The sequence below is a fragment of the Rhododendron vialii genome, chromosome 6a (genome assembly GCF_030253575.1).
Source record: "Rhododendron vialii isolate Sample 1 chromosome 6a, ASM3025357v1".
In the NCBI taxonomy this organism is placed as follows: Eukaryota; Viridiplantae; Streptophyta; class Magnoliopsida; order Ericales; family Ericaceae; genus Rhododendron; species Rhododendron vialii.
This window is the reverse complement of record NC_080562.1, coordinates 18,928,243-19,000,331: the sequence shown is the minus strand read 5'-3', so window position 1 is coordinate 19,000,331 and position 72,089 is coordinate 18,928,243.

Genomic DNA, 72,089 nt, shown 5'->3' with positions numbered 1-72,089 from the left:
ACGGTACAAAACCACAACAAAATGGTACAATACTATACGAGTACTTCGTGACGATACCAAACCACACCAAAACGGTGCAATACCGTACGAGTACGTCCACACGGTACCAAACCACACCAAAACGGGGCAATACCGTACGAGTACATCCATACGGTACCAAACCACACCAACATGGTACATTACCGTACGAGTACTTCGTTACGGTACCAAACCACACCAAAACGGTGCAATACCGTACGAATACATCCATACGGTACCAAACCACACCAAAATGTTAAAAGACCATACGAGTACTTCGTTACGGTACCAAACCACACCCAAACGGTGCAATACCGTACGAGTACATCCATACGGTACCAAACCACACAAAAATGGTACAATACCGTACGAGTACTTCGCTACGGTACCAAACCACACCAAAATGGTGCAATACCGTACGAGTACATCCATACGGTACCAAACCACACCAAAAAGGTGCAATACCGTACGAGTACATCCATATGGTACCAAACCACACCAAAACGGTTCAATATCGTACGAGTACATCCATACGGTTCAAAACCACACCAAAACGGTGCAATACCGTACGAGTACATCCATACGATACCAAACCATACCAAAAAGTTACAATACCATACGAGTACTTCGTTACGGTACCAAACCACACCAAAATGGTACAATACCGTACGAGTACTTCGTTACGGTACCAAACCACACCAAAATGGTACAATATCGTACGAGTACATCCATACGGTACCAAACCACAACAAAATGGTACAATACCATACGAGTACTTCCATACGGTACCAAACCACACCAAAACGGGGCAATACCGTACGAGTACATCCACACGGTACCAAACAACACCAAAACGGGGCAATACCGTACGAGTACATCCATACGGTACAAAACCACACCAAAATGGTACATTACCGTACGAGTACTTCGTTACGGTACCAAACCACACCAAAAAGTTACAATACCGTACGAGTACTTCGTTACGGTACCAAACCACACCAAAAAGTTACAATACCGTACGAGTACTTCGTTACGGTACCAAACCACACCAAAACGGTACAATACCGTATGAGTACTTCGTTACGGTACCAAACCACACCAAAATGGTACAATACCGTACGAGTACATCCATACGGTACCAAACCACACCAAAACGTTAAAATACCGTACGAGTACTACGTTACGGTACCAAACCACACCAGAACGGTGCAATACGGTACGAGTACATCCATACGGTAACAAACCACACCACAATGGTACAACACCGTACGAGTACTTCGTTACGGTACCAAACCACACCAAATGGTGCAATACCGTACGAGTACATCCATACGGTTTACGGTACCAAACCACACCAAATGGTGCAATACCGTACGAGTACATCCATATGGTACCAAACCACACCAAAAAGGTGCAATACCGTACGAGTACATCCATACGGTACCAAACCACACCAAAACGGTGCAATATCGTACGAGTATATCGATACGGTTCAAAACCACACCAAAACGGTGCAATACCGTACGAGTACATCCATACGGTACCAAACCACACCAAAACGTTACAATACCGCACGAGTACTTCGTTGCGGTACCAAACCACACAAAAAGGGTACAATACCGTACGAGTACATCCATACGGTACCAAACCACACCAAAACGGCGCAATACCGTACAAGTACTTCGTTACGGTACCAAACCACACCATAAGGGTGTAATACCGTACGAGTACTCCGTTACGATACCAAACCACACCAAAACGGTAAAATACCGTACGAGTATTTCGTTACGGTACCAAACCACACCAAAACGGTACAATACCGTACGAGTACATCCATACGGTACCAAACCACACCAAAACGGTGCAATACCGTACGAGTACTTCGTTACGGTACCAAACCACACCATAAGGGTACAATACTGTACGAGTACTTCGTTACGGTACCAAACCACACCGAAATGGTAAAATAGCGTACGAGTACATCCATACGGTACCAAACCACACCAAAACGGTAAAATACCGTAGGAGTACATCCATACGGTACCAAACCACACCAAAAAGGTGCAATTCCGTACAAGAACATCCATACGGTACCAAACCACACCAAAACGGTGCAATACCGTACGAGTACGTCCATACGGTATCAAACCACACCAAAATGTTACAATACCGCACGAGTACTTCGTTACGGTACCAAACCACACCAAAACGGTACAATACCGTACGAGTATTTCGTTACGGTACCAAACCACACCAAAACGGTACAATACCGTACGAGTACATCCATACGGTACCAAACCACACCATAAGGGTGCAATACCGTACGAGTACTTCGTTACGGTACCAAACTACACCAAAACCGTAAAATACCGGACGAGTATTTTGTTGCGGTACCAAACCCCACCAAAACGGTACAATACCGTACGAGTACATCCATACGGTACCAAACCACCAAAACGGTGCAATACCGTACGAGTGCTTCGTCACGGTACCAAACCACACCATAAGGGTACAATACCGTACGAGTACTTCGTTACGGTACCAAACCACACCAAAACGGTAAAATACCGTACGAGTACATCCATACGGTACCAAACCATACCAAAACGGTAAAATACCGTACGAGTACATCCAAATGGTACCAAACCACACCAAAAAGGTGCAATTCCGTACAAGTACATCCAAATGGTACCAAACCACACCAAAACGGTGCAATACCGTACGAGTACATCCATACGGTACCAAACCACACCAAAACGGTGCAATACTGTACGAGTACATCCATACGGTACCAAACCACACCAAAAAGTAACATTACCGTACGAGTACTTAGTTACGGTACCAAACCAGACCAAAATGGTACAATACCGTACGAGTACATCCATACGGTACCAAACCACTATAAAATGGTACAATTGCATACGAGTACTTCGTGACGATACCAAACCACACCAAAACGGTGCAATACCGTACGAGTACATCCACACGGTACCAAACCACACCAAAACGGGGCAATACCGTACGAGTACATCCATACGGTGCCAAACCACACCAACAAGGTACATTACCATACGAGTACTTCGTTACGGTACAAAACCACGCCCAAACGGTGCAATACCGTACGAGTACATCCATACGGTACCAAACCACACAAAAATGGTACAATACCATACGAGTACTTCGTTACGGTACCAAACCACACCAAAATGGTGCAATACCGTACGAGTACATCCATACGGTACCAAACCACACCAAAAAGGTGCAATACCGTACGTCTACATCCTTACGGTACCAAACCACACCAAAACGGTTCAATATCGTACGAGTACATCCATACGGTTCAAAACCACACCAAAACGGTGCAATACCGTACGAGTACATCCATACGGTACCAAACCACACCAAAAAGTTGCAATACCGTACGAGTACTTCGTTACGGTACCAACCCACACCAAAACAGTACAATACCGTACGAGTACTTCGTTACGGTACCAAACCACACCAAAACGGTACAATACCGTACGAGTACATCCATACGATACCAAACCACACCAAAACGTTAAAATACCGTACGAGTACTTCGTTACGGTACCAAACCACACCAAAACGGTGCAATACCGTACGAGTACATCCATACGGTAACAAACCACACCACAATGGTACAATAACGTACGAGTACTTCGTTACGGTACCAAACCACACCATAAGGGTGCAATACCGTACGAGTACTTCGTTACGGTACCAAACCATACCATAAGGGTACAATACCGTACGAGTACTTCGTTACGGTACCAAACAACACCAAAACGGTAAAATACCGTACGAGTACATCCATACGGTACCAAACCACACCAAAACGGTAAAATACCGTAAGAGTACATCCATACGGTATCAAACCACACCAAAAAGGTGCAATTCCGTACAAGTACATCCATACGGTACCAAACCACACCAAAACGGTGCAATACCGTACGAGTACATCCATACGGTACCAAACCACACCAAAACCTTACAATACCGCACGAGTACTTCGTTACGGTACCAAACCACACCAAAACGGTACAATACCGTACGAGTATTTCGTTACGGTACAAAACCACACCAAAACGGTACAATACCGTACGAGTACATCCATACGGTACCAAACCACACCAAAACAGTGCAATACCGTACGAGTACTTCGTTACGGTACCAAACCACACCATAAGGGTGCAATACCGTACGAGTACTTCGTTACGGTACAAAACTACACCAAAACGGTAAAATACCGTACGAATATTTTGTTGCGGTACCAAACCACACCAAAACGGTACAATACCGTACGAGTACATCCATACGGTACCAAACCACACCAAAACGGTGCAATACCGTACGAGTACTTCGTTACGGTACCAAACCACACCATAAGGGTACAATACCGTACGAGTACTTCGTTACGGTACCAAACCACACCAAAACGGTAAAATACCGTACGAGTACATCCATACGAACCACACCAAAACGGTAAAATACCGTACGAGTACATCCATACGGTACCAAACCACACCAAAACGGTAAAATACCGTACGAGTAAATCCATACGGTACCAAACCACACCAAAACGGTAAAATATCGTACGAGTACATCCATACGGTTCAAAACAACACCAAAACGGTGCAATACCGTACGAGTACATCCATACGGTACCAAACCACACCAAAAAGGTGCAATACCGTACGAGTACATCCTTACGGTACCAAACCACACCAAAATGGTAAAATACCGTACGAGTACATCGTTACGGTACCAAACCACACCAAAACGGTAAAATACCGTACGAGTACATCCATACGGTACCAAACCATACCAAAACGGTAAAATACCGTACGAGTACATCCAAATGGTACCAAACCACACCAAAAAGGTGCAATTCCGTACAAGTACATCCAAATGGTACCAAACCACACCAAAACGGTGCAATACCGTACGAGTACATCCATACGGTACCAAACCACACCAAAACGGTGCAATACTGTACGAGTACATCCATACGGTACCAAACCACACCAAAAAGTAACATTACCGTACGAGTACTTCGTTACGGTACCAAACCAGACCAAAATGGTACAATACCGTACGAGTACATCCATACGGTACCAAACCACTATAAAATGGTACAATTGCATACGAGTACTTCGTGACGATACCAAACCACACCAAAACGGTGCAATACCGTACGAGTACATCCACACGGTACCAAACCACACCAAAACGGGGCAATACCGTACGAGTACATCCATACGGTGCCAAACCACACCAACAAGGTACATTACCGTACGAGTACTTCGTTACGGTACCAAACCACACCCAAACGGTGCAATACCGTACGAGTACATCCATACGGTACCAAACCACACAAAAATGGTACCATACCATACGAATACTTCGTTACGGTACCAAACCACACCAAAATGGTGCAATACCGTACGAGTACATCCATACGGTACCAAACCACACCAAAAAGGTGCAATACCGTACGTCTACATCCTTACGGTACCAAACCACACCAAAAAGGTGCAATACCATACGAGTACATCCATAAGGTACCAAACCACACCAAAACGGTGCAATATCGTACGAGTACATCCATACGGTACCAAACCACACCAAAACGTTACAATACCGCACGAGTACTTCGTTACGGTACCAAACCACACAAAAACGGTGCAATACCGTACGAGTATTTTGTTACGGTACCAAACCACACCTAAACGGTACAATACCGTACGAGTACATCCATACGGTACCAAACCACACCAAAACGGTGCAATACCGTACGAGTGCTTCGTTACGGTACCAAACCACACCATAAGGGTGCAATAACGTACGAGTACTTCGTTACGGTACCAAACCACACCATAAGGGTACAATACCGTATGAGTACTTCGTTACGGTACCAAACCACACCAAAACGGTAAAATACCGTACGAGTACATCCATACGGTACCAAACCACACCAAAATGGTAAAATACCGTACGAATACATCCATACGGTACCAAACCACACCAAAATGGTTCAATACCGTACGAATACATCCATACGGTACCAAACCACACCAAAACGGTGCAATACCGTACGAGTACATTCATACGGTACCAAACCACACCAAAACCTTACATTACCGCACGAGTACTTCGTTACGGTACCAAACCACACCAAAACGGTACAATACCGTACGAGTATTTCGTTACGGTACCAAACCACACCAAAACGGTACAATACCGTACGAGTACATCCATACGGTACCAAACCACACCAAAACAGTGCAATACCGTACGAGTACTTCGTTACGGTATCAAACCACACCATAAGGGTGCAATACCGTACGAGTACTTCGTTACGGTACCAAACTACACCAAAACGGTAAAATACCGTACGAGTATTTGGTTGCGGTACCAAACCACACCAAAACGGTACAATACCGTACGAGTACATCCATACGGTACCAAACCACACCAAAATGGTGCAATACCGTACGAGTACTTCGTTACGGTACGAAACCACACCATAAGGGTACAATACCGTACGAGTACTTCGTTACGGTACCAAACCACACCAAAACGGTAAAATACCGTACGAGTACATCCATACGGTACCAAACCACACCAAAACGTTAAAATACCGTACGAGTACTTCGTTACGGTACCAAACCACACCAAAACGGTGCAATACCGTACGAGTACATCCATACGGTAACAAACGACACCACAATGGTACAATACCGTGCGAGTACTTCGTTACGGTAGCAAACCACACCAAATGGTGCAATACCGTACGAGTACATCCATACGGTACCAAACAACACCAAAAAGGTGCAATACCGTACGAGTACATCCATACGGTACCAAACCACACCAAAACGTTACAATACCGCACGAGTACTTCGTTACGGTACCAACCCACACCAAAACGGTACAATACCGTACGAGTATTTCGTTACGGTACCAAACCACACCAAAACGGTTCAATACCGTACGAGTACATCCATACGGTACCAAACCACACCAAAATGGTACAATACCGTACGAGTACTTCGTTACGGTACCAAACCACACCAAAACGGTGCAATATCATACGAGTACATCCATACGGTACCAAACCACACCAAAAAGTTGCAATACCGTACGAGTACATTCATACGGTACCAAACCACACCAAAACGGTGCAATACCGTACGAGTACATCCATACGGTACCAAACCACACCAAAATGATACAATACCGTACGAGTACATCCATACGGTACCAAACCACAATAAAATGGTACAATACCGTACGAGTACTTCGTGACGATACCAAACCACACCAAAACAGTGCAATACCGTACGAGTACATTCACACGGTACCAAACCACACCAAAACGGTACAATACCGTACGAGTACATCCATACGGTACCAAACCACACCAACAAGGTACATTACCGTACAAGTACTTCGTTACGGTACCAAACCACACCCAAACGGTGCAATACCGTACGAGTACATCCATACGGTACTAACCACACAAAAATGGTACAATACCGTACGAGTACATCCATACGGTACCAAACCACAATAAAATGGTACAATACCGTACGAGTACTTCGTGACGATACCAAACCACACCAAAACGGTGCAATACCGTACGAGTACATCCACACGGTACCAAACCACACCAAAACGGTACAATACCGTACGAGTACATCCATACGGTACCAAACCACACCAACAAGGTACATTACCGTACAAGTACTTCGTTACGGTACCAAACCACACCCAAACGGTGCAATACCGTACGAGTACATCCATACGGTACTAACCACACAAAAATGGTACAATACCGTACGAGTACTTCGTTACGGTACCAAACCACACCAAAATGGTGCAATACCGTACGAGTACATCCATACGGTACCAAACCACACCAAAAAGGTGCAATACCGTACGAGTACATCCATATGGTACCAAACCACGCCAAAACGGTGCAATATCGTACGAGTACATCCATACGGTTCAAAACCACACCAAAACGGTGCAATACCGTACGAGTACATCCATACGGTACCAAACCACACCAAAACGTTACAATACCGCACGAGTACTTCGTTACGGTACCAAACCACACAAAAACGGTACAATACCGTACGAGTATTTCGTTTCGGTACCAAACCACACCAAAACGGTACAATACCGTACGAGTACATCCATACGGTACCAAACCACACCAAAACGGTGCAATACCGTACGAGTACATCCATACGGTACCAAACCACACCAAAAAGGTGCAATACCGTACGAGTACATCCATACGGTACCAAACCACACCAAAAAGGTGCAATACCGTACGAGTACATCCATATGGTACCAAACCACACCAAAACGGTGCAATATCGTACGAGTACATCCATACGGTTCAAAACCACATCAAAACGGTGCAATACCGTACGAGTACATCCATACTGCACCAAACCACACCAAAACGTTACAATACCGCACGAGTACTTCGTTACGGTACCAAACCACACAAAAACGGTACAATACCGTACGAGTATTTCGTTACGGTACCAAACCACACCTAAACGGTACAATACCGTACGAGTACATCCATACGGTACCAAACCACACCAAAACGGTGCAATACCGTACGAGTGCTTTGTTACGGTACCAAACCACACCATAAGGGTGCAATAACGTACGAGTACTTCGTTACGGTACCAAACCACACCATAAGGGTACAATACCGTATGAGTACTTCGTTACGGTACCAAACCACACCAAAACGGTAAAATACCGTACGAGTACATCCATACGGTACCAAACCACACCAAAATGGTAAAATACCATACGAATACATCCATACAGTACCAAACCACACCAAAATGGTTCAATACCGTACGAATACATCCATACGGTACCAAACCACACCAAAACGGTGCAATACCGTACGAGTACATTCATACGGTACCAAACCACACCAAAACCTTACATTACCGCACGAGTACTTCGTTACGGTACCAAACCACACCAAAACGGTACAATACCGTACGAGTATTTCGTTACGGTACCAAACCACACCAAAACGGTACAATACCGTACGAGTACATCCATACGGTACCAAACCACACCAAAACAGTGCAATACCGTACGAGTACTTCGTTACGGTATCAAACCACACCATAATGGTGCAATACCGTACGAATACTTCGTTACGGTACCAAACTACACCAAAACGGTAAAATACCGTACGAGTATTTGGTTGCGGTACCAAACCACACCAAAACGGTACAATATCGTACGAGTACATCCATACGGTACCAAACCACACCAAAATGGTGCAATACCGTACGAGTACTTCGTTACGGTACGAAACCACACCATAAGGGTACAATACCGTACGAGTACTTCGTTACGGTACCAAACCACACCAAAACGGTAAAATACCGTACGAGTACATCCATACGGTACCAAACCACACCAAAACGTTAAAATACCGTACGAGTACTTCGTTACGGTACCAAACCACACCAAAACGGTGCAATACCGTACGAGTACATCCCTACGGTAACAAATGACACCACAATGGTACAATACCGTGCGAGTACTTCGTTACGGTACCAAACCACACCAAATGGTGCAATACCGTACGAGTACATCCATACGGTACCAAACCACACCAAAAAGGTGCAATACCGTACGAGTACATCCATACGGTACCAAACCACACCAAAACGTTACAATACCGCACGAGTACTTCATTACGGTACCAACCCACACCAAAACGGTACAATACTGTACGAGTATTTCGTTACGGTACCAAACCACACCAAAATGGTACAATACCGTACGAGTACTTCGTTACGGTACCAAACCACACCAAAACGGTGCAATATCATACGAGTACATCCATACCGTACCAAACCACACCAAAAAGTTGCAATACCGTACGAGTACATTCATACGGTACCAAACCACACCAAAACGGTGCAATACCGTACGAGTACATCCATACGGTACCAAACCACACCAAAATGATGCAATACCGTACGAGTACATCCATACGGTACCAGACCACAATAAAATGGTACAATACCGTACGAGTACTTCGTGACGATACCAAACCACACCAAAACGGTGCAATACCGTACGAGTACATCCACACGGTACCAAACCACACCAAAACGGTACAATACCGTACGAGTACATCCATACGGTACCAAACAACACCAACAAGGTACATTACCGTACGAGTACTTCGTTACGGTACCAAACCACACCCAAACGGTGCAATACCGTACGAGTACATCCATACGGTACCAACCACACAAAAATGGTACAATACCGTACGAGTACTTCGTTACGGTACCAAACCACACCAAAATGGTGCAATACCGTACGAGTACATCCATACGGTACCAAACCACACCAAAAAGGTGCAATACCGTACAAGTACATCCATATGGTACCAAACCACACCAAAACGGTGCAATATCGAACGAGTACATCCATACGGTTCAAAACCACACCAAAACGGTGCAATACCGTACGAGTACATCCATACGGTACCAAACCACACCAACAAGGTACATTACCGTACGAGTACTTCGTTACGGTACCAAACCACACCAAAACGGTACAATACCGTACGAGTATTTCGTTACGGTACGAAACCACACCAAAACGGTACAATACCGTACGAGTACATCCATACGGTACCAAACCACACCAAAACAGTGCAATACCGTACGAGTACTTCGTTACGGTATCAAACCACACCATAAGGGTGCAATACCGTACGAGTACTTCGTTACGGTACCAAACTACACCAAAACGGTAAAATACCGTACGAGTATTTGGTTGCGGTACCAAACCACACCAAAACGGTACAATACCGTACGAGTACATCCATACGGTACCAAACCACACCAAAATGGTGCAATACCGTACGAGTACTTCGTTACGGTACGAAACCACACCATAAGGGTACAATACCGTACGAGTACTTCGTTACGGTACCAAACCACACCAAAACGGTAAAATACCGTACGAGTACATCCATACGGTAACAAACCACACCACAATGGTACAATACCGTGCGAGTACTTCGTTACGGTACCAAACCACACCAAATGGTGCAATACCGTACGAGTACATCCATACGGTGCCAAACCACACCAAAAAGGTGCAATACCGTACGAGTACATCCATACGGTACCAAACCACACCAAAACGGTGCAATATCGTACGAGTACATCCATATGGTTCAAAACCACACAAAAACGGTGCAATACCGTACGAGTACATCCATACGGTACCAAACCACACCAAAACGTTACAATACCGCACGAGTACTTCGTTACGGTACCAACCCACACCAAAACGGTACAATACCGTACGAGTATTTCGTTACGGTACCAAACCACACCAAAACGGTTCAATACCGTACGAGTACATCCATACGGTACCAAACCACACCAAAACGGTGCAATACCGTACGAGTACTTCGTTACGGTACCAAACCACACCATAAGGGTGTAATACCGTACGAGTACTTCGTTACGGTACCAAACCACACCAAAACGGTAAAATACCGTACGAGTATTTCGTTACGGTACCAAACCAAACCAAAACGGTACAATACCGTACGAGTACATCCATACGGTACCAAACCACACCAAAACGGTGCAATACCGTACGAGTACTTCGTTAAGGTTCCAAACCACGCCATAAGGGTACAATACCGTACGAGTACTTCGTTTCGGTACCAAACCACACCAAAACGGTAAAATACCGTACGAGTACATCCATACGGTACCAAACCACACCAAAACTGTAAAATACCGTACGAGTACATCCATACGGTACCAAAACTCACCAAAAAGGTGCAATTCCGTACCAGTACATCCATACGGTACCAAACCACACCAAAACGGTGCAATACCGTATGAGTACTTCGATACGGTACCAAACCACACCAAATCGGTGCAATACCGTACGAGTAAATCCATACGGTACCAAACCACACCAAAACGTTACAATACCGTACGAGTACTTCGTTACCGTACCAAACCACACCAAAACGATACAATACCGTGCCAGTACTTCGTTACGGTACCAAACCACACCAAAACGGTACAATACCGTACGAGTACATCCATACGGTACCAAACCGCACCAAAATGGTACAATACCGTACGAGTACTTCGTTACGGTACCAAACCACATCAAAACGGTGCAATATCATACGAGTACATCCATACGGTACCAAACCACACCAAAAAGTTGCAATACCGTATGAGTACATTCATACGGTACCAAACTACACCAAAATGGTGCAATACCGTACGAGTACTGCGTTACGGTTCCAAACCACACCATAAGGGTACAATACCGTACGAGTACTTCGTTACGGTACCAAACCACACCAAAACGGTAAAATACCGTACGAGTACATCCATACGGTACCAAACCACACCAAAACTGTAAAATACCGTACGAGTACATCCATACGGTACCAAAACTCACCAAAAAGGTGCAATTCCGTACCAGTACATCCATACGGTACCAAACCACACCAAAACGGTGCAATACCGTGCGAGTACATCTATACGGTACCAAACCGCACCAAAACGTTACAATACCGTACGAGTACTTCGTTACGGTACCAAACCACACCAAAATGATACAATACCGTACGAGTACTTCGTTACGGTACCAAACCACACCAAACGGTACAATACCATACGAGTACATCCATACGGTACCAAACCACACCAAAATGGTACAATACCGTACGAGTACTTCGTTACGGTACCAAACCACACCAAAACGGTGCAATATCATACGAGTACATCCATACGGTACCAAACCACACCAAAAAGTTGCAATACCGTACGAGTACATTCATACGGTACCAAACCACATCAAAACGGTGCAATACCGTACGAGTACATCCATACGGTACCAAACCACACCAAAATGATACAATACCGTACGAGTACATCCATACGGTACCAAACCACAATAAAATGGTACAATACCGTACGAGTACTTCGTGACGATACCAAACCACACCAAAACGGTGCAATACCGTACGAGTACATCCACACGGTACCAAACCACACCAAAACGGTACAATACCGTACGAGTACATCCATACGGTACCAAACCACACCAACAAGGTACATTACCGTACGCGTACTTCGTTACGGTACCAAACCACACCCAAACGGTGCAATACCGTACGAGTACATCCATACGGTACCAACCACACAAAAATGGTACAATACCATACGAGTACTTCGTTACGGTACCAAACCACACCAAAATGGTGCAATACCGTACGAGTACATCCATACGGTACCAAACCACACCAAAAAGGTGCAATACCGTACGTGTACATCCTTACGGTACCAAACCACACCAAAACGGTTCAATATCTTACGAGTACATCCATACGGTTCAAAACCACACCAAAACGGTGCAATACCGTACGAGTACATCCATACGGTACCAAACCACACCAAAAAGTTACAATACCGTACGAGTACTTCGTTACGGTACCAACCCACACCAAAACTGTACAATACCGTACGAGTACTTCGTTACGGTACCAACCCACACCAAAACGGTACAATACCGTACGAGTACTTCGTTACGGTACCAAACCACACCAAAATGGTACAATACCGTACGAGTACATCCATACGATACCAAACCACACCAAAACGTTAAAATATCGTACGAGTACTTCGTTACGGTACCAAACCACACCAAACGGTGCAATACCGTACGAGTACATCCATACGGTAACAAACCACACCACAATGGTACAATACCGTACGAGTACTTCCTTACGGTACCAAACCACACCAAATGGTGCAATACCGTACGAGTACATCCATACGGTACCAAACCACACCAAAAAGGTGCAATACCGTACGAGTACATCCATACGGTTCAAAACCACACCAAAACGGTGCAATACCGTACGAGTACATCCATACGGTACCAAACCACACCAAAACGTTGCAATACCGCACGAGTACTTCGTTACGGTACCAAACCACACAAAAACGGTACAATACCGTACGAGTATTTCGTTACAGTACCAAACCACACCAAAACGGTACAATACCGTACGAGTACATCCATACGGTACCAAACCACACCAAAACGGTGCAATACCGTACGAGTACTTCCTTATGGTACCAAACCACACCATAAGGGTGCAATACCGTACGAGTACTTCGTAACGGTACCAAACCACACCATAAGGGTACAATACCGTACGAGTACTTCGTTACGGTACCAAACCACACCAAAACGGTAAAATACCGTACGAGTACATCCATACGGTACCAAACCACACCAAAACGGTAAAATACCGTACGAGTACTTCGTTACGGTACCAAACCACACCAAAAAGGTGCAATACCGTACGAGTACGTCCATACGGTAACAAACGACACCACAATGGTACAATACCGTGCGAGTACTTCGTTACGGTACCAAACCACACCAAATGGTGCAATACCGTACGAGTACATCCATACGGTACCAAACCACACCAAAAAGGTGCAATACCGTACGAGTACATCCATACGGTACCAAACCACACCAAAACGGTGCAATATCGTACGAGTACGTCCATATGGTTCAAAACCACACAAAAACGGTGCAATACCGTACGAGTACATCCATACGGTACCAAACCACACCAAAACGTTACAATACCGCACGAGTACTTCGTTACGGTACCAACCCACACCAAAACGGTACAATACCGTACGAGTATTTCGTTACGGTACCAAACCACACCAAAACGGTTCAATACCGTACGAGTACATCCATACGGTACCAAACCACACCAAAACGGTGCAATACCGTACGAGTACTTCGTTACGGTACCAAACCACACCAAAACGGTAAAATACCGTACGAGTACATCCATACGGTACCAAACCACAACAAAACTGTAAAATACCGTACGAGTACATCCATACGGTACCAAATCTCACCAAAAAGGTGCAATTCCGTACCAGTACATCCATACGGTACCAAACCACACCAAAACGGTGCAATACCGTATGAGTACATCCATACGGTACCAAACCACACCAAATCGGTGCAATACCGTACGAGTAAATCCATACGGTACCAAACCACACCAAAACGTTACAATACCGTACGAGTACTTCGTTACCGTACCAAACCACACCAAAACGATACAATACCGTACGAGTACTTCGTTACGGTACCAAACCACACCAAAACGGTACAATACCGTACGAGTACATCCATACGGTACCAAACCACACCAAAATGGTACAATACCGTACGAGTACTTCGTTACGGTACCAAACCACACCAAAACGGTGCAATATCATACGAGTACATCCATACGGTACCAAACCACACCAAAAAGTTGCAATACCGTATGAGTACATTCATACGGTACCAAACCACACAAAAATGGTGCAATACCGTACGAGTATTTCGTTACGGTTCCAAACCACACCATAAGGGTACAATAACGTACGAGTACTTCGTTACGGTACCAAACCACACCAAAACGGTGCAATATCATACGAGTACATCCATACGGTACCAAACCACACCAAAAAGTTGCAATACCGTACGAGTACATTCATACGGTACCAAACCACATCAAAACGGTGCAATACCGTACGAGTACATCCGTACGGTACCAAACCACACCAAAATGATACAATACCGTACGAGTACATCCATACGGTACCAAACCACAATAAAATGGTACAATACCGTACGAGTACTTCGTGACGATACCAAACCACACCAAAACGGTGCAATACCGTACGAGTACATCCACACGGTACCAAACCACACCAACAAGGTACATTACCGTACGAGTACTTCGTTACGGTACCAAACCACACCCAAACGGTGCAATACCGTACGAGTACATCCATACGGTACCAACCACACAAAAATGGTACAATACCATACGAGTACTTCGTTACGGTACCAAACCACACCAAAATGGTGCAATACCGTACGAGTACATCCATACGGTACCAAACCACACCAAAAAGGTGCAATACCGTACGTGTACATCCTTACGGTACTAAACCACACCAAAACGGTTCAATATCGTACGAGTACATCCATACGGTTCAAAACCACACCAAAACGGTGCAATACCGTACGAGTACATCCATACGGTACCAAACCACACCAAAAAGTTACAATACCGTACGAGTACTTCGTTACGGTACCAACCCACACCAAAACTGTACAATACCGTACGAGTACTTCGTTACGGTACCAACCCACACCAAAACGGTACAATACCGTACGAGTACTTCGTTACGGTACCAAACCACACCAAAATGGTACAATACCGTACGAGTACATCCATACGATACCAAACCACACCAAAACGTTAAAATACCGTACGAGTACTTCGTTACGGTACCAAACCACACCAAAACGGTGCAATACCGTACGAGTACATCCATACGGTAACAAACCACACCACAATGGTACAATACCGTACGAGTACTTCCTTACGGTACCAAACCACACCAAATGGTGCAATACCGTACGAGTACATCCATACGGTACCAAACCACACCAAAAAGGTGCAATACCGTACGAGTACATCCATGTGGTACCAAACCACACCAAAACGGTACAAATATCGTACGAGTACATCCATACGGTTCAAAACCACACCAAAACGGTGCAATACCGTACGAGTACATCCATACGGTACCAAACCACACCAAAACGTTGCAATACCGCACGAGTACTTCGTTACGGTACCAAACCACACAAAAACGGTACAATACCGTACGAGTATTTCGTTACAGTACCAAACCACACCAAAACGGTACAATACCGTACGAGTACATCCATACGGTACCAAACCACACCAAAACGGTGCAATACCGTACGAGTACTTCCTTATGGTACCAAACCACACCATAAGGGTGCAATACCGTACGAGTACTTCGTAACGGTACCAAACCACACCATAAGGGTACAATATCGTACGAGTACTTCGTTACGGTACCAAACCACACCAAAACGGTAAAATACCGTACGAGTACATCCATACGGTACCAAACCACACCAAAATGGTAAAATACCGTACGAGTACATCCATACGGTACCAAACCACACCAAAAAGGTGCAATTCCGTACAAGTACATCCATACGGTACCAAACCACACCAAAACGGTGCAATACCGTACGAGTACATCCATACGGTACCAAACCACACCAAAACCTTACAATACCGCACGAGTACTTCGTTACGGTACCAAACAACACCAAAACGGTACAATACCGTACGAGTATTTCATTACGGTACCAAACCACACCAAAACGGAACAATACCGTACGAGTACATCCATACGGTACCAAACCACACCAAAACAGTGCAATACCGTACGAGTACTTCGTTACGGTATCAAACCACACCATAAGGGTGCAATACCGTGCGAGTACTTCGTTACGGTACCAAACTATACCAAAACGGTAAAATACCGTACGAGTATTTTGTTGCGGTACCAAACCACACCAAAACGGAACAATACCGTACGAGTACATCCATACGGTACCAAACCACACCCAAACGGTGCAATACCGTACGAGTACTTCGTTACGGTACCAAACCACACCATAAGGGTACAATACCGTACGAGTACTTCGTTACGGTACCAAACCACACCAAAACGGTAAAACACCGTACGAGTACATCCATACGGTACCAAACCACACCAAAACGGTAAAATACCGTACGAGTACATCCATACGGTACCAAACAACACCAAAAAGGTGCAATACCGTACGAGTACATCCTTACGGTACCAAACCACACCAAAACGGTTCAATATCGTACGAGTACATCCATACGGTTCAAAACCACACCAAAACGGTGCAATACCGTACGAGTACATCCATACGGTACCAAACCTCACCAAAAAGTTACAATACCGTACGAGTACTTCGTTACGGTACCAAACCACACCAAAACGGTACAATACCGTACGAGTACTTCATTACGGTACCAAACCCCACCAAAATTGTACAATACCGTACGAGTACATCCATACGGTACCAAACCACACCAAAACGTTAAAATACCGTACGAGGACTTCGTTACGGTACCAAACCACACCAAAATGGTGCAATACCGTACGAGTACATCCATACGGTAACAAACGACACCACAATGGTACAATACCGTGCGAGTACTTCGTTACGGTTCAAAACCACACCAAAACGGTGCAATACCGTACGAGTACATCCATACGGTACCAAACCACACCAAAAAGGTGCAATACCGTACGTGTACATCCTTACGGTACCAAACCACACCAAAACGGTTCAATATCTTACGAGTACATCCATACGGTTCAAAACCACACCAAAACGGTGCAATACCGTACGAGTACATCCATACGGTACCAAACCACACCAAAAAGTTACAATACCGTACGAGTACTTCGTTACGGTACCAACCCACACCAAAACTGTACAATACCGTACGAGTACTTCGTTACGGTACCAACCCACACCAAAACGGTACAATACCGTACGAGTACTTCGTTACGGTACCAAACCACACCAAAATGGTACAATACCGTACGAGTACATCCATACGATACCAAACCACACCAAAACGTTAAAATATCGTACGAGTACTTCGTTACGGTACCAAACCACACCAAACGGTGCAATACCGTACGAGTACATCCATACGGTAACAAACCACACCACAATGGTACAATACCGTACGAGTACTTCCTTACGGTACCAAACCACACCAAATGGTGCAATACCGTACGAGTACATCCATACGGTACCAAACCACACCAAAAAGGTGCAATACCGTACGAGTACATCCATACGGTTCAAAACCACACCAAAACGGTGCAATACCGTACGAGTACATCCATACGGTACCAAACCACACCAAAACGTTGCAATACCGCACGAGTACTTCGTTACGGTACCAAACCACACAAAAACGGTACAATACCGTACGAGTATTTCGTTACAGTACCAAACCACACCAAAACGGTACAATACCGTACGAGTACATCCATACGGTACCAAACCACACCAAAACGGTGCAATACCGTACGAGTACTTCCTTATGGTACCAAACCACACCATAAGGGTGCAATACCGTACGAGTACTTCGTAACGGTACCAAACCACACCATAAGGGTACAATACCGTACGAGTACTTCGTTACGGTACCAAACCACACCAAAACGGTAAAATACCGTACGAGTACATCCATACGGTACCAAACCACACCAAAACGGTAAAATACCGTACGAGTACTTCGTTACGGTACCAAACCACACCAAAAAGGTGCAATACCGTACGAGTACGTCCATACGGTAACAAACGACACCACAATGGTACAATACCGTGCGAGTACTTCGTTACGGTACCAAACCACACCAAATGGTGCAATACCGTACGAGTACATCCATACGGTACCAAACCACACCAAAAAGGTGCAATACCGTACGAGTACATCCATACGGTACCAAACCACACCAAAACGGTGCAATATCGTACGAGTACGTCCATATGGTTCAAAACCACACAAAAACGGTGCAATACCGTACGAGTACATCCATACGGTACCAAACCACACCAAAACGTTACAATACCGCACGAGTACTTCGTTACGGTACCAACCCACACCAAAACGGTACAATACCGTACGAGTATTTCGTTACGGTACCAAACCACACCAAAACGGTTCAATACCGTACGAGTACATCCATACGGTACCAAACCACACCAAAACGGTGCAATACCGTACGAGTACTTCGTTACGGTTCCAAACCACACCATAAGGGTACAATACCGTACGAGTACTTCGTTACGGTACCAAACCACACCAAAACGGTAAAATACCGTACGAGTACATCCATACGGTACCAAACCACAACAAAACTGTAAAATACCGTACGAGTACATCCATACGGTACCAAATCTCACCAAAAAGGTGCAATTCCGTACCAGTACATCCATACGGTACCAAACCACACCAAAACGGTGCAATACCGTATGAGTACATCCATACGGTACCAAACCACACCAAATCGGTGCAATACCGTACGAGTAAATCCATACGGTACCAAACCACACCAAAACGTTACAATACCGTACGAGTACTTCGTTACCGTACCAAACCACACCAAAACGATACAATACCGTACGAGTACTTCGTTACGGTACCAAACCACACCAAAACGGTACAATACCGTACGAGTACATCCATACGGTACCAAACCACACCAAAATGGTACAATACCGTACGAGTACTTCGTTACGGTACCAAACCACACCAAAACGGTGCAATATCATACGAGTACATCCATACGGTACCAAACCACACCAAAAAGTTGCAATACCGTATGAGTACATTCATACGGTACCAAACCACACAAAAATGGTGCAATACCGTACGAGTACTTCGTTACGGTTCCAAACCACACCATAAGGGTACAATAACGTACGAGTACTTCGTTACGGTACCAAACCACACCAAAACGGTAAAATACCGTACGAGTACATCCATACGGTACCAAACCACACCAAAACTGTAAAATACCGTACGAGTACATCCATACGGTACCAAAACTCACCAAAAAGGTGCAATTCCGTACCAGTACATCCATACGGTACCAAACCACACCAAAACGGTGCAATACCGTACGAGTACATCTATACGGTACCAAACCGCACCAAAACGTTACAATACCGTACGAGTACTTCGTTACGGTACCAAACCACACCAAAATGATACAATACCGTACGAGTACTTCGTTACGGTACCAAACCACACCAAACGGTACAATACCATACGAGTACATCCATACGGTACCAAACTACACCAAAATGGTACAATACCGTACGAGTACTTCGTTACGGTACCAAACCACACCAAAACGGTGCAATATCATACGAGTACATCCATACGGTACCAAACCACACCAAAAAGTTGCAATACCGTACGAGTACATTCATACGGTACCAAACCACATCAAAACGGTGCAATACCGTACGAGTACATCCGTACGGTACCAAACCACACCAAAATGATACAATACCGTACGAGTACATCCATACGGTACCAAACCACAATAAAATGGTACAATACCGTACGAGTACTTCGTGACGATACCAAACCACACCAAAACGGTGCAATACCGTACGAGTACATCCACACGGTACCAAACCACACCAACAAGGTACATTACAGTACGAGTACTTCGTTACGGTACCAAACCACACCCAAACGGTGCAATACCGTACGAGTACATCCATACGGTACCAACCACACAAAAATGGTACAATACCATACGAGTACTTCGTTACGGTACCAAACCACACCAAAATGGTGCAATACCGTACGAGTACATCCATACGGTACCAAACCACACCAAAAAGGTGCAATACCGTACGTGTACATCCTTACGGTACTAAACCACACCAAAACGGTTCAATATCGTACGAGTACATCCATACGGTTCAAAACCACACCAAAACGGTGCAATACCGTACGAGTACATCCATACGGTACCAAACCACACCAAAAAGTTACAATACCGTACGAGTACTTCGTTACGGTACCAACCCACACCAAAACTGTACAATACCGTACGAGTACTTCGTTACGGTACCAACCCACACCAAAACGGTACAATACCGTACGAGTACATCGTTACGGTACCAAACCAATCCAAAATGGTACAATACCGTACGAGTACATCCATACGATACCAAACCACACCAAAACGTTAAAATACCGTACGAGTACTTCGTTACGGTACCAAACATAACCAAAACGGTGCAATACCGTACGAGTACATCCATACGGTAACAAACCACACCACAATGGTACAATACCGTACGAGTACTTCCTTACGGTACCAAACCACACCAAATGGTGCAATACCGTACGAGTACATCCATACGGTACCAAACCACACCAAAAAGGTGCAATACCGTACGAGTACATCCATGTGGTACCAAACCACACCAAAACGGTACAAATATCGTACGAGTACATCCATACGGTTCAAAACCACACCAAAACGGTGCAATACCGTACGAGTACATCCATACGGTACCAAACCACACCAAAACGTTGCAATACCGCACGAGTACTTCGTTACGGTACCAAACCACACAAAAACGGTACAATACCGTACGAGTATTTCGTTACAGTACCAAACCACACCAAAACGGTACAATACCGTACGAGTACATCCATACGGTACCAAACCACACCAAAACGGTGCAATACCGTACGAGTACTTCCTTATGGTACCAAACCACACCATAAGGGTGCAATACCGTACGAGTACTTCGTAACGGTACCAAACCACACCATAAGGGTACAATATCGTACGAGTACTTCGTTACGGTACCAAACCACACCAAAACGGTAAAATACCGTACGAGTACATCCATACGGTACCAAACCACACCAAAATGGTAAAATACCGTACGAGTACATCCATACGGTACCAAACCACACCAAAAAGGTGCAATTCCGTACAAGTACATCCATACGGTACCAAACCACACCAAAACGGTGCAATACCGTACGAGTACATCCATACGGTACCAAACCACACCAAAACCTTACAATACCGCACGAGTACTTCGTTACGGTACCAAACAACACCAAAACGGTACAATACCGTACGAGTATTTCATTACGGTACCAAACCACACCAAAACGGAACAATACCGTACGAGTACATCCATACGGTACCAAACCACACCAAAACAGTGCAATACCGTACGAGTACTTCGTTACGGTATCAAACCACACCATAAGGGTGCAATACCGTGCGAGTACTTCGTTACGGTACCAAACTACACCAAAACGGTAAAATACCGTACGAGTATTTTGTTGCGGTACCAAACCACACCAAAACGGAACAATACCGTACGAGTACATCCATACGGTACCAAACCACACCCAAACGGTGCAATACCGTACGAGTACTTCGTTACGGTACCAAACCACACCATAAGGGTACAATACCGTACGAGTACTTCGTTACGGTACCAAACCACACCAAAACGGTAAAACACCGTACGAGTACATCCATACGGTACCAAACCACACCAAAACGGTAAAATACCGTACGAGTACATCCATACGGTACCAAACCGCACAAACACGGTGCAATTCCGCACGAGTACATCCATACGGTACCAAACCACACAAAAACGGTGCAATACCATACGAGTACATCCATACGGTACCAAACCACACCAAAACGTTACAATACGGTACCAAACCACACCAAAACTGTAAAATACCATACGAGTAAATCCATACGGTACCAAAACTCACCAAAAAGGTGCAATTCCGTACCAGTACATCCATACGGTACCAAACCACACCAAAACGGTGCAATACCGTACGAGTACATCCATACGGTACCAAACCACACCAAAACGGTGCAATACCGTACGAGTACGTCCATACGGTACCAAACCACACCAAAATGGGACAATACCGTACGAGTACTTCGTTACGGTACCAAACCACACCAAAACGTTCCAAACCACACCAAATGGTGCAATTCCGTACGAGTACATGCATACGGTACCAAACCACACCAAAACGTTAAAGTACCGTACGAGTACTTCGTTACTGTACCAAACCACACCAAAACGGTGCAATACCGTACGAGTACATCCATACGGTACCAAACCACACCAATACGGTGCAATACCGTACGAGTACATCCATACGGTACCAAACCACACCAAAACGGTGCAATACCGTACGAGTACATCCATACGGTACCAAACCACACCAAAATGGGACAATACCGTACGAGTACTTCGTTACGGTACCAAACCACACCAAAACGTTCCAAACCACACCAAATGGTGCAATTCCGTACGAGTACATGCATACGGTACCAAACCACACCAAAACGTTAAAGTACCGTACGAGTACTTCGTTACTGTACCAAACCACACCAAAACGGTGCAATACCGTACGAGTACATCCATACGGTACCAAACCACACCAATACGGTGCAATACCGTACGAGTACATCCATTCGGTACCAAACCACACCAAAACGTCACAATACCGTACGAGTACTTCGTTACGATACCAAACCAAACCAAAACGGTACAATACCGTACGAGTACATCCATACGGTACCAAACCACACAAAAACGGTGCAACACCGTACGAGTACTTCGTTACGGTACCAAACCACACCATAAGTGTACAATACCGTACGAGTACTTCGTTACGGTACCAAACCACACCAAAACGGTACAATACCGTACGAGTACATCCATACGGTACCAAACCACACCAATACGGTGCAATACCGTACGAGTACATACATACGGTACCAAAACGGTGCAATACCGTACGAGTACATCCATACGGCAGCAAACCACACCAAAACGGTGCAATGTCGTACGAGTACATCCATACGGTACCAAACCACACCAAAAAGGTGCAATACCGTACGAGTACATTGATACGGTACCAAACCACACCAAAACGGTGCAATACCATACGAGTACATCCATACGGTACCAAACCACACCAAAACGGTGCGATACCGTACGAGTACATACATACGGTACCAAACCACACAAAAACGGTGCAATACCATACGAGTACATCCATACGGTACCAAACCACACCAAAACGTTGAAATACCATACGAGTACTTCGTTTCGGTACCAAACCACACCAAAACGGTGCAATAGCGTACGAGTACATCCATACGGTACCAAACCACACCCAAAAGGTGCAATACCGTACGAGTACATTCGTACGGTACCAAACCACACCAAAACGGTGCAATACCGTACGAGTACATCCATACGGTACCAAACCACACCAAAACGGAGCAATACCGTACGAGTACATCCATACGGTACCAAACCACACCAAAACGTTCCATTTCCGTACGAGTACTTCGTTACGGTACCAAACCACACTAAATGGTGCAATTCCGTACGAGTACATCCATACGGTACCAAACCGCACAAACACGGTGCAATTCCGCACGAGTACATCCATACGGTACCAAACTACACAAAAACGGTGCAATACCATACGAGTACATCCATACGGTACCAAACCACACCAAAACGTTACAATACCGTAGGAGTACTTCGTTACGGTACCAAACCACACCAAAATGGTGCAATACCATACGAGTACATCCATACGGTACCAAACCACACCAAAAAGGTGCAATTCCGTACGAGTACATCCATACGGTACCAAACCACACCAAAACGGTGCAATACCGTACGAGTACCTCCATACGGTACCGAACCACACATAAAAGGTGCAATACCGTACGAGTACATCCATACGGTACCAAACCACACCAAAACGGTGCAATATCGTACGAGTACATCCATACGGTACTAAACCACACCAAAACGTTACAATACCGTACGAGTTCTTCGTTACGGTACCAAACCACACCAAAACGGTACAATACCCTACGAGTACTTCGTTACGGTACCAAACCACACCAAAACGGTACAATACCGTACGAGTACGTCCATACGGTACCAAACCACACAAAAACGGTGCAACACCGTACGAGTTCTTCGTTACGGTACCAAACCACACGGTACCAAACTGTAAAATACCGTACGAGTACATCCATACGGTACCAAAACTCACCAAAAAGGTGCAATTCCGTACCAGTACATCCATACGGTACCAAACCACACCAAAACGGTGCAATACCGTACGAGTACATACATACGGTGCCAAACCACACCAAAACGGTGCAATACCGTACGAGTACTTCGTTACGGAACCAAACCACACCATATGGGTACAATACTGTACGAGTACTTCCATACGGTACCAAACAACACCAAAATGGTACAATACCGTACGAGTACTTCGTTACGGTACCAATCCACACCAAAACGGCGAAATACCGTACGAGTACATCCATACGGTACCAAACCACACCAAAAAGGTGCAATACCGTACGGGTACATCCATACAGTACTAAACCCCACCAAAACGTTACAATACCGTACGAGTACTTCGTTACTGTAGCAAACCACACCAAAACGGTGCAATACCGTACGAGTATATCTATACGGTACCAAACCACACCAAAACGTTGAAATACCGTACGAGTACTTCGTTACTGTATCAAACCACACCAAAACGGTGCAATACCGTACGAGTACATCCATACGGTACCAACCCACACCAAAAATGTGCAATTCCGTACGAGTACATCCATACGGTACAAAACCACACCAAAACGTTACAATACCGTACGAGTACTTCGTTATGGTACCAAACCACACCAAAACGGTACAATACTGTACGAGTACTTCGTTACGGTACCAAACCACACCAAAACGATACAATACCGTACGAGTACATCCATACGGTACCAAACCACACCAAAACGGTGCAATACCGTACGAGTACATCCATACGGTACCAAACCACACCAAATCGGTGCAATACCGTACGAGTACATCCATACGGTACTAAACCACACCAACACGTTATAATACCGTACGAGTACTTCGTTACGGTACCAAACCACACCAAAACGGTACAATACCGTACGAGTACTTCGTTACGGTACCAAACCACACCAAAACGGTACAATACCGTACGAGTACGTCCATACGGTACCAAACCACACAAAAACGGTGCAACACCGTACGAGTACTTCGTTACGGTACCAAACCACACCATAAGGGTACAATACCGTAGAAGTACTTCGTTGCGGAACCAAACCACACCATAAGGGTACAATACTATACGAGTACTTCCATACGGTACCAAACCACACCAAAATGGTACAATACCGTACGAGTACTTCGTTACGGTACCAATCCACACCAAAACGGCGAAATACCGTACGAGTACATCCATACGGTACCAAACCACACCAAAAAGGTGCAATACCGTACGAGTACATCCATACGGTACCAAACCCCCACCAAAACGTTACAATACCGTACGAGTACTTCGTTACTGTAGGAAACCACACCAAAACGGTGCAATACCGTACGAGTACATCCATACGGTACCAATCCACACCAAAACGTTGAAATACCGTACGAGTACTTCGTTACTGTATCGAACCACACCAAAACGGTGCAATACCGTACGAGTACATCCATACGGTACCAAACCACACCAAAAATGTGCAATTCCGTACGAGTACATCCATACGGTACAAAACCACACCAAAACGTTACAATACCGTACGAGTACTTCGTTACGGTACCAAACCACACCAGAACGGTACAATACCGTACAAGTACATCCATACGGTACCAAACCACACCAAAACGGTGCAATTCCGTAAGAGTACATCCATACGGTACCAAACCACACCAAAACGGTGCAATACCATACGAGTACATCCATACGGTACCAAACCACACCAAAACGTTACAATACCGTACGAGTACTTCGTTACGGTACCAAACCACACCAGAACGGTACAATACCGTACAAGTACATCCATACGGTACCAAACCACACCAAAACGGTGCAATTCCGTACGAGTACATCCATACGGTACCAAACCACACCAAAACGGTGCAATACCTTACGAGTACTTCGTTATTGTACCAAACCACACCAAAACGGTGCAATACCGTACGAGTACTTCGTTATTGTACCAAACCACACCAAAACGGTCCAATACCGTACGAGTACAACCATACGGTACCAAACCACACGAAAATGTTAAAATACCTTACGAGTACTTCGTTACGGTACCAAACCACACCAAAACGGTGCAATATCGTACGAGTACATCCATACGGTACCAAACCACACCAAAAAGGTGCAATACCGTACGAGTACATTCATACGGTACCAAACCCCACCAAAACGGTGCAATATCATACGAGTACATCCATACGGTACCAAACCACACCAAAACGGTGCAATACCGTACGACTACATCCATACGGTACCAAACCATACCAAAACGGTGCAATACCGTACGAGTAAATCCATACGGTACCAAACCACACCAAAACGTTCCATTACCGTACGAGTACTTCGTTATGGTACCAAACCACGCCAAATGGTGCAATTCCGTACGAGTACATCCATACGGTACCAAACCACACCAAAACGGTGCAATTCTGTACGAGTACATCCATACGGTACCAAACCACACAAAAACGGTGCAATACCATACGAGTACATCCATACGGTACCAAACCACACCAAAACGTTACAATACCGTAGGACTACTTCGTTACGGTACCAAACCACACAAAAATGGTGCAATACCGTACGAGTACATCCATACGGTACGAAACCACACCAAAAAGGTGCAATTCCGTACGAGTACATCCATACGGTACCAAACCACACCAAAAAGGTGCAATACCGTACGAGTACATCCATACGGTACCAAACCACACCAAAACGGTGCAATACCGTACGAGTACATCCATACGGTACCAAACCACACCAAAACGGTGCAATACCGTACGAGTACATCCATACGGTACCAAACCACACCAAAAAGGTGCAATACCGTACGAGTACATCCATACGGTACCAAACCCCACTAAAACGTTACAATACCGTACGAGTACTTCGTTACTGTAGCAAACCACACCAAAACGGTGCAATACCGTACGAGTACATCCATACGGTACCAAACCACACCAAAACGTTGAAATACCGTACGAGTACTTCGTTACTGTACCAAACCACACCAAAACGGTGCAATACCGTACGAGTACATCCATACGGTACCAAACCACACCAAAAATGTGCAATTCCGTACGAGTACATCCATACGGTACAAAACCACACCAAAACGTTACAATACAGTACGAGTACTTCGTTATGGTACCAAACCACAACAAAACGGTACAATACCGTACGAGTACTTCGTTACGGTACCAAACCACACCAAAACGATACAATACCGTACGAGTACATCCATACGGTACGAAACCACACCAAAACGGTGCAATACGTACGAGTACATCCATACGGTACCAAACCACACCAAATTGGTGCAATACCGGACGAGTACATCCATACGGTACTAAACCACACCAAAACGTTACAATACCGTACGAGTACTTCGTTACGGTACCAAACCACACCAAAACGGTACAATACCGTACGAGTACTTCGTTACGGTACCAAACCACACCAAAACGGTACAATACCGTACGAGTACGTCCATACGGTACCAAACCACACAAAAACGGTGCAACACCGTACGAGTACTTCGTTACGGTACCAAACCACACCATAAGGGTACAATACCGTACGAGTACTTCGTTGCGGAACCAAACCACACCATAAGGATACATTACTGTACGAGTACTTCCATACGGTACCAAACCACACCAAAATGGTACAATACCGTACGAGTACTTCGTTACGGTACCAATCCACACCAAAACGGCGAAATACCGTACGAGTACATCCATACGGTACCAAACCACACCAAAAAGGTGCAATACCGTACGAGTACATCCGTACGGTACCAAACCCCACCAAAACGCTACAATACCGTACGAGTACTTCGTTACTGTAGCAAACCACACAAAAACGGTGCAATACCGTACGAGTACATCCATACGGTACCAAACCACACCAAAACGTTGAAATACCGTACGAGTACTTCGTTACTGTACCAAACCACACCAAAACGGTGCAATACCGTACGAGTACATCCATACGGTACCAAACCACACCAAAAATGTGCAATTCCGTACGAGTACATCCATACGGTACAAACCACACCAAAACGTTACAATACCGTACGAGTACTTCGTTATGGTACCAAACCACACCAAAACGGTACAATACCGTAGGAGTACTTCGTTACGGTACCAAACCACACCAAAACGATACAATACCGTACGAGTACATCCATACGGTACCAAACTACACCAAAACGGTGCAATACCGTACGAGTACATCCATACGGTACCAAACCACACCAAAACGGTGCAATACCATACAAGTACATCCATACGGTACCAAACCACACCAAAACGTTACACTACCGTACGAGTACTTCGTTACGGTACCAAACCACACCGAAACGATACAATACCGTACGAGTACATCCATATGGTACCAAACCATGCGAAAAAGGTGCAATACCGTACGAGTACATTCATACGGTACCAAACCACAACAAAACGGTGCAATACCGTTCGAGTACGTCCATACGGTACCAAACCACACCAAAACGGTACAATACCGTACGAGTACATCCATACGGTACCAAACACCACCAAAACGGTGCAATACCGTACGAGTACTTCGTTATTGTACCAAACCACACCAAAACGGTCCAATACCGTACGAGTACAACCATACGGTACCAAACCACACGAAAACGTTAAAATACCATACGAGTACTTCGTTACGGTACCAAACCACACCAAAACGGTGCAATATCGTACGAGTACATCCATACGGTACCAAACCACACCAAAAAGGTGCAATACCGTACGAGTACATTCATACGGTACCAAACCCCACCAAAACGGTGCAATACCATACGAGTACATCCGTACGGTACCAAACCACACCAAAACGGTGCAATACCGTACGAGTACATCCATACGGTACCAAACCACATCAAAACGGTGCAATACCGTACGAGTAAATCCATACGGTACCAAACAACACCAAAACGTTACAATACCGTACGAGTACTTCGTTACGGTACCAAACCACGCCAAATGGTGCAATTCCGTACTGGTACTTCGTTACGGTACCAAACCACACCAAAACGGTACAATACCGTACGAGTACATCCATACGGTACCAAACCACACAAAAACGGTGCAACACCGTACGAGTACTTCGTTACGGTACCAAACCACACCATAAGGGTACAATCCCGTAGGAGTACTTCGTTACGGTACCATACCACACCATAAGGGTACAATACCGTACGAGTACTTCCATACGGTACCAAACCACACCAAAATTGTACCATACCGTACGAGTACTTCGTTACGGTACCAAACCACACCAAAACGGTGCAATACCGTACGAGTACATCCATATGGTACCAAACCACACCAAAAAGGTGCAATACCGTACGAGTACATCCATACGGTACCAAACCACACCAGAACGTTACAATACCGTACGAGTACTTCGTAACTATAGCAAACCACACCAAAACGGTGCAATACCGTACGAGTACATCCATACGGTACCTAACCACACCAAAACGTTGAAATACCGTACAAGTACTTCGTTACTGTACCAAACCACACCAAACGGTACAATACCGTACGAGTACTTCGTTACAGTACCAAACCACACCAAAACGGTTCAATACCGCACGAGTACATCCATACGGTACCAAACCACACCAAAACGGTACATTACCGTACGAGTACTTCGTTACGGTACCAAACAACACCGAAACGTTCCAATACCGTACGAGTACTTCGTTACGGTACAAAACCACACCATAAGGGCACAATACCGTACGAGTTCTTCGTTACGGTACTAAACCACACCATAAGTGTACAATACCGTACGAGTACTTCGTTACGGTACCAAACCACACCAAATGGTGCAATACCGTACGAGTACATCCATACGGTACCAAACCACACCGAAATGGTACAATATCATAGGAGTACTTCGTTACGGTACCAAACCACACCAAAGAGGTGCAATACCGTACGAGTACATTCATACGGCACCAAACCACACCAAAACGTTACAATACCGTACGAGTACTTCGTTACGGTACCAAACAACACCAAAACGGTACAATACCGTACGAGTACATCCATACGGTACCAAACCACACCAAAACGGTGCAATACCGTACGAGTACTTCGTTACTGTACCAAACCACACCAAAACGGTCCAATACCGTACGAGTACAACCATACGGTACCAAACCACACGAAAACGTTAAAATACCATACGAGTACTTCGTTACGGTACCAAACCACACCAAAACGGTGCAATATCGTACGAGTACATCCATACGGTACCAAACCACACCAAAAAGGTGCAATACCGTACGAGTCTATTCATACGGTACCAAACCCCACCAAAACGGTGCAATACCATAGGAGTACATCCATACGGTACCAAACCACACCAAAACGGTGCAATACCGTACGAGTACATCCATACGGTACCAAACCATACCAAAACGGTGCAATACCGTACGAGAAAATCCATACGGTACCAAACCACACCAAAACGTTCCATTACCGTACGAGTACTTCGTTACGGTACCAAACCACGCCAAATGGTGCAATTCCGTACGAGTACATCCATACGGTACCAAACCACACCAAAACGGTGCAATTCCGTACGAGTACATCCATACGGTACCAAACCACACCAAAACGTTACAATACCGTAGGAGTACTTCGTTACGGTACCAAACCACACCAAAATGGTGCAATACTGTACGAGTACATCCATACAGTACGAAACCACACCAAAAAGGTGCAATTCCGTACGAGTACATCCATACGGTACCAAACCACACCAAAAAGGTGCAATACCGTACGAGTACATCCATACGGTACCAAACCAAACCAAAACGGTGCAATACCATACGAGTACATCCATACGGTACCAAACCACACCGAAATGGTACAATATCGTAGAAGTACTTCGTTACGGTACCAAACCACACCAAAACGGTGCAATATCGTACGAGTACATCCATACGGTACCAAACCACACCAAAAAGGTGCAATACCGTACGAGTACATTCATACGGCACCAAAACACAGCAAAACGGTGCAATACCGTACGAGTACATTCGTACGGTACCAAACCACACCAAAACGGTGCAATACCGTACGAGTACATCCATACGGTACCAAACCACACTAAAAAAGTGCAATACCGTACGAGTACATCCATACGGCACCAAACCACACCAAAACGTTACAATACCGTACGAGTACTTCGTTACGGTACCAAACAACACCAAAACGGTACAATACCGTACGAGTACATCCATACGGTACCAAACCACACCAAAACGGTGCAATACCGTACGAGTACATTCATACGGTACCAAACCACACCAAAACGGTGCAATACCGTACGAGTACATCCATACGGTACCAAACCATACCAAAACGGTGCAATACCGTACGAGTAAATCCATACGGTACCAAACCACACCAAAACGTTCCCTTACCGTACGAGTACTTCGTTACGGTACCAAACCATGCCAAATGGTGCAATTCCGTACGAGTACATCCATACGGTACCAAACCACTCCAAAACGGTGCAATTCCGTACGAGTACATCCATACGGTACCAAACCACACAAAAACGGTGCAATACCATACGAGTACATCCATACGGTACCAAACCACACCAAAACGTTACAATACCGTAGGAGTACTTCGTTACGGTACTAAACCACACCAAAATGGTGCAATACCGTACGAGTACATCCATACGGTACGAAACCACACCAAAAAAGTGCAATTCCGTACGAGTACATCCATACGGTACCAAACCACACCAAAAAAGTGCAATACCGTACGAGTACATCCATTTGGTACCAAACCACACCAAAACGGTGCAATACCGTACGAATACATCCATACGGTACCAAACCACACCGAAATGGTACAATATCGTAGGAGTACTTCGTTACGGTACCAAACCACACCAAAACGGTGCAATATCGTACGAGTACATCCATACGGTACCAAACCACACCAGAGAGGTGCAATACCGTACGAGTACATTCATACGGCACCAAAGCACAGCAAAACGGTGCAATACCGTACGAGTACATTCGTACGGTACCAAACCACACCAAAACGGTGCAATACCGTACGAGTACATCCCTACGGTACCAAACCACACCAAAACGGTGCAATACCGTACGAGTACATCCATACGGTACCAAACCACACCGAAACGTTAAAATACTGTACGAGTACTTCGTTACGGTACCAAACCACACAAAAACAGTGCAATACCGTACGGGTACATCCATACGGTACCAAACCACACCAAAAAGGTGCAATACCGTACGAGTACATCCATACGGTACCAAACCACACTAAAAAAGTGCAATACCGTACGAGTACATCCATACGGCACCAAACCACACCAAAACGTTACAATACCGTACGAGTACTTCGTTACGGTACCAAACAACACTAAAACGGTACAATACCGTACGAGTACATCCATACGGTACCAAACCACACCAAAACGGTGCAATACCGTACGAGTACTTCGTTACTGTACCAAACCACACCAAAACGGTCCAATACCGTACGAGTACAACCATACGGTACCAAACCACACCAAAACGTTAAAATACCATACGAGTACTTCGTTACGGTACCAAACCACACCAAAACGGTGCAATATCGTACGAGTACATCCATACGGTACCAAACCACACCAAAAAGGTGCAATACCGTACGAGTACATTCATACGGTACCAAACCCCACCAAAACAGTGCAATTCCGTACGAGTACATCCATACGGTACCAAACCACACAAAAACGGTGCAATACCATACGAGTACATCCATACGGTACCAAACCACACCAAAACGTTACAATACCGTAGGAGTACTTCGTTACGGTACAAAACCACACCAAAATCGTGCAATACAGTACGAGTACATCCATACGGTACGAAACCACACCAAAAAGGTGCAATTCCGTACTAGTACATCCATACGGTACCAAACCACACCAAAAAGGTGCAAATACCGTACGAGTACATCCATACGGTACCAAACCACACCAAAACGGTGCAATACGGTACGAGTACATCCATACGGTACCAAACCACACCGAAATGGTACAATATCGTAGGAGTACTTCGTTACGGTACCAAACCACACCGAAACGGTGCAATATCGTACGAGTACATCCTTACGGTACCAAACCACACCAAAAAGGTGCAATACCGTACGAGTACATTCATACGGCACCAAAGCACAGCAAAACGGTGCAATACCGTACGAGTACATTCGTACGGTACCAAACCACACCAAAACGGTGCAATACCGTACGAGTACATGCATACGGTACCAAAACACACCAAAACGGTGCAATACCGTACGAGTACATCCATACGGTACCAAACCACACCGAAACGTTAAAATACCGTACGAGTACTTCGTTACGGTACCAAACCACACAAAAACGGTGCAATACCGTACGGGTACATCCATACGGTACCAAACCACACCAAAAAGGTGCAATACCGTACGAGTACATCCATACGGTACCAAACCACACAAAAAGTGCAATACCGTACGAGTACATCCATACGGCACCAAACCACACCAAAACGTTACAATACCGTACGAGTACTTCGTTACGGTACCAAACAACACCAAAACGGTACAATACCGTACGAGTACATCCATACGGTACCAAACCACACCAAAACGGTGCAATACCGTACGAGTACTTCGTTACTGTACCAAACCACACCAAAACGGTCCAATACCGTACGAGTACAACCATACGGTACCAAACCACACGAAAACGTTAAAATACCATACGAGTACTTCGTTACGGTACCAAACCACACCAAAACGGTGCAATATCGTACGAGTACATCCATACGGTACAAAACCACACCAAAAAGGTGCAATACCGTACGAGTACATTCATACGGTACCAAACCCCAGCAAAACGGTGCAATACCATACGAGTACATCCATACGGTACCAAACCACACCAAAACGGTGCAATACCGTACGAGTACATCCATACGGTACCAAACCATACCAAAACGGTGCAATACTGTACGAGTAAATCCATACGGTACAAAACCACACCAAAACGTTCCATTACCGTACGAGTACTTCGTTACGGTACCAAACCACGCCAAATGGTGCAATTCCGTACGAGTACATCCATACGGTACCAAACCACACCAAAACGGTGCAATTCCGTACGAGTACATCCATACGGTACCAAACCACACAAAAACGGTGCAATACCATACGAGTACATCCATACGGTACCAAACCACACCAAAACGTTACAATACCGTAGGAGTACTTCGTTACGGTACCAAACCACACCAAAATGGTGCAATACCGTACGAGTACATCCATACGGTACGAAACCACGCCAAAAAGGTGCAATTCCGTACGAGTACATCCATACGGTACCAAACCACACCAAAAAGGTGCAATACCGTACGAGTACATCCATACGGAACCAAACCACACCAAAACGGTGCAATACCGTACGAGTACATCCATACGGTACCAAACCACAGCGAAATGGTACAATATCGTAGGAGTACTTCGTTACGGTACCGAACCACACCAAAACGGTGCAATATCGTACGAGTACATCCATACGGTACGAAACCACGCCAAAAAGGTGCAATTCCGTACGAGTACATCCATACGGTACCAAACCACACCAAAAAGGTGCAATACCGTACGAGTACATCCATACGGTACCAAACAACACCAAAACGGTGCAATACCGTACGAGTACATCCATACGGTACCAAACCACAGCGAAATGGTACAATATCGTAGGAGTACTTCGTTACGGTACCGAACCACACCAAAACGGTGCAATATCGTACGAGTACATCCATACGGTACCAAACCACACCGCAACGTTAAAATACCGTACGAGTACTTCGTTACGGTACCAAACCACACAAAAACGGTGCAATACCGTACGGGTACATCCATACGGTACCAAACCACACCAAAAAGGTGCAATACCGTACGAGTACATCCATACGGTACCAAACCACACTAAAAAAGTGCAATACCGTACGAGTACATCCATACGGCACCAAACCACACCAAAACGTTACAATACCGTACGAGTACTTCGTTACGATACCAAACAACACCAAAACGGTACAATACCGTACGAGTACATCCATACAGTACCAAACCACACCAAAACGGTGCAATACCGTACGAGTACTTCGTTACTGTACCAAACCACACCAAAACGGTCCAATACCGTACGAGTACAACCATACGGTACCAAACCACACCAAAACGTTAAAATACCATACGAGTACTTCGTTACGGTACCAAACCACACCAAAACGGTTCAATATCGTACGAGTACATCCATACGGTACCAAACCACACCAAAAAGGTGCAATACCGTACGAGTACATTCATACGGTACCAAACCCCACCAAAACGGTGCAATACCATAGGAGTACATCCATACGGTACCAAACCACACCAAAACGGTGCAATACCGTACGAGTACATCCATACGGTACCAAACCATAACAAAACGGTGCAATACCGTACGAGTAAATCCATACGGTACCAAACCACACCAAAACGTTCCATTACCGTACGAGTACTTCGTTACGGTACCAAACCACGCCAAATGGTGCAATTCCGTACGAGTACATCCATACGGTACCAAACCACACCAAAACGGTGCAATTCCGTACGAGTACATCCATACGGTACCAAACCACACAAAAACGGTGCAATACCATACGAGTACATCCATACGGTACCAAACCACACCAAAACGTTACAATACCGTAGGAGTACTTCGTTACGGTACCAAACCACACCAAAATGGTGCAATACCGTACGAGTACATCCATACGGTACGAGACCACGCCAAAAAGGTGCAATTCCGTACGAGTACATCCATACGGTACCAAACCACACCAAAAAGGTGCAATACCGTACGAGTACATCCATACGGGACCAAACCACACCAAAACGGTGCACTACCGTACGAGTACATCCATACGGTACCAAACAACAGCGAAATGGTACAATATCGTAGGAGTACTTCGTTACGGTACCGAACCACACCAAAACGGTGCAATATCGTACGAGTACATCCATACGGTACCAAACCACACCAAAAAGGTGCAATACCGTACGAGTACATTCATACGGCACCAAAGCACAGCAAAACGGTGCAATACCGTACGAGTACATTCGTACGGTACCAAACCACACCAAAACGGTGCAATACCGTACGAGTACATCCATACGGTACCAAACCACACCAAAACTGTGCAATACCGTACGAGTACATCCATACGGTACCAAACCACACCGCAACGTTAAAATACCGTACGAGTACTTCGTTACGGTACCAAACCACACAAAAACGGTGCAATACCGTACGGGTACATCCATACGGTACCAAACCACACCAAAAAGGTGCAATACCGTACGAGTACATCCATACGGTACCAAACCACACTAAAAAAGTGCAATACCGTACGAGTACATCCATACGGCACCAAACCACACCAAAACGTTACAATACCGTACGAGTACTTCGTTACGATACCAAACAACACCAAAACGGTACAATACCGTACGAGTACATCCATACAGTACCAAACCACACCAAAACGGTGCAATACCGTACGAGTACTTCGTTACTGTACCAAACCACACCAAAACGGTCCAATACCGTACGAGTACAACCATACGGTACCAAACCACACCAAAACGTTAAAATACCATACGAGTACTTCGTTACGGTACCAAACCACACCAAAACGGTGCAATATCGTACGAGTACATCCATACGGTACCAAACCACACCAAAAAGGTGCAATACCGTACGAGTACATTCATACGGTACCAAACCCCACCAAAACGGTGCAATACCATAGGAGTACATCCATACGGTACCAAACCACACCAAAACGGTGCAATACCGTACGAGTACATCCATACGGTACCAAACCATAACAAAACGGTGCAATACCGTACGAGTAAATCCATACGGTACCAAACCACACCAAAACGTTCCATTACCGTACGAGTACTTCGTTACGGTACCAAACCACGCCAAATGGTGCAATTCCGTACGAGTACATCCATACGGTACCAAACCACACCAAAACGGTGCAATTCCGTACGAGTACATCCATACGGTACCAAACCACACAAAAACGGTGCAATACCATATGAGTACATCCATACGGTACCAAACCACACCAAAACGTTACACTACCGTAGGAGTACTTCGTTACGGTACCAAACCACACCAAAATGGTGCAATACCGTACGAGTACATCCATACGGTACGAGACCACGCCAAAAAGGTGCAATTCCGTACGAGTACATCCATACGGTACCAAACCACACCAAAAAGGTGCAATACCGTACGAGTACATCCATACGGTACCAAACCACACCAAAACGGTGCAATACCGTACGAGTACATCCATACGGTACCAAACCACAGCGAAATGGTACAATATCGTAGGAGTACTTCGTTACGGTACCGAACCACACCAAAACAGTGCAATATCGTACGAGTACATCCATACGGTACTAAACCACACCAAAAAGGTGCAATACCGTACGAGTACATTCATAAGGCACCAAAGCACAGCAAAACGGTGCAATACCGTACGAGTACATTCGTACGGTACCAAACCACACCAAAACGGTGCAATACCGTACGAGTACATGCATACGGTACCAAACCACACCAAAACAGTGCAATACCGTACGAGTACATCCATACGGTACCAAACCACACCGCAACGTTAAAATACCGTACGAGTACTTCGTTACGGTACCAAACCACACAAAAACGGTGCAATACCGTACGGGTACATCCATACGGTACCAAACCACACCAAAAAGGTGCAATACCGTACGAGTACATCCATACGGTACCAAACCACACTAAAAAAGTGCAATACCGTACGAGTACATCCATACGGCACCAAACCACACCAAAACGTTACAATACCGTACGAGTACTTCGTTACGATACCAAACAACACCAAAACGGTACAATACCGTACGAGTACATCCATACAGTACCAAACCACACCAAAACGGTGCAATACCGTACGAGTACTTCGTTACTGTACCAAACCACACCAAAACGGTCCAATACCGTACGAGTACAACCATACGGTACCAAACCACACCAAAACGTTAAAATACCATACGAGTACTTCGTTACGGTACCAAACCACACCAAAACGGTGCAATATCGTACGAGTACATCCATACGGTACCAAACCACACCAAAAAGGTGCAATACCGTACGAGTACATTCATACGGTAGCAAACCCCACCAAAACGGTGCAATACCATAGGAGTACATCCATACGGTACCAAACCACACCAAAACGGTGCAATACCGTACGAGTACATCCATACGGTACCAAACCATAACAAAACGGTGCAATACCGTACGAGTAAATCCATACGGTACCAAACCACACCAAAACGTTCCATTACCGTACGAGTACTTCGTTACGGTACCAAACCACGCCAAATGGTGCAATTCCGTACGAGTACATCCATACGGTACCAAACCACACCAAAACGGTGCAATTCCGTACGAGTACATCCATACGGTACCAAACCACACAAAAACGGTGCAATACCATACGAGTACATCCATACGGTACCAAACCACACCAAAACGTTACAATACCGTAGGAGTACTTCGTTACGGTACCAAACCACACCAAAATGGTGCAATACCGTACGAGTACATCCATACGGTACGAGACCACGCCAAAAAGGTGCAATTCCGTACGAGTACATCCATACGGTACCAAACCACACCAAAAAGGTGCAATACCGTACGAGTACATCCATACGGGACCAAACCACACCAAAACGGTGCAATACCGTACGAGTACATCCATACGGTACCAAACAACAGCGAAATGGTACAATATCGTAGGAGTACTTCGTTACGGTACCGAACCACACCAAAACGGTGCAATATCGTACGAGTACATCCATACGGTACCAAACCACACCAAAAAGGTGCAATACCGTACGAGTACATTCATACGGCACCAAAGCACAGCATAACGGTGCAATACCGTACGAGTACATTCGTACGGTACCAAACCACACCAAAACGGTGCAATACCGTACGAGTACATCCATACGGTACCAAACCACACCAAAACTGTGCAATACCGTACGAGTACATCCATACGGTACCAAACCACACCGCAACGTTAAAATACCGTACGAGTACTTCGTTACGGTACCAAACCACACAAAAACGGTGCAATACCGTACGGGTACATCCATACGGTACCAAACCACACAAAAAAGGTGCAATACCGTACGAGTACATCCATACGGTACCAAACCACACTAAAAAAGTGCAATACCGTACGAGTACATCCATACGGCACCAAACCACACCAAAATGTTACAATACCGTACGAGTACTTCGTTACGGTACCAAACAACACCAAAACGGTACAATACCGTACGAGTACATCCATACGGTACGAAACCACACCAAAACGGTGCAATACTGTACGAGTACTTCGTTACTGTACCAAACCACACCAAAACGGTCCAATACCGTACGAGTACAACCATACGGTACCAAACCACACGAAAACGTTAAAATACCATACGAGTACTTCGTTACGGTACCAAACCACACCAAAACGGTGCAATATCGTACGAGTACATCCATACGGTACCAAACCACACCAAAAAGGTGCAATACCGTACGAGTACATGCATACGGTACCAAACCCCACCAAAACGGTGCAATACCATACGAGTACATCCATACGGTGCCAAACCACACCAAAACGGTGCAATACCGTACGAGTACATCCATACGGTACCAAACCAAACCAAAACGGTGCAATACCGTACGAGTAAATCCATACGGTACCAAACCACACCAAAACGTTCCATTACCGTACGAGTACTTCGTTACGGTACCAAACCACGCCAAAAGGTGCAATTCCGTACGAGTACATCCATACGGTACCAAACCACACCAAAACGGTGCAATTCCGTAAGAGTACATCCATACGGTACCAAACCACACAAAAACGGTGCAATACCGTACGAGTACATCCATACGGTACCAAACCACACCAAAACGTTACAATACCGTAGGAGTACTTCGTTACGGTACCAAACCACACCAAAAAGGTGCAATACCGTACGAGTACATCCATACGGTACCAAACCACACCAAAATGGTGCAATACCGTACGAGTACATCCATACGGTACCAAACCACACCGAAATGGTACAATATCGTAGCAGTACTTCGTTACGGTACCAAACCACACCAAAACGGTGCAATATCGTACGAGTACATCCATACGGTGCCAAACCACACCAAAACGGTGCAATACCGTACGAGTACATCCATACGGTACCAAACCACACCAAAACGGTGCAATACTGTACGAGTACATCCATACGGTACCAAACCACACCGCAACGTTAAAATACCGTACGAGTACTTCGTTACGGTACCAAACCACACAAAAACGGTGCAATACCGTACGGGTACATCCATACGGTACCAAACCACACCAAAAAGGTGCAATACCGTACGAGTACATCCATACGGTACCAAACCACACTAAAAAAGTGCAATACCGTACGAGTACATCCATACGTCACCAAACCACACCAAAACGTTACAATACCGTACGAGTACTTCGTTACGATACCAAACAACACCAAAACGGTACAATACCGTACGAGTACATCCATACGGTACCAAACCACACCGAAACGGTGGAATACCGTACGAGTACTTCGTTACTGTACCAAACCACACCAAAACGGTCCAATACCGTACGAGTACAACCATACGGTACCAAACGACACCAAAACGTTAAAATACCATACGAGTACTTCGTTACGGTACCAAACCACACCAAAACGGTGCAATATCGTACGAGTACATCCATACGGTACCAAACCACACCAAAAAGGTGCAATACCGTACGAGTACATTCATACGGTACCAAACCCCACCAAAACGGTGCAATACCATAGGAGTACATCCATACGGTACCAAACCACACCAAAACGGTGCAATACCGTACGAGTACATCCATACGGTACCAAACCATAACAAAACGATGCAATACCGTACGAGTAAATCCATACGGTACCAAACCACACCAAAACGTTCCATTACCGTACGAGTACTTCGTTACGGTACCAAACCACGCCAAATGGTGCAATTCCGTACGAGTACATCCATACGGTACCAAACCACACCAAAACGATGCAAATTCCGTACGAGTACATCCATACGGTACCAAACCACACCGCAACGTTAAAATACCGTACGAGTACTTCGTTACGGTACCAAACCACACAAAAACGGTGCAATACCGTACGGGTACATCCATACGGTACCAAACCACACCAAAAAGGTGCAATACCGTACGAGTACATCCATACGGTACCAAACCACACTAAAAAAGTGCAATACCGTACGAGTACATCCATACGGCACCAAACCACACCAAAACGTTACAATACCGTACGAGTACTTCGTTACGATACCAAACAACACCAAAACGGTACGATACCGTACGAGTACATCCATACGGTACCAAAATACACCAAAACGGTGCAATACCGTACGAGTACTTCGTTACTGTACCAAACCACACCAAAACGGTCCAATACCGTACGAGTACAACCATACGGTACCAAACCACACAAAAACGTTAAAATACCATACGAGTACTTCGTTACGGTACCAAACCACACCAAAACGGTGCAATACCGTACGAGTACATCCATACGGTACCAAACCACACCAAAAAGGTGCAATACCGTACGAGTACATTCATACGGTACCAAACCCCACCAAAACGGTGCAATACCATAGGAGTACATCCATACGGTACCAAACCACACCAAAACGGTGCAATACCGTACGAGTACATCCATACGGTACCAAACCATAACAAAACGATGCAATACCGTACGAGTAAATCCATACGGTACCAAACCACACCAAAACGTTCCATTACCGTACGAGTACTTCGTTACGGTACCAAACCACGCCAAATGGTGCAATTCCGTACGAGTACATCCATACGGTACCAAACCACACCAAAACGTTACAATACCGTAGGAGTACTTCGTTACGGTACCAAACCACACCAAAAAGGTGCAATACCGTACGCGTACATCCATACGGTACCAAACCACACCAAAATGGTGCAATACCGTACGAGTACATCCATACGGTACCAAACCACACCGAAATGGTACAATATCGTAGGAGTACTTCGTTACGGTACCAAACCACACCAAAACGGTGCAATATCGTACGAGTACATCCATACGGTACCAAACCACACGAAAAAGGTGCAATACCGTACGAGTACATTCATACGGCACCAAAGCACAGCAAAACGGTGCAATACCGTACGAGTACATTCGTACGGTACCAAACCACACCAAAACGGTGCAATACCGTACGAGTACATCCATACGGTACCAAACCACACCAAAACGGTGCAATACCGTACGAGTACATCCATACGGTACCAAACCACACCGCAACGTTAAAATACCGTACGAGTACTTCGTTACGGTACCAAACCACACAAAAACGGTGCAATACCGTACGGGTACATCCATACGGTACCAAACCACACCAAAAAGGTGCAATACCGTACGAGTACATCCATACGGTACCAAACCACACTAAAAAAGTGCAATACCGTACGAGTACATCCATACGGCACCAAACCACACCAAAACGTTACAATACCGTACGAGTACTTCGTTACGATACCAAACAACACCAAAACGGTACAATACCGTACGAGTACATCCATACGGTACCAAACCACACCAAAACGGTGCAATACCGTACGAGTACTTCGTTACTGTACCAAACCACACCAAAACGGTCCAATACCGTACGAGTACAACCATACGGTACCAAACCACACCAAAACGTTAAAATACCATACGAGTACTTCGTTACGGTACCAAACCACACCAAAACGGTGCAATATCGTACGAGTACATCCATACGGTACCAAACCACACCAAAAAGGTGCAATACCGTACGAGTACATTCATACGGTACCAAACCCCACCAAAACGGTGCAATACCATAGGAGTACATCCATACGGTACCAAACCACACAAAAACGGTGCAATACCGTACGAGTACATCCATACGGTACCAAACCATAACAAAACGATGCAATACCGTACGAGTAAATCCATACGGTACCAAACCACACCAAAACGTTCCATTACCGTACGAGTACTTCGTTACGGTACCAAACCACGCCAAATGGTGCAATTCCGTACGAGTACATCCATACGGTACCAAACCACACCAAAACGGTGCAAATTCCGTACGAGTACATCCATACAGTACCCAACCACACAAAAACGGTGCAATACCATACGAGTACATCCATACAGTACCAAACCACACCAAAACGTTACAATACCGTAGGAGTACTTCGTTACGGTACCAAACCACACCAAAATGGTGCAATACCGTACCAGTACATCCATACGGTACAAAACCACACCAAAAAGGTGCAATTCCGTACGTGTACATCCATATGGTACCAAACCACACCAAAAAGGTGCAATACCGTACGAGTACATTCGTACGGAACCAAACCACACCAAAACGGTGCAATACCGTACGAGTACATCCCTACGGTACCAAACCACACCAAAACGGTGCAATACCGTACGAGTACATCCCTACGGTACCAAACCACACCAAAAAGGTGCAATTCCGTACGAGTACATCCATACGGTACCAAACCACACCAAAACGGTGCAATACCGTACGAGTACATCCATACGGTACCAAACCACACCAAAAAGGTGCAATTCCGTACGAGTACATCCATACGGTACCAAACCACACCAAAACGGTTCAATACCGTACGAGTACGTCCATACGGTACAAAACCATACCAAAACGGTGCAATACAGTACGAGTAAATCCATACGGTACCAAACCACACCAAAACGTTCCATTACCGTACGAGTACTTCGTTACGGTACCAAACCACACCAAAATGGTGCAATACCGTACGAGTACATCCCTACGGTACGCAACCACACCAAAAAGGTGCAATTCCGTACGAGTACATCCATACGGTACCAAACCACACAAAAACGGTGCAATACCGTACGAGTACTTCGTTACGGTACCAAACCACACCAAAACGGTACAATACCGTACGAGTACATCCTTACGGTACCAAACCACACCAAAACGGTGCAACACCGTACGAGTAATTCGTTACGGTACCAAACCACAACATAAGGGTACAATACCGTACGAGTACTTCCATACGGTACCAAACCACACCAAAATTGTACAATACCGTACGAGTACTTCGTTACGGTACCAAACCACACCAAAACGGTGCAATACCGTACGAGTGCATCCATACGGTACCAAACCACACCAAAAAGGTGCAATACCGTACGAGTACATCCATACGGTACAAAAACGTTACAATACCGTACGAGTACTTCGTTACTGTAGCATACCACACCAAAACGTGCAATACCGTACGAGTACATCCATACGGTACCAAACCACACCAAAACGTTGAAATACCGTACGAGTACTTCGTTACGGTACCAAATCACACCAAAACGGTACAATACCGTACGAGTACATCCATACGGTACCAAACCACGCCAAAACGGTGCAATACCGTACGAATACATCCATACGGTACCAAACCACACCAAAATGGTACAATACCGTACGAGTACTTCATTACAGTACATAACCACACCAAAACTGTGCAATACCGTACGAGTACTTCCATACGGTACCAAACCACACTAAAAAGGTGCAATACCGTACGAGTACATCCATACGGTACCGAACCACACCAAAACGTTACAATTACGTTCGAGTACTTCGTTACTGTACCAAACCACACCAAAACGGTCCAAAACCGTACGAGTACATCCATACGGTACCAAACCAAACCAAAACGTTAAAATACCGTACGAGTACTTCGTTACGGTACCAAACCACACCAAAACGGTGCAATACCGTACGAGTACATCCATACGGTACCAAACCACACCAAAAAGGTGCAATACCGTACGAGTACATCCATATGGTACCAAACCACACCAAGACGGTGCAATACCGTACGAGTACATCCATACGGTACCAAACCACACCAAAAAGGGGCAATATCGTACGAGTACGTCCATATGGTACCAAACCACACCAAAACGGTGCAATACCGTACGAGTACTTCCATACGGTACCAAACCATACCAAAACGTTACAATACCGTACGAGTACTTCGTGACGGTACCAAACCAAACATAAACAGTACAATACCGTACGAGTACATCCATCAGGAACCAAACCACACAAAAACGGTGCAATACCGTACGAGTACTTCGTTACGGTACCAAACCACACCATAAGTGTACAATACCGTACGACTACTTCGTTACGGTACCAAACCACACCATAAGGGTACAATACCGTACGAGTACTTCGTTACGGTACCAAACCACACCAAAATGGTACAATACCGTACGAGTAGATCCATACGGTACCAAACCACACCAAAATCGTACAATACCGTACGAGTACTTCGTTACGGTACCAAACCACACCAAAACGGTGCAATACCGTACGAGTACATCCATACGGTACCAAACCACGCCAAAAAGGTGCAATACCGTATGAGTACATCCATACGGTACCAAACCACACCAAAACGTTACAATACCGGACGAGTACTTCGTTACTGTACCAAACCACACCAAAACGGTCCAATACCGTACGAGTACATCCATACGGTACCAAACCACACCAAAACGGTGCAATTCCGTACGAGTACATCCATACGGTACCAAACCACACCAAAACGGTGCAATACCGTACGAGTACATCCATACGGTACCAAACCACACCAAAAAGGTGCAATTCCGTACGAGTACATCCATACGATACCAAACCACACCAAAACGGTGCAATACCGTATGAGTACATCCATACGGTACCAAACCATACCAAAACGGTGCAATACAGTACGAGTAAATCCATACAGTACCAAACCACACCAAAACGTTCCAATACCGTACAAGTACTTCGTTACGGTACCAAACCACACCAAATGGTGCAATTCCGTACGAGTACATCCATACGGTACCAAACCACACTAAAACGGTGCAATTATGTACGAGTACATCCATACGGTACCAAACCACACAAAAACGGTGCAATACCATACGAGTACATCCATACGGCACCAAACCACACCAAAACGGTGCAATACCGTACGAGTACATTCATACGGTACCAAACCACACCAAAAAGCTGCAATACCGTACGAGTACATCCATACGGTACCAAACCACACCAAAACGGTGCAATACCGTACGAGTACATCCATACGGTACCAAACCACACCAAAACGGTGCAATACCGTACGAGTACATCCTTACGGTACCAAACCAAACCAAAACGTTACAATACCGTACGAGTACTTCGTTACGGTACTAAACCACACCAAAACGGTGCAATACCGTACTAGTACTTCGTTACGGTACCAAACCACACCAAAACGGCACAATACCGTAGGAGTACATCCATACGGTACCAAACCACACAAAAACGGTGCAACACCGTACGAGTACTTCGTTACGGTACCAAACCACACCATAAGGTTACAATCCCGTACGAGTACTTCGTTACGGTACCATACCACACCATAAGGGTACAATACCGTACGAGTACTTCCATACGGTACCAAACCACAACAAAATTGTACCATACCGTACGAGTACTTCGTTACGGTACCAAACCACAGCAAAACGGTGCAATACCGTACGAGTACATCCATACGGTACCAAACCACACCAAAAAGGTGCAATACCGTACGAGTACATCCATACGGTACCAAACCACACCAAAACGTTACAATACCGTACGAGTACTTCGTTACTGTAGCAAACCACACCAAAACGGTGCAATACCGTACGAGTACATCCATACGGTACCAAACCACACCAAGACGTTGAAATACCGTACGAGTACTTCGTTACTGTACCAAACCACATCAAACGGAACAATACCGTACGAGTACTTCGTTACGGTACCAAACCACACCAAAACGGTACAATACCGCCCGAGTACATCCATACGGTACCAAACCACACCAAAACGGTACAATACCGTACGAGTACTTCGTTACGGACCCAAACCACACCATAAGGGTACAATACCGTACGAGTACTTCGTTACGGTACTAAACCACACCATAAGTGTACAATACCGTACGAGTACTTCGTTACGGTACTAAACCACACCAAATGGTGCAATTCCGTACGAGTACATCCATACGGTACCAAACCACACCAAAATGGTGCAATTCCGTACGAGTACATCCATACGGTACCAAACCACACCAAAAAGGTGCAATTCCGTACGAGTACATCCATACGGTACCAAATCACACAAAAACGGTGCAATACCGTACGAGTACACGGTACCAAACCACACCAAAACGGTGCAATACCGTACGAGTACTTCGTCACGGTACCAAACCACACCAAAACGGTGCAATACCGTACGAGTACTTCGTCACGGTACCAAACCACACCAAAACGGTGCAATACCGTACGAGTACATCCATACGGTACCAAACCACACCAAAAAGGTGCAATACCGTACGAGTACGTCCATACGGTACCTAACCCCACCAAAACGTTACAATACCGTACGAGTACTTCGTTACTGTACCGAACCACACCAAAACGGTGCAATACCATACGAGTACATCCATACGGTACCAAACCACACCAAAACGGTGCAATACCGTACGAGTAAATCCATACGGTACCAAACCACACCAAAACGTTCCATTACCGTACGAGTACTTCGTTACCGTACCAAACCACACCAAAACGGTCCAATACCGTACGAGTACATCCATATGGTACCAAACCACACCAAAACGTTAAAATACCATACGAGTACTTCGTTACGGTACCAAACCACACCAAAACGGTGCAATATCGTACGAGTACATCCATACGGTACCCAACCACACCAAAACGGTGCAATACCGTACGAGTACATCCATACGGTACCAAACCACACCAAAAAGGTGCAATACCCTACGAGTACATCCATACGGTACCAAACCACACCAAAACGGTGCAATACCGTACGAGTACATCCATACGGTACCAAACCACACCAAAACGGTGCAATACCGTACGAGTACATCCATACTATACCAAACCATACCAAAACGGTGCAATACCGTACGAGTAAATCCATACGGTACCAAACCACACCAAAACGTTCCATTACCGTACGAGTACTACGTTACGGTACCAAACAACACCAAATGTTGCAATTCCGTACGAGTACATCCATACGGTACCAAACCACACCAAAAAGGTGCAATACCATACGAGTACATCCATACGGTACCAAACAACACCAAAACGGTGCAATACCGTACGAGTACATCCATATGGTACCAAACCACACCAAAACGGTGCAATACCGTACGAGTACATCCATACTCTACCAAACCATACCAAAACGGTGCAATACCGTACGAGTAAATCCATACGGTACCAAACCACACCAAAACGTTCCATTACCATACGAGTACTTCGTTACGGTACCAAACAACAACAAATGATGCAACTCCGTACGAGTACATCCATACGGTACCAAACCACACCAAAACGGTGCAATACTGTACGAGTACATCCATACGGTAACAAACCTCACCAAAACAGTGCAATACCGTACGAGTACTTCGTTACGGTATCAAACCATACCAAAATGGTGCAATACTGTTCGAGTACTTCGTTACGGCACCAAACCACACCAAAAGGGTACAATACTGTACGAGTACTTCGTTATGGTACCACACCACACCAAAACGGAGCAATACCGTACGAGTACATCCATATGGTACCAAACCACACCAAAACGGTGCAATACCGTACGAGTACATCCTTGCCGTACCAAACCACACCAAAACGTTACAATACCGTACGAGTACTTCGTTACGGTACCAAACCACACCAAAACGGTACAATACCGTACGAGTACATCCATACGGTACCAAACCGCACCAAAACGGTGCAATACCGTACGAGTACATCCATACTGTACCAAACCATACCAAAACGGTGCAATACCGTACGAGTAAATCCATACGGTACCAAACCACACCAAACCGTTCCATTACCGTACGAGTACTTCGTTACGGTACCAAACCACACCAAATGGTGCAATTCCGTACAAGTACATCCATACGGTACCAAACCACACCAAAACGGTGCAATTCCGTACGAGTACATCCATACGGTACCAAACAACACCAAAACGGTGCAATACCATAGGAGTACATCCATACGGTACCAAACCACACCAAAACGTTACAATACCGTATGTGTACTTCGTTACGGTACCAAACCACACCAAAATGGTGCAATATCGTACGAGTACATCCATACGGTACCAAACCACACCAAAAAGGTGCAATACCATACGAGTACATCCATACGGTACCAAACCACACCAAAACGGTGCAATACCGTACGACTACATCCATACGGTACCAAACCACACCAAAACGGTGCAATACCGTACGAGTACATCCATACTCTACCAAACCATACCAAAACGGTGCAATACCGTACGAGTAAATCCATACGGTACCAAACCACACCAAAACGTTCCATTACCATACGAGTACTTCGTTACGGTACCAAACAACAACAAATGGTGCAACTCCGTACGAGTACATCCATACGGTACCAAACCACACCAAAACGGTGCAATACCGTACGAGTACATCCATACGGTAACAAACCTCACCAAAACAGTGCAATACCGTACGAGTACTTCGTTACGGTATCAAACCACACCAAAATGGTGCAATACCGTTCGAGTACTTCGTTACGGCACCAAACCACACCAAAAGGGTACAATACTCTACGAGTACTTCGTTATGGTACCACACCACACCAAAACGGTGCAATACCGTACGAGTACATCCATATGGTACCAAACCACACCAAAACGGTGCAGTACCGTACGAGTACATCCTTGCGGTACCAAACCACACCAAAACGTTACAATACCGTACGAGTATTTCGTTACGGTACCAAACCACACCAAAACGGTACAATACCGTACGAGAACATCCATACGGTACCAAACCACACCAAAACGTTACAATACCGTACGAGTACTTCGTTACGGTACCAAACCACACCAAAACGGTACAATACCGTACGAGTACTTCGTTACGGTACCAAACCACACCAAAACAGTACAATACCGTACGAGTACATCCATACGGTACCGAACCACACCAAAACGGTGCAACACCGTACGAGTACTTCGTTACGGTACCAAACCACACCATAAGGGTACAATACCGTACGAGTACTTCCATACGGTACCAAACCACACCAAAATTGTACAATACCGTACGAATACTTCGTTACGGTACCAAACCACACCAAAATGGTGCAATACCGTACGAGTACATCCATACGGTACCAAACCACACCAAAAAGCTGCAATACCGTAAGAGTACATCCATACGGTACCAAAACGTTACAATACCGTACGAGTACTTCGTTACTGTAGCATACCACACCAAAATGGTGCAATACCGTACGAGTACATCCATACGGTACCAAACCACACCAAAACGTTGAAATACCCTACGAGTACTTCGTTACTGTACCAAACCACACCAAAACGGTGCAATACCGTACGAGTACATCCATACGTTACAAACCCCACCAAAAATGTGCAATTCCGTACGAGTACATCCATACGGTACCAAACCACACCAAAACGTTACAATACCGTACGAGTACTTCGTTCCGGTACCAAACCACACCAAAATGGTGGAATTCCGTACGAGTACATCCATACGGTACCAAACCACACCAAAAAGGTGCAATTCCGTACGAGTACATCCTTACGGTACCAAACCACACCAAAACGTTACAATACCGTACGAGTACTTCGTTACGGTACCAAACCACACCAAAACGGTACAATACCGTACGAGTATATCCATACGGTACCAAACCACACCAAAAAGCTGCAATACGGTACGAGTACATCCATACGGTACCAAACCACACCAATACGGTGCAATACCGTACGAGTACATCCATACGGCACCAAACCACACAAAAACGTTACAATACCGTACGAGTACTTCGTTACGGTACCAAACCACACCATAAGGGTACAATACCGTACGAGTACTTCGTTACGGTACCAAACCACACCATAAGGGTACAATACCGTACGAGTACTTCGTTACGGTACCAAACCACACCAAAATGTTACAATACCGTACGAGTACATCCATACGGTACCAAACCTCACCAAAATGGTACAATACCGTACGAGTACTTCGTTACGGTACCAAATCACACCAAAATGGTGCAATATCGTACGAGTACATCCATACGGTACCAAACCACACCAAAAAGGTGCAATACCGTTCGAGTACATTTATACGGTGCCAAACCACACCAAAACGGTGCAATACCGTACGAGTACATCCATACGGTACCAAACCACACCAAAATGGTGCAATACCGTACGAGTACATCCATACGGTACCAAACTACCCCAAATCGGTGCAATACCGTACAAGTAAATCCATACGGTACCAAACCACAACAAAACGTTCCAATACCGTACGAGTACTTCGTTACGGTACCAAACCACACAATAAGGGTACAATACCGTACGAATACTTCGTTACGGTACCAAACCACACCATAAGGGTACAATACCGTACGAGTACTTCGTTACGGTACCAAACAACACCAAAACTGTGCAACACCGTACGAGTACATCCATACGGTACCAAACCAAACCAAAAAGATGCAATACCGTACGCGTACATCCATACGGTACCGAACCACACCAAAACGTTACAATACCGTTCGAGTACTTCGTTACTGTACCAAACCACACCAAAACGGTCCAATACCGTACGAGTACATCCATACGGTACCAAACCACACCAAAACGTTAAAAATACTGTACGAGTACTTCGTTACGGTACCAAACCACACCAAAACGGTGCAATACCGTACGAGTACATCCATACGGTACCAAACCACACCAAAAAGGTGCAATGCCGTACGAGTACATCCATACCGTACCAAACCACACCAAGACGGTGCAATACCGTACGAGTACATCCATACGGCACCAAACCACACCAAAACGTTACATTACCGTACAAGTACTTCGTTACGGTACCGAACCACACCAAAATGGTACAATACCGTACGAGTACTTCGTTACGGTACCAAACCACACCAAAACGGTACAATACCGTACGAGTACATCCATACGGTACCAAACCACACCAAAACGATACAAAACCGTACGAGTACTTCGCTACGATACCAAACCAAACCATAAGGGTACAATACAGTACGAGTACTTCCATACGGTACCAAACCACACCAAAATGGTACAATACCGTACGAGTACTTCGTTACGGTACCAAACCACACCAAAACGGTGCAATACCGTACGAGTACATCCATACGGTACCAAAACGTTACAATACCGTACGAGTACTTCGTTACTGTAGCATACCACACCAAAACGGTGCAATACCGTACGAGTACATCCATACGGTACCAAACCACACCAAAACGTTGAAATACCGTACGAGTACTTCGTTACTGTACCAAACCACACCAAAACGGTGCAATACCGTACGAGTACATCCATACGGTACCAACCCACACCAAAAATGTGAAATACCGTACGAGTACTTCCATACGGTACCAAACCACCCCAAAACGTTACAATACCGTACGAGTACTTCGTTACGGTACCAAACCACATCAAAACGGTACAATACCGTACGAGTACATCCATACGGTACCAAACCACACAAAAACGGTTCAATACCGTACGAGTACATCCATACGGTACCAAACCACACCAAAATGGTGCAATACCGTACGAGTACATCCATACGGTACCAAACCACACCAAGACGGTGCAATACCGTACGAGTACATCCATACGGTACCAAACCAAACCAAAAAGATGCAATACCGTACGCGTACATCCATACGGTACCGAACCACACCAAAACGTTACAATACCGTTCGAGTACTTCGTTACTGTACCAAACCACACCAAAACGGTCCAATACCGTACGAGTACATCCATACGGTACCAAACCACACCAAAACGTTAAAAATACTGTACGAGTACTTCGTTACGGTACCAAACCACACCAAAACGGTGCAATACCGTACGAGTACATCCATACGGTACCAAACCACACCAAAAAGGTGCAATACCGTACGAGTACATCCATACGGTACCAAACCACACCAAGACGGTGCAATACCGTACGAGTACATCCATACGGCACCAAACCACACCAAAACGTCACATTACCGTACAAGTACTTCGTTACGGTACCGAACCACACCATAAGGGTACAATACCGTACGAGTACTTCGTTACGGTACCAAACCACACCATAAGGGTACAATACCGTACGAGTACTTCGTTACGGTACCAAACCACACCAAAATGTTACAATACCGTACGAGTACATCCATACGGTACCAAACCTCACCAAAATGGTACAATACTGTACGAGTACTTCGTTACGGTACCAAACCACACCAAAAAGGTGCAATACCGTACGAGTACATTCATACGGTACCAAACCACACCAAAACGGTGCAATACCATACGAGTACATCCATATGGTACCAAACAATAGCAAAACGGTACAATACCGTACGAGTAAATCCATACGGTACCAAAACCACACCAAAACGTTCCATTACCGTACGAGTACTTCGTTACGGTACCAAACCACACCAAATGGTGCAATTCCGTACGAGTACATCCATACGGTACCAAACCACACCAAAACGGTGCAATTCCGTACGAGTACATCTATACGGTACCAAACCACACCAAAACGGTGCAATACCTTACGACTACATCCATACGGTACCAAACCACACCAAAACGTTACAATACCGTATGTGTACTTCGTTACGGTACCAAACCACACCAAAATGGTGCAATACCGTACGAGTACATCCATACGGTACCAAACCACACCAAAAAGGTGCAATACCGTACGAGTACATCCATACGGCACCAAACCACACCAAAACGGTACAATACCGTACAAGTAAATCCATACGGTACCAAACCACACCAAAACGTTCCATTACCGTACGAGTACTTCGTTACGGTACCAAACCACACCAAATGGTGCAATACCGTACGAGTACATCCAGACGGTACCAAACCACACCAAGACGGTGCAATACCGTACGAGTACATCCATACGGCACCAAACCAAACCAAAACGTTACAATACCGTACGAGTACTTCGTTACGGTACCGAACCACACCATAAGGGTACGATACCGTACAAGTACTTCGTTACGGTACCAAACAACACCAAAATGTTACAATACCGTACGAGTACATCCATACGGTACCAAACCTCACCAAAATGGTACAATACTGTACGAGTACTTCGTTACGGTACCAAACCACACCAAAACGGTGCAATATCGTACGAGTACATCCATGCGGTACCAAACCACACCAAAAAGGTGCAATACCGTACGAGTACATTCATACGGTACCAAACCACACCAAAACGGTGCAATACCGTACGAGTACATCCATACGGTACCAAACAACACCAAAACGGTGCAATACCGTACGAGTACATCCATACGGTACCAAACCACACCAAAAAGGTGCAATACCGTACGAGTACATTCATACGGTACCAAACCACACCAAAACGGTGCAATACCATACGAGTACATCCATATGGTACCAAACAATAGCAAAACGGTACAATACCGTACGAGTAAATCCATACGGTACCAAAACCACACCAAAACGTTCCATTACCGTACGAGTACTTCGTTACGGTACCAAACCACACCAAATGGTGCAATTCCGTACGAGTACATCCATACGGTACCAAACCACACCAAAACGGTGCAATTCCGTACGAGTACATCTATACGGTACCAAACCACACCAAAACGGTGCAATACCTTACGACTACATCCATACGGTACCAAACCACACCAAAACGTTACAATACCGTATGTGTACTTCGTTACGGTACCAAACCACACCAAAATGGTGCAATACCGTACGAGTACATCCATACGGTACCAAACCACACCAAAAAGGTGCAATACCGTACGAGTACATCCATACGGCACCAAACCACACCAAAACGGTACAATACCGTACAAGTAAATCCATACGGTACCAAACCACACCAAAACGTTCCATTACCGTACGAGTACTTCGTTACGGTACCAAACCACACCAAATGGTGCAATACCGTACGAGTACATCCAGACGGTACCAAACCACACCAAGACGGTGCAATACCGTACGAGTACATCCATACGGCACCAAACCAAACCAAAACGTTACAATACCGTACGAGTACTTCGTTACGGTACCGAACCACACCATAAGGGTACAATACCGTACAAGTACTTCGTTACGGTACCAAACAACACCAAAATGTTACAATACCGTACGAGTACATCCATACGGTACCAAACCTCACCAAAATGGTACAATACTGTACGAGTACTTCGTTACGGTACCAAACCACACCAAAAAGGTGCAATACCGTACGAGTACATTCATACGGTACCAAACCACACCAAAAAGGTGCAATACCGTACGAGTACATCCATACGGTACCAAACCACACCAAGACGGTGCAATACCGTACGAGTACATCCATACGGCACCAAACCACACCAAAACGTTACAATACCGTACGAGTACTTCGTTACGGTACCGAACCACACCATAAGGGTACAATACCGTACAAGTACTTCGTTACGGTACCAAACAACACCAAAATGTTACAATACCGTACGAGTACATCCATACGGTACCAAACCTCACCAAAATGGTACAATACTGTACGACTACTTCGTTACGGTACCAAACCACACCAAAATGGTGCAATATCGTACGAGTACATCCATGCGGTACCAAACCACACCAAAAAGGTGCAATACCGTACGAGTACATTCATACGGTACCAAACCACACCAAAACGGTGCAATACCGTACGAGTACATCCATACGGTACCAAACCACACCAAAACGGTGCAATACCGTACGAGTACATCCATACGGTACCAAACCACCCCAAATCGGTGCACTACCGTACGAGTAAATCCATACGGTACCAAACCACACCAAAACGTTCCAATACCGTACGAGTACTTCGTTACGGTACCAAACCACACCATAAGGGTACAATACCGTACGAGTACTTCGTTACGGTACCAAATCACACTATAAGGGTACACTACCGTACGAGTACTTCGTTACGGTACCAAACCACACCAAAACGGTGCAATACCGTACGAGTACATCCATACGGTACCAAACCAAACCAAAAAGATGCAATACCGTACGAGTACATCCATACGGTACCGAACCACACCAAAACGTTACAATACCGTTCGAGTACTTCGTTACTGTACCAAACCACACCAAAACGGTGCAATACCGTACGAGTACATCCATTCGGTACAAAACCACACCAAAAAGGTGCAATACCGTACGAGTACATCCATACGGTACCAAACCACCCCAAAACGGTGCAATACCGTACGAGTACATCCATACGGTACCAAACGACACCAAAACATTACAATACCCTACGAGTACTTCGTTACGGTACCAAACCAAACCAAAACGGTACAGTACCGTACGAGTACATCCATCAGTTACCAAACCACACAAAAACGGTGGAATACCGTACGAGTACTTCGTTACGGTACCAAACCACACCATAAGTGTACAATACCGTACGAGTACTTCGTTACGGTACCAAACCACACCATAAGGGTACAATACCGTACGAGTACTTCATTACGGTACCAAACCACACCAAAATGGTACAATACCGTACGAGTACTTCGTTACGGTACCAAACCACACCAAAACGGTGCAATACCGTACGAGTACATCCATACGGTACCAAACCACACCAAAACGTTGAAATAACGTACGAGTACATTCATACGGTACCGAACCACAACAAAACGTTACAATACCGTTCGAGTACTTCGTTACTGTACCAAACCACACCAAAACGGTCCAATACCGTACGAGTACATCCATACGGTACCAAACAACACCAAAACGTTAAAATATACCATACGAGTACTTCGTTACGGGACCAAACCACACCAAAACGGTGCAATAGCGTACGAGTACATCCATACGGTACCAAACCACACCAAAACGTTACAATATCGTACGAGTACTTCGTTACGGTACCAAACCACACCAAAACGGTATAATACCGAACGAGTACATCCATACGGTACCAAACCACACCAAAACGGTGCAATACCGTACGAGTACATCCATACGGTACCAAACCACACCAAAACGGTGCAATACAGTACGAGTACATCCATACGGTACCAAACCAAACCAAAAAGATGCAATACCGTACGAGTACTTCGTTACGGTACCAAACCACACCAAAACGGTACAATACCGTACGAGTACTTCGTTACGGTACCAAACCACACCAAAACAGTACAATACCGTACGAGTACATCCATACGGTACCGAACCACACCAAAACGGTGCAACACCGTACGAGTACTTCGTTACGGTACCAAACCACACCATAAGGGTACAATACCGTACGAGTACTTCCATACGGTACCAAACCACACCAGAATTGTACAATACCGTACGAATACTTCGTTACGGTACCAAACCACACCAAAATGGTGCAATACCGTACGAGCACATCCATACGGTACCAAACCACACCAAAAAGGTGCAATACCGTAAGAGTACATCCATACGGTACCAAAACGTTACAATACCGTACGAGTACTTCGTTACTGTAGCATACCACACCAAAACGGTGCAATACCGTACGAGTACATCCATACGGTACCAAACCACACCAAAACGTTGAAATACCCTACGAGTACTTCGTTACTGTACCAAACCACACCAAAACGGTGCAATACCGTACGAGTACATCCATACGGTACCAAACCACACCAAAAAGGTGCAATTCCGTACGAGTACATCCTTACGGTACCAAACCACACCAAAACGTTACAATACCGTACGAGTACTTCGTTACGGTACCAAACCACACCAAAACGGTACAATACCGTACGAGTATATCCATACGGTACCAAACCACACCAAAAAGGTGCAATACGGTACGAGTACATCCATACGGTACCAAACCACACCAAGACGGTGCAATACCGTACGAGTACATCCATACGGCACCAAACCACACCAAAACGTTACAATACCGTACGAGTACTTCGTTACGGTACCAAACCACACCATAAGGGTACAATACCGTACGAGTACTTCGTTACGGTACCAAACCACACCATAAGGGTACAATACCGTACGAGTACTTCCATACGGTACCAAACCACACCAGAATTGTACAATACCGTACGAATACTTCGTTACGGTACCAAACCACACCAAAATGGTGCAATACCGTACGAGCACATCCATACGGTACCAAACCACACCAAAAAGGTGCAATACCGTAAGAGTACATCCATACGGTACCAAAACGTTACAATACCGTACGAGTACTTCGTTACTGTAGCATACCACACCAAAACGGTGCAATACCGTACGAGTACATCCATACGGTACCAAACCACACCAAAACGTTGAAATACCCTACGAGTACTTCGTTACTGTACCAAACCACACCAAAACGGTGCAATACCGTACGAGTACATCCATACGGTACCAAACCACACCAAAAAGGTGCAATTCCGTACGAGTACATCCTTACGGTACCAAACCACACCAAAACGTTACAATACCGTACGAGTACTTCGTTACGGTACCAAACCACACCAAAACGGTACAATACCGTACGAGTATATCCATACGGTACCAAACCACACCAAAAAGGTGCAATACGGTACGAGTACATCCATACGGTACCAAACCACACCAAGACGGTGCAATACCGTACGAGTACATCCATACGGCACCAAACCACACCAAAACGTTACAATACCGTACGAGTACTTCGTTACGGTACCAAACCACACCATAAGGGTACAATACCGTACGAGTACTTCGTTACGGTACCAAACCACACCATAAGGGTACAATACCGTACGAGTACTTCGTTACGGTACCAAACCACACCAAAATGTTACAATACCGTACGAGTACATCCATACGGTACCAAACCTCACCAAAATGGTACAATACCGTACGAGTACTTCGTTACGGTACCAAATCACACCAAAACGGTGCAATATCGTACGAGTACATCCATACGGTACCAAACCACACCAAAAAGGTGCAATACCGTTCGAGTACATTTATACGGTGCCAAACCACACCAAAACGGTGCAATACCGTACGGGTACATCCATACGGTACCAAACCACACCAAAATGGTGCAATACCGTACGAGTACATCCATACGGTACCAAACCACCCCAAATCGGTGCAATACCGTACAAGTAAATCCATACGGTACCAAACCACAACAAAACGTTCCAATACCGTACGAGTACTTCGTTGCGGTACCAAACCACACAATAAGGGTACAATACCGTACGAATACTTCGTTACGGTACCAAACCACCGTACGAATACTTCGTTACGGTACCAAACCACACCATAAGGGTACAATACCGTACGAGTACTTCGTTACGGTACCAAACCACACCAAAACTGTGCAATACCGTACGAGTACATCCATACGGTACCAAACCAAACCAAAAAGATGCAATACCGTACGCGTACATCCATACGGTACCGAACCACACCAAAACGTTACAATACCGTTCGAGTACTTCGTTACTGTACCAAACCACACCAAAACGGTCCAATACCGTACGAGTACATCCATACGGTACCAAACCACACCAAAACGTTAAAAATACTGTACGAGTACTTCGTTACGGTACCAAACCACACCAAAACGGTGCAATACCGTACGAGTACATCCATACGGTACCAAACCACACCAAAAAGGTGCAATGCTGTACGAGTACATCCATACGGTACCAAACCACACCAAGACGGTGCAATACCGTACGAGTACATCCATACGGCACCAAACCACACCAAAACGTTACATTACCGTACAAGTACTTCGTTACGGTACCGAACCACACCAAAATGGTACAATACCGTACGAGTACTTCGTTACGGTACCAAACCACACCAAAACGGTACAATACCGTACGAGTACATCCATACGGTACCAAACCACACCAAAACGGTACAAAACCGTACGAGTACTTCGCTCTGATACCAAACCAAACCATAAGGGTACAATACAGTACGAGTACTTCCATACATTACCAAACCACACCAAAATGGTACAATACCGTACGAGTACTTCGTTACGGTACCAAACCACACCAAAACGGTGCAATACCGTACGAGTACAACCATACAGTACCAAACCACACCAAAAAGGTGCAATACCGTACGAGTACATCCATACGGTACCAAACCACACCAAAACGTTACAATACCGTACGAGTACTTCGTTACTGTAGCATACCACACCAAAACGGTGCAATACCGTACGAGTACATCCATACGGTTCCAAACCACACCAAAACGTTGAAATACCGTACGAGTACTTCGTTACTGTACCAAACCACACCAAAACGGTGCAATACCGTACGAGTACATCCATACGGTACCAACCCACACCAAAAATGTGAAATACCGTACGAGTACTTCCATACGGTACCAAACCACCCCAAAACGTTACAATACCGTACGAGTACTTCGTTACGGTACCAAACCACATCAAAACGGTACAATACCGTACGAGTACATCCATACGGTACCAAACCACACAAAAACGGTTCAATACCGTACGAGTACATCCATACGGTACCAAACCACACCAAAATGGTGCAATACCGTACGAGTACATCCATACGGTACCAAACCACACCAAGACGGTGCAATACCGTACGAGTACATCCATACGGTACCAAACCAAACCAAAAAGATGCAATACCGTACTCGTACATCCATACGGTACCGAACCACACCAAAACGTTACAATACCGTTCGAGTACTTCGTTACTGTACCAAACCACACCAAAACGGTCCAATACCGTACGAGTACATCCATACGGTACCAAACCACACCAAAACGTTAAAAATACTGTACGAGTACTTCGTTACGGTACCAAACCACACCAAAACGGTGCAATACCGTACGAGTACATCCATACGGTACCAAACCACACCAAAAAGGTGCAATACCGTACGAGTACATCCATACGGTACCAAACCACTCCAAGATGGTGCAATACCGTACGAGTACATCCATACGGCACCAAACCACACCAAAACGTTACATTACCGTACAAGTACTTCGTTACGGTACCGAACCACACCATAAGGGTACAATACCGTACGAGTACTTCGTTACGGTACCAAACCAAACCATAAGGGTACAATACCGTACGAGTACTTCGTTACGGTACCAAACCACACCAAAATGTTACAATACCGTACGAGTACATCCATACGGTACCAAACCTCACCAAAATGGTACAATACTGTACGAGTACTTCGTTACGGTACCAAACCACACCAAAAAGGTGCAATACCGTACGAGTACATTCATACGGTACCAAACCACACCAAAACGGTGCAATACCATACGAGTACATCCATATGGTACCAAACAATAGCAAAACGGTACAATACCGTACGAGTAAATCCATACGGTACAAAACCACACCAAAACGTTCCATTACCGTACGAGTACTTCGTTACGGTACCAAACCACACCAAATGGTGCAATTCCGTACGAGTACATCCATACGGTACCAAACCACACCAAAACGGTGCAATTCCGTACGAGTACATCTATACGGTACCAACCACACCAAAACGGTGCAATACCTTACGACTACATCCATACGGTACCAAACCACACCAAAACGTTAAAATACCGTATGTGTACTTCGTTACGGTACCAAACCACACCAAAATGGTGCAATACCGTACGAGTACATCCATACGGTACCAAACCACACCAAAAAGGTGCAATACCGTACGAGTACATCCATACGGTACCAAACCACACCAAAACGGTACAATACCGTACAAGTAAATCCATACGGTACCAAACCACACCAAAACGTTCCATTACCGTACGAGTACTTCGTTACGGTACCAAACCACACCAAATGGTGCAATACCGTACGAGTACATCCAGACGGTACCAAACCACACCAAGACGGTGCAATACCGTACGAGTACATCCATACGGCACCAAACCAAACCAAAACGTTACAATACCGTACGAGTACTTCGTTACGGTACCGAACCACACCATAAGGGTACAATACCGTACAAGTACTTCGTTACGGTACCAAACAACACCAAAATGTTACAATACCGTACGAGTACATCCATACGGTACCAAACCTCACCAAAATGGTACAATACTGTACGAGTACTTCGTTACGGTACCAAACCACACCAAAACGGTGCAATATCGTACGAGTACATCCATGCGGTACCAAACCACACCAAAAAGGTGCAATACCGTACGAGTACATTCATACGGTACCAAACCACACCAAAACGGTGCAATACCGTACGAGTACATCCATACGGTACCAAACCACACCAAAACGGTGCAATACCGTACGAGTACATCCATACGGTACCAAACCACACTAAATGGTGCAATTCCGTACGAGTACATCCATACGGTACCAAACCACACCAAAAAGGTGCAATACCGTACGAGTACATCCATACGGTACCAAACCACACCAAGACGGTGCAATACCGTACGAGTACATCCATACGGCACCAAACCACACCAAAACGTTACAATACCGTACGAGTACTTCGTTGCGGTACCGAACCACACCATAAGGGTACAATACCGTACAAGTACTTCGTTACGGTACCAAACAACACCAAAATGTTACAATACCGTACGAGTACATCCATACGGTACCAAACCTCACCAAAATGGTACAATACTGTACGAGTACTTCGTTACGGTACCAAACCACACCAAAACGGTGCAATATCGTACGAGTACATCCATGCGGTACCAAACCACACCAAAAAGGTGCAATACCGTACGAGTACATCCATACGGTACCAAACCACACCAAAACGGTGCAATACCGTACGAGTACATCCATACGGTACCAAACCACACCAAAACGGTGCAATACCGTACGAGTACATCCATACGGTACCAAACCACCCCAAATCGGTGCACTACCGTACGAGTAAATCCATACGGTACCAAACCACACCAAAACGTTCCAATACCGTACGAGTACTTCGTTACGGTACCAAACCACACCATAAGGGTACAATACCGTACGAGTACTTCGTTACGGTACCAAACCACAATATAAGGGTACACTACCGTACGAGTACTTCGTTACGGTACCAAACCACACCAAAACGGTGCAATACCGTACGAGTACATCCATACGGTACCAAACCAAACCAAAAAGATGCAATACCGTACGAGTACATCCATACGGTACCGAACCACACCAAAACGTTACAATACCGTTCGAGTACTTCGTTACTGTACCAAACCACACCAAAACGGTGCAATACCGTACGAGTACATCCATTCGGTACAAAACCACACCAAAAAGGTGCAATACCGTACGAGTACATCCATATGGTACCAAACCACACCAAAACGGTGCAATACCGTACGAGTACATCCATACGGTACCAAACGACACCAAAACATTACAATACCCTACGAGTACTTCGTTACGGTACCAAACCAAACCAAAACGGTACAGTACCGTACGAGTACATCCATCAGGTACCAAACCACACAAAAACGGTGGAATACCGTACGAGTACTTCGTTACGGTACCAAACCACACCATAAGTGTACAATACCGTACGAGTACTTCGTTACGGTACCAAACCACACCATAAGGGTACAATACCGTACGAGTACTTCATTACGGTACCAAACCACACCAAAATGGTACAATACCGTACGAGTACTTCGTTACGGTACCAAACCACACCAAAACGGTGCAATACTGTACGAGTACATCCATACGGTACCAAACCACACCAAAACGTTGAAATAACGTACAAGTACATTCATACGGTACCGAACCACAACAAAACGTTACAATACCGTTCGAGTACTTCGTTACTGTACCAAACCACACCAAAACGGTCCAATACCGTACGAGTACATCAATACGGTACCAAACAACACCAAAACGTTAAAATATACCATACGAGTACTTCGTTACGGGACCAAACCACACCAAAACGGTGCAATAGCGTACGAGTACATCCATACGGTACCAAACCACACCAAAAAGGTGCAATACCGTACGAGTACATTCATACGGTACCAAACCACACCAAAACGGTGCAATACCGTACGAGTAAATCCATACGGTACCAAACCACACCAAAACGTTCCATTACCGTACGAGTACTTCGTTATGGTACAAAACAACACCAAATGGTGCAATTCCGTACGAGTACATCCATACGGTACCAAACCACACCAAAACGGTGCAATACCATACGAGTACATCCATACGGTACCAAACCACACCAAAACGGTGCAATACCATACGAGTACATCGATACGGTACCAAACCATACCAAAACGTTACAATACCGTATGTGTACTTCGTTACGGTACCAAACCACACCAAAATGGTGCAATACCGTACGAGTACATCCATACGGTACCAAACCACACCAAAAAGGTGCAATACCGTACGAGCACATCCATACGGTACCAAACCACACCAAAACGTTACAATACCGTACGAGTACTTCGTTACAGTACCAAACCACACCAAAACAGTACAATACCGTACGAGTACATCCATACGGTACCAAACCACACCAAAATGGTGCAATACCGTACGAGTACATCCATACGGTACAGAACCACACCAAAACGTTACAATACCGTACGAGTACTTCGTTACTGTAGCATACCACACCAAAACGGTGCAATACCGTACGAGTACATCCATACGGTACCAAACCACACCAAAACGTTGAAATACCGTACGAGTACTTCGTTACTGTACCAAACCACTCCAAAACGGTGCAATACCGTACGAGTACATCCATACGGTACCAAACCACACCAAATGGTGCAATTCCGTACGAGTACATCCATACGGTACCAAACCACCCCAAAACGGTGCAATACCGTATGAGTAAATCCATACGGTACCAAACCACTCCAAAACGTTCCAATACCGTACGAGTACTTCGTTACGGTACCAAACGACACCATATGGGTACAATACCGTACGAGTACTTCGTTACGGTAGCAAACCACACCAAAACGGTGCAATACCGTACGTGTACATCCATACGGCACCAAACCACACCAAAAAGGTGCAATACGGTACGAGTACATCCATACGGTTCCAAACCTCACCAAAATGGTACAATACCGTACGAGTACATCATTACGGTACCAAACCACACCAAAACGGTGCAATACCGTACGAGTACATCCATACGGTCCAAAACCACACCAAAAAGGTGCAATACCGTACGAGTACATCCGTATAGTACCGAACCACTCCAAAACGTTACAATACCGTTCGTGTACTTCGTTACTGGACCAAACCACACCAAAACAGTCCAATACCGTACGAGTACATCCATACGGTACAAAACCACATGAAAACGTTTAAAATACTGTACGAGTACTTCGTTACGGTACCAAACCACACCAAAACGGTGCAATACCGTACGAGTACATCCATACGGTACCAAACCACACCAAAACGTTGAAATACCGTACGAGTACATTCATACGGTACCAAACCACACCAAAACGTTACAATACCGTTCGAGTACTTCGTTACTGTACCAAACCACACCAAAACGGTCCAATACCGTACGAGTACATCCATACGGTACCAAACCACACCAAAACGTTAAAAATACTGTACGAGTACTTCGTTACGGTACCAAACCACACCAAAACGGTGCAATACCGTACGAGTACATCCATACGGTACCAAACCACACCAAAAAGGTGCAATACCGTACGAGTACATCCATACGGTACCAAACCACACCAAGACGGTGCAATACCGTACGAGTACATCCATACGGCACCAAACCACACCAAAACGTTACATTACCGTACAAGTACTTCGTTACGGTACCGAACCACACCATAAGGGTACAATACCGTACGAGTACTTCGTTACGGTACCAAACCACACCATAAGGGTACAATACCGTACGAGTACTTCGTTACGGTACCAAACCACACCAAAATGTTACAATACCGTACGAGTACATCCATACGGTACCAAACCTCACCAAAATGGTACAATACTGTACGAGTACTTCGTTACGGTACCAAACCACACCAAAACGGTGCAATACCGTACGAGTACATGCATACGGTACCAAACCACACCAAAAAGGTGCAATACCGTACGAGTACATTCATACGGTACCAAACCACACCAAAACGGTGCAATACCGTACGAGTACATCCATACGGTACGACAGCGCACCAAAACGGTGCAATACCGTACGAGTACATCCATACGGTACCAAACCACCCCAAATCGGTGCAATACCGTACGAGTAAATCCATACGGTACCAAACCACACCAAAACGTTCCAATACCGTACGAGTACTTCGTTACGGTACCAAACCACACCATAAGGGTACAATACCGTACGAGTACTTCGTTACGGTACCAAACCACACCAAAACGGTGCAATACCGTACGAGTACATCCATACGGTACCAAACCCAACCAAAAAGATGCAATACCGTACGAGTACATCCATACGGTACCGAACCACACCAAAACGTTACAATACCGTTCGAGTACTTCGTTACTGTACCACACCACACCAAAACGGTGCAATACCGTACAAGTACATCTATTCGGTACAAAACCACACCAAAAAGGTGCAATACCGTACGAGTACATCCTTACAGTACCAAACCACACCAAAACGGTGCAATACCGTACGAGTACATCCATACGGTACCAAACCACACCAAAACATTACAATACCGTACGAGTACTTCGTTACGGTACCAAACCAAACCAAAGCGGTACAATACCGTACGAGAACATCCATCAGGTACCAAACCACACAAAAACGGTGGAATACCGTACGAGTACTTCGTTACGGTACCAAACCACACCATAAGTGTACAATACCGTACGAGTACTTCGTTACGGTACCAAACCAGACCATAAGGGTACAATACCGTACGAGTACTTCGTTACGGTACCAAACCGCACCAAAATGGTACAATACCGTAAGAGTACATCCATACGGTACCAACCCACACCAAAACGTTACAATATCGTACGAGTACTTCGTTACGGTACCAAACCACACCAAAACGGTATAATACCGAACGAGTACATCCATACGGTACCAAACCACACCAAAACGGTGCAATACCGTACGAGTACATCCATACGGTACCAAACCACACCAAAACGTTACAATACCGTATGTGTACTTCGTTACGGTACCAAACCACACCAAAATGGTGCAATACCGTACGAGTACATCCATACGGTACCAAACCACACCAAAACGTTACAATACCGTACGAGTACTTCGTTACGGTACCAAACCACACCAAAACGGTGCAATACCGTACGAGTACATCCATACGGTACCAAACCACACGAAAACGGTGCAATACCGTACGAATACATCCATACGGTACCAAACCACACCAAAATGGTACAATACCGTACGAGTACTTCATTACAGTACATAACCACACAAAAACTGTGCAATACCGTACGAGTACATCCATACGGTACCAAACCACACCAAAACGGTACAACACCGTACGAGTACTTCGTTACGATACCAAACCACACCATAAGGGTACAATACAGTACGAGTACTTCCATACGGTACCAAACCACATCAAAATGGTACAATACCGTACGAGTACTTCGTTACGGTACCAAACCACACCAAAAAGGTGCAATACCGTACGAGTACATTCATACGGTACCAAACCACACCAAAACGGTGCAATACCATACGAGTACATCCATATGGTACCAAACTATAGCAAAACGGTACAATACCGTACGAGTAAATCCATACGGTACCAAACCACACCAAAACGTTCCATTACCGTACGAGTACTTCGTTACGGTACCAAACCACACCAAATGGTGCAATTTCGTACGAGTACATCCATACGGTACCAAACCACACCAAAACGGTGCAATTCCGTACGAGTACATCTATGCGGTACCAAACCACACCAAAACGGTGCAATACCTTACGACTACATCCATACGGTACCAAACCACACCAAAACGTTACAATACCGTATGTGTACTTCGTTACGGTACCAAACCACACCAAAATGGTGCAATACCGTACGAGTACATCCATACGGTACCAAACCACACCAAAAAGGTGCAATACCGTACGAGTACATCCATACGGTATCAAACCACACCAAAACGGTGCAATACCGTACGATTACATCCATACGGTACCAAACCACACCAAAACGGTGAAATACGGTACGAGTACATCCATACGGTACCAAACCACACCAAAACTTTTCAATACCGTACGAGTACATCCATACGGTACCAAACCACACCAAAATGGTAAAATACCGTACGAGTACTTCATTACGGTACCAAACCACACCAAAACGGTGCAATACCGTACGAGTACATCCATACGGTACCAAACCACACCAAAAAGGTGCAATACCGTACGAGTACATCCGTACGGTAACGAACCACACCAAAACGTTACAATACCGTTCGTGTACTTCGTTACTGTACCAAACCACACCAAAGCGGTGCAATACCGTACGAGTACATCCATACGGTACCAAACCACACCAAAACATTAAAAATACTGTACGAGTACTTCGTTACGGTACCAAACCACACCAAAACGGTGCAATACCGTACGAGTACATCCATACGGTACCAAACCACACCAAAAAGGTGCAATACGGTACGAGTACATCCATACGGTACCAAACCACACCAAGACGGTGCAATACCGTACGAGTACATCAATACGGCACCAAACCACACCAAAACGTTACAATACCGTACGAGTACTTCGTTACGGTACCAAACCACACCATAAGGGTACAATACCGTACGAGTACTTCGTTACGGTACCAAACCACACCATAAGGGTACAATACCGTACGAGTACTTCGTTACGGTACCAAACCACACCAAAATGTTACAATACCGTACGAGTACATCCATACGGTACCAAACCTCACCAAAATGGTACAATACCGTACGAATACTTCGTTACGGTACCAAATCACACCAAAACGGTGCAATATCGTACGAGTACATCCATACGGTACCAAACCACACCAAAAAGGTGCAATACCGTTCGAGTACATTTATACGGTGCCAAACCACACCAAAACGGTGCAATACCGTACGAGTACATCCATACGGTACCAAACCACACCAAAATGGTGCAATACCGTACGAGTACATCCATACGGTACCAAACCATCCCAAATCGGTGCAATACCGTACAAGTAAATCCATACGGTACCAAACCACAACAAAACGTTCCAATACCATACGAGTACTTCGTTACGGTACCAAACCACACAATAAGGGTACAATACCGTACGAATACTTCGTTACGGTACCAAACCACACCATAAGGGTACAATACCGTACGAGTACTTCGTTACGGTACCAAACCACACCAAAACTGTGCAATACCGTACGAGTACATCCATACGGTACCAAACCAAACCAAAAAGATGCAATACCGTACGCGTACATCCATACGGTACCGAACCACACCAAAACGTTACAATACCGTTCGAGTACTTCGTTACTGTACCAAACCACACCAAAACGGTCCAATACCGTACGAGTACATCCATACGGTACCAAGCCACACCAAAACGTTAAAAATACTGTACGAGTACTTCGTTACGGTACCAAACCACACCAAAACGGTGCAATACCGTACGAGTACATCCATACGGTACCAAACCACACCAAAAAGGTGCAATGCCGTACGAGTACATCCATACGGTACCAAACCACACCAAGACGGTGCAATACCGTACGAG